The sequence below is a fragment of the Alosa sapidissima genome, chromosome 24 (assembly GCF_018492685.1).
Source record: "Alosa sapidissima isolate fAloSap1 chromosome 24, fAloSap1.pri, whole genome shotgun sequence".
NCBI classification, from domain to species: domain Eukaryota; kingdom Metazoa; phylum Chordata; class Actinopteri; order Clupeiformes; family Clupeidae; genus Alosa; species Alosa sapidissima.
In genome coordinates this window covers 15,793,573-15,865,661 of record NC_055980.1, presented here as the reverse complement: position 1 = coordinate 15,865,661, position 72,089 = coordinate 15,793,573, and the positions used below count along the sequence as shown (strand labels likewise).

General features: G+C 43.0%; 2 protein-coding genes across 2 annotated transcripts; both read right to left on the bottom strand.

Annotated features, from left to right (window-relative positions):
- Positions 1–16,964: 16,964 nt before the first annotated feature.
- kcnj2a (potassium inwardly rectifying channel subfamily J member 2a) lies at positions 16,965–23,606 on the bottom strand. Its single transcript, XM_042082037.1, has 2 exons — positions 23,454–23,606; positions 16,965–20,147 (listed from the first exon to the last, which is right to left on the bottom strand). The coding sequence occupies exon 2, from the start codon at positions 19,872–19,874 to the stop codon at positions 18,564–18,566; it is 1,311 nt and encodes a 436-aa protein (XP_041937971.1). The 5' UTR covers positions 19,875–20,147; positions 23,454–23,606; the 3' UTR covers positions 16,965–18,563.
- A 7,995-nt stretch (positions 23,607–31,601) lies between these two features.
- kcnj16 (potassium inwardly rectifying channel subfamily J member 16) lies at positions 31,602–59,138 on the bottom strand. Its single transcript, XM_042082046.1, has 2 exons — positions 58,976–59,138; positions 31,602–33,459 (listed from the first exon to the last, which is right to left on the bottom strand). The coding sequence occupies exon 2, from the start codon at positions 33,447–33,449 to the stop codon at positions 32,292–32,294; it is 1,158 nt and encodes a 385-aa protein (XP_041937980.1). The 5' UTR covers positions 33,450–33,459; positions 58,976–59,138; the 3' UTR covers positions 31,602–32,291.
- Between the last annotated feature and the right edge of the window lie 12,951 nt (positions 59,139–72,089).

Here is a 72,089-nt window from a genome sequence, read left to right as displayed (position 1 = left end):
CTACGTTTATGTGTGGCTGTTTTCGTTTTCAATGTATGTTTGAAAAAGAAAGACATTAGTAAAGATGGGCACAAGAAAAAATACACATTTCCTCCTGTTCGTGGTGTCCCACCTGTCATGTCTCCATTCCCCACTACTGGTGCCCACCCCACACTTTGAGAACCACTGCACTAGAGGATGAAGCCAGATTCAGGTAGAGCATATATTGACATCTGGCATCTTGTATACATAGCAAATATAAGCACTATGTCAACGATGTAAAAAAAAAAACTCAGGTAAGACATAGCCATACATTGCTGCCAATCTACCTCCGCTCTATACATTGTCCCGCTAGAGCCATCACCATTATAGCACCTAAATCCACAGCCGCTGAATTTTCAAATTACACACTGTGTGAGGCTAATCACTTACCAAAGACTGAGAAAGTGTGGATGTTTGCTGAGAGAGAGAGAGAGAGAGAGAGAGAGAGAGAGAGAGGGAGGATCTTTCCATATCCCTGCTCACCATACCTCTCCATCTCATGTTTACTTGAATAAATCTGCAGTCATTTGGGGCATTTAGTCTGCAGGCAGCAAGGCATGTAACAGAAAAGGCAAACATGGCCAAGGCCTGCAGTGTCCTCACATAGCGCGAGTGAGCAGGCCTACCCACCCCATCACCCTGCCCCCAGAGCAGGCCTACCCACCCCATCACCCTGCCCCCGCCTGCCTGCCAGCCAGAGAAATCAGATATACTTTTAGCGCACTGGAAGAGAGAAGCATGATGTCAATTTTTCCACTATTATTTCCGAATGCGGAATAAAACTTTGGCGCGGATTTCAAACAAGTGTGTGTGTGTGTGTGTGTGTGTGTTGTGTGGTGTGTGTGTGTGTGTGTGTGTTGTGTTTTTGCTTTTTGATTTCCTATTATTTGAAAAGAAATATCAGAGCAGGCCTGATCGTATTGTCAGAAGCAGAAATCTGGCGCCAAGAAATCTGAAGCAGATTTAGGTGGATTAATATATTTGTGTACATGACATGGATAGTTTATTTGTTGCACATTTATGTGTTCCTCTTCCTGAAATAAGAATGCACAATAACAACAGGATACACTTTATTGACCCCTGATAGTGATCCATAACTGTTTTACTGTTGTTTCAGTGAAAGCCATGTATGTTTCTCTATTTTCAGTGAACCCATCCATATGGCGAAAAGTCTGCAACATGTAAGTAATTATATTAAGTTTTAATTAAATAGTGTATTAACATTAATGATGGCCATTTTCATATAGGCTATTACAAAATCAAATGTTTTATGGCCTTCATTGCATGTTGTCCATTTTTCAATTTTATATGGCATACTTACAGTATATTATATTATTCATATATTAATATTATATTAATTAATCATTCAATACTGTAAGATTAATAATTACCATTTGTTGATGAAATGAGTTACCTAATGATCTAAGTTGTTGTGTTGTGATAGTTTTGGGACTTTTAAGAAATACCGAAAGACTCATCTGGTCACCTTACACTTAATTAATTCTCTTAAAGAGTTATGGTTTGTATGCTTATTCTTTTTGTTAATATGAAAACTCATTATCTTCTTTTACATTGATGATATATGATATTTGAGATTGATATTATCATTCATATTGTTGTCATTGTTTCTATTATTGTTATGCTTAATGTAGGCTTTTCAACTGAACAAAACTATTCATTTTTATGTAATACTGCATACTGTAAACATAAACATAAACATTTTATGAAATGCAAATGTAAGCTGTCCACCACAGATTTACCATATAATGCCAAGTATGGATCTTTTCCGCATGGGCAACTATTCAAAACTACCCATTATGCCAAACCTGGTGCACCCCTTTTTTGGTTTCTCTCCACATAACTGTAAAAGGAATGATAAGCACCCCAACTACCCTTGTGTGGCAAAAGCCCAGTCTATTGTCTCCGACATTCCTGACCCACTCGCGAGCTTTGGCTGCGATCACAGGACTCCCATCTGTCCGAGCCCATCCGCAGCTAACCAATGGTGTCACTGGGAATGCTGCTGTACAGTAGCAGGATATGGTGGCTCTTTATGTAATAACCTGGAGTGCAGTATGACTCACATAATGTCACATGGGGACATTCACTACTAGGGATATCACCCCAACCAAAACCCATGTTTGCTCTGTTTTATGAGAAACCTGTGGGTGTTAGTTAAAGGAGAATTCCGGTGTGATATTGACCTAAAGTGTATTGAAACATGATACCGAGTGTGAACGTATGTCTCATAGCCCATCTCGACTTGTCCCCTGCACTCCAAAATCTGGCGCTAGTTAGCCGATGCTACCAACAACTTTTTCAGTAGTGGTGCTTCGGCATCGGGCTAGCCATGCAAATAAATCACTGTTTTACACCCATTTACGAGGCTCAATGTATCTCCACACTTCATTGGTAGACTTCCTAGGGCCCTGACATTTAAAACGAGACATTGAGAACTTTGAAAAAGCACTGGTAGTTTACTTACAAGACGATTTATACAGACAGTATCTTCACGAAGTTTAACGTTTGCAGCCATCTTGAATTTAGTCACGATAAGTCGAGCAACGAGTAAGAATGAACAGGTATGATAAGGGATCAGATTCCAAAAATAATTCAGTGGAAATGCATGGATTCCAGTTTCTTCCAGTAGCAGCAACTGGAATCCATGCATTTCCACTGAATTATTTTTGAGTTTGGAGTGCAGGGGACAAGCCGAGATGGGCTATGAGACATACGTTCACACTCGGTATCATGTTTCGATACACTTTAGGTCAATATCACACCGGAATTCTCCTTTAAGGTGCAAGATGATGTGGGAATTTCATTTTGTTATAACAGCAGTGGGAGGTGCTGACACGGTACTCTGTGACACTAATAACATGAAAGAAAAGCTTTATGCCATTGAATGTTTACTGCATACTTATGGCTAAATATGTTGCATATTGTTCAACTATCAGTTCAAGATAATAGGGGCAGAGATAAGGCATTCATTGGCCTATGCAAAATAAACAATAATTGTTTAAATCATAAATAGTTGTTTAAATCAACAGCTCCTGGTATTTTTCATGTTGGCCTGTCATCAGATATTACAATCACTGGATAGGCTCTCCATATGTTCTACTAGGCTGACAAAGGGCAACAGGTTTGAGGCTGGTTTCTGTCAACGTTTCAAAACTATGTGCCAACGTCACTGGCTTTCCCGCATACTGATCCTAGCGTCCCAGCTCACAGAGCCAGGTATTACAAACTGAGCGTGCTGCGGTATTTTCCAAAGTTGTGTAACAGGCAGGCAGCACCGTTTTATGGTTGTAATAAGAGAGGAACATCAAACGTGCGTAATCTAAGACTTGTTCTTTCAAATAACAGCTGAGTCTATGACGTGCTAGGCTGAGAGAAATATGCACAGACAATTATGTTATGGATTACAGGTTACCACAGGTTTTCCCCATCTGCATAGCAACTGCATTTGGCACCATGGTGCATGCCATAAGGAGAACACATTTAGAGGAAAATATCATAACAGAAGCATCCTGTTCTTTACCAGAAATGTTGGCTGTTCCTCTCCTACATTACCTAAATAAACAACCTAATTAATGTGTTATTTGATACTTTGATGAGAAAGATTATTACAGCGTGTTTTGGTTTTCATTTGGTAGGCCTGGCATTTGTCAAGGGGCATAGCCTACAGTGCCTTTTCAAAACAATAACAAGTTGAATTTCTATACAACAAATACGAATACCGACAAAATGCTTGCTGAATGCAATGAGAATATGCTACACTGACTGATTTGCGAAGAAAAACGGAAGTTGTGCTGCCTTGATCCATTCTGGGGCAGTCCATTACCCTGAGAAGTACACGTTCCTGGAAAGCGTCGAAGCTGGTAGCCTAGCTGGTGCTAATCTCCGTGCTGTCCATCCTGGCAACACAAACACACCCATCCAGGGACAAATCTTAGCCACATGCCGTTGCCGTGGAATCGCTGTTGCCTCTTGTTTTTTTGCCATTTATTTCTTTATAATGACATCAGGACAAGTGATTTAATTTGCGAAAAACGTTACCAGAACGCTTTGTGTGGCGAAGAGGCCTATGTCATTCTCTAAAAATAGCCTGGGTGGCCAGATCAAATTAGCCAAAGGATCTATCTCCTTAATTAGCATGATGATGATGATGATATGATAGCGTCTCCTAATTGGCCAGTATTTTGCACTGCCCTTGTATATAGAGGTAACCAAAGCAGACGTTTTGACCACGAGGCCTAAACCCAAACCACAATTCTGTCAACACTCTTGATGTATGGCCATTCCTCTGAAGTCTTACGAGTTGGCCTGCTGAACATGATACAATCAGATAATTAAAGCCTCTCCCCCCCATCGCGTATATATTTGGAATAGAACAGAGAAACTCATGAATATAAATGATATTTAAAACCAGTGATTGATGACCAGGCGACGTGTGACAGTTGCCTGCCTCTTTCAGTTAGAAACCCCCAAATAATCTGTGACTTTCCAGAAAACTGTCAGATCACCGTGAATTACGTAAGTGTTTCCCAATCTAAGCTAGATTTGCAAAGGTCAGAGACACAGTTGCAACACTGTTGTTTTACCGAGACATGGAACAAGATGGTGAGGTTTGGAGACTTACCAATTGAACAGATTGTTATATACAAAAAAAGCCAGATGTCACAAATGTTATGGCTGTGCTATTTTAATGTCGACCAGTAAGAAGCTCAAAACTTGTGCATGGTCCATGGATGGAACATTGACAAAAAAAACTTCATTGTGCACTCATTGTGCACTTATTGTGCATATGTGGATCTACCATGTTATTGTTTTAACCCAATAGTGGGTCATTTACTGATGTGTGGTGAGCGTTTTGGCGCATAATGGCTGCCATACATCATCCAGGTGAGTGCTACATATTGGTGAAGGTTAGTAAGTTTCCCCCTTGACTGTAAAGCACTTTGGGACTCAGAGCTGTAATTGGGCCTTAAAAGTAAGGCCCGACAAGGCCTGAGCCCGACAGAAATCAGCCCGAGCCCGAGCCCGAGACTGACAGCTTTTTAAAAGCACGAGCCCGCATGAAATGATAGAAATTAATCCCGAACCCGTCGGGTCCCGTCGGGTTCGGGCAAACATCTTCAGCTCTACTTTGGGTGACATGCAATGTGTTGTTGTTATGGTTGAAGCAGGTGTAACAGGTTAGACTTGTGTCATAATAATATAATTGCACAATAGATCAAGTTTATTGCATAGTTATGTTCTTTGTTTTATTTGGACTGATGATACACTGCTAATGAGGGTCTCTGGTAGCCCCTCTTCTCCCCCTTTCCCTTCCTGATTTTATATCTGTATGGAGAGAGTTAGCTTGTATGCTAGCAGCACATTAGCAATGTGATACATGTTCATGTTAAATATAGTCATCCATCTGATAGCTTCACCTTATATTATTTGAATTCAGTTCATGTACACTATTTTGGTTATTTTTCCATTTTCCATCTAGCTACATGCCTGAACTAGCCTTACAGTGGTGCCCAGTAGCACAGTGATATTTAAATAGCTGAATTAGCATAATAAGCATTAACAGTATCAGAAGTTGACAGGAGCTACTGGAGGAGTTGCCATGTTTGTACTAGGGTGCAGGTGTATTAAGTTGTTATTAGATGTTGTTAAATGCATATTTGCATTTTTCCTGTTTTAATATCTATATGGGGAGAGAAGTTGACAGATGCTACTGGATGGTATATATATGTATAGAATTGCGACAACTCATGGGCGCCATCTTTCCCCCCAACATCGGATAATTCTACAGTGTAACTCTGGAGCAACAAGAAACTTGTTTTAAATCGTGTTTCTTACCTTGTAACATCCACATTGTTTTGCCGAACTTATGCTAACCGTTTCGCTAGCTTGTATACAAATCCATGTGCTTTATCGTTACCTTTTTCCAGTTTGAAATAGCATAATGCACAACTTCTCCAGCAGCTAATATATATCTAATCCTGCCAAGTTTCCCTTTAAGTCGAATAGAGAAATTGGCATTTACCTCACACAATATTAGCCCTCCAGTTGTGTCTCTTGACCTTCTGCTCCCATAATTTCTGCCTTTTTGAGTCACTGGGAAAATTGTACAACGGTTTTCCACTTCCTGGTTCTGCACTGCAATCACACGCGCAACAGCTTTCCAAAGAGGTCAGGCATTTGATTATAGGCCAAAGTATGTAAGAGCAATGATCTCCTAAGTAGATGATGTGCAATGTCGGGCATACAACTCAAAATGGAGCATACGCATAACAATTTAAATAAATAATTATATATTTTTAACAATTTAGATATGTTTTCCTCTGTTCACTGTACTATGTCAATGGGGATCTGCTGAATGTTGAATAGCTCAGAATATTTGATTCCCTAGTTGTCGTAACTCTCTCTATATATACGGCTCTGACGTACACTAGTGTGCTTGTGTACAGAATAAAGCTTTGTTGCTGTATACTGTGTTAGTTTGGGTCATCTTTATTAAAACAACACCATGCAGAAGTCTACCCGGCTACACAGGTCAGAGAAGATGGAAGTTGCGCTGCAGCTGTGCGGAGAAGGCCTTTTTCAACAAGTAACAGGAAGTGAGTGGCGTGCCATTCCCACGTTATACTCATCTACAGCCGATACCTCCCAATACCTTAGTCCCAGACAGCAGAGAGGTGGATGATTGTAATATTAATTCCAATACAATACAATTGTTGTGAAAGAGCCTCTCAAAAACACAATCTGCCAACTGCACTGGAGGAAGCTTCCTAGTAGAAAGAGAAAGAGATCAGTATTTTGGTTTTCAGTTTTTAGTTTCAGTCTTTTATGTGACTTGTGTTAAGTGTTTGTTTGTTTTCTAGGTTTTGTGTGTGAGACAGACAAAGCACAATGCTCCATTGAAGTACAAGCGCAGACTTCGACAACAAACAACAAGCAGAGAACAAAAGTAATACAGATAGACAAAAACAACAACAAGGGTCTTACGCACATCATGCTAACTATAGGAAAGGGTGATGAAAAATTAGGCAAAATAAGCACATGGCACAACAAAGTGTTGAGACAGTAGAGAGATGAAATCTCTACCTTGGAATCAGGTGTGTATATGACTGTGTGTATGTGCGTGTTCGCCTGTGTGTGTGTGTGTTTGTGTGTTAGCTTGTATGCATCCAAAATGGTCGTGCATGCACAAACAACATGTAAATGACATATCTAACAGCACACTCTGCTGTGTGTGCGTGTGACGTTTGAGGCGTGACTAATCTATCTGTCATTGCTCTCCTGACGTGCTGTTTGATCTCCTTTTCCATATCACTCATCAGCACGACTGATCATGCACCTCATCAACAACAGCATCCCCCTGGGTATAAAGACACTGGGTGTCCTCATCTCCCTCTCTCTCTCTCACACACACACACACACACACACACACACACACATGTACACTCACACATTACTGTATCTCTCTCACTCCCCATCTCTCTCTATCTCTCTAGCTGTCCTTTTACTCTCTCACTCTTCTTTTTTTCTGTCTATGGAATCCCACTACTCTGTCTTTCTCCTCATGTCTCCCTTCCTTCTCTTCCTCTCTCTCTCTCCCTCTCTCTCGCTCACTCTTCTGCCAGTCTTCAATGCCCAGATACCCAGACAGCAAATTATTCTGTGCCAGATCAGATTAAGATCTGTCCCAGGGCTGGCCTGTGTAATCTACATTAGGTATCCAATGCATTTATAGTCATTTGTCCCCTCTCCCTTCTTGTCCACTATCTCTATGAATTTGCATTTGGCTTATCTTAAGCAGTACTCATAAGCCTTTTATAGAAGTCTCATGACGCAGTGTTTGTTTGCAGAGGTCTCTGTAATATCACGTTACTTTCGACAGGGATTTATGGCACTGTTACTATGATGGGATGCAATACAAAACACAGGCGATGAAGCCACTTGGATTGTGAGTCTCCTGTTTCGATTAGAATATCCTTCCCTATTTTGTCTCCATTGTACTTCTTAAGCAGTCTTAATAGTGAAAGTCCTGCAAATGTTTTCATGGAGAGATGGACTTCCCCTTCTATAATGTGTTGGAATATCCTTAGATCTTCATATTGAAGAAATCTTGTACAGTGTCATCACTATCTTCCCTGTTCCCATGTCAAAGCAATCCTCAGGCAACCCTGGAGCATACTATCCCCAGTGATGATGTTATGCAAAAATGGACCCCACTAGAAATAGTATAGGTGCATGCCGCTGATTTTTATGTCTGATCCCGAGATCATTCATAGCCAACCCAGCCCTTCATTATTTTAAATGCAATGCTGGCAATGACTTTGTCAGCATTTGCAGTCTTTTGGTGTTTTTAAAAGCCCCCAACGTTGTATTCCAAGCAGCGCTGCATGGAAGTCACTAGGGTTAGGCAAGGGTTAGGGTTAAGGTTAAGGTTAGGGTTAGGTGCCTTGAAGTCGACGGTGGGGGCTTAAAACACCATTGAGAGCATTTGCTCTTCCCAAATAAAACGGGCTCTGCTGGCTAGCATGAGTGTGTGTGTGTGTGTGTGTGTCTGTGGAGGGGAACTTAAATACACGGCATCAGATTTTCCTCCTTTGGGCATTGACTTTAATGGAGCATGTCCCCTTGCTTCCCTAAGAGCTCCCCGAGAGCACTGCAGGCAGCATTATTCCACACTGTGTGCATGTAGCCCGAAACTCCGCACAAAGATGCTAAGTGCTACCGCTAGTGCACTGCATTCAGTTGTTTGTTTTTCTCTGTCAATTTGCAGGTGTGAGAGCCCACAAGCCCACAAACAGCTCTTGTTCCCTTGTTATTCATTCCTTGTCTTGAGTTGTACGCTTCACATAATGTTTTACTCTCTTATTGTATAATATGCTCAATGAATATTCTCTCTGCTTTATTTCTTCACTGCAACTGTATTTGTGGTCTCAGAAAGTCAATGGAGATCTCCTCTATGTTGTTAGTACAGCATGCCACCAGCCGATACATTTGATTTAGACTGCAACTCGCCTCCCTTGACTGTCATCCGTTAAATAGAGGCCTGAGTCATGGAATCGCAGCAGCGTGGTGGAAGTGTTCAGGAAATGACACGTTTAGTCACATTTCCTCTTCTTGTTGGTAAGGTGGGGTCTTATGAACTGGATTAGCACCAGAGCCATCCAATTGCAATCCTCTGGCTTTGACAAACATCTGTTAAGTCCCCCCCACCACCACCACCCTACATCCACACACCCACGCCACTCCATTCTGCCAACAGATTACTGTCAGAATGGAAAATCACAGTCATTTCTTTCTTTAACTTTGCCTTACCATCAGAGAGTATGTGTATTTGAGTGTAACTAATTACTTCAGATTGTCACATGGTGAAGGGGGCTTTGTAGAGCTCCCCACCTCCCCCTCCCCACCCCTACCCCCACCCCTATAGGTCAGGATAAGGGGGCTAAGTCCCCATCACCCCAAGGCCACCGTGCTATAAATGTAGCCAGCGAGGACCATTTGCTGGGGCGTTAAACCCCATAGGACAGGACTCGGGTTGCTGAATGCCGACCAGCTGCGTGACACTCGTCCTGCTCCTTGTCACCGTCCCAGTTTCCCCCGTCTCGCCGGCCACCTCTGTCCGATCAAGGTCACCCATTGCACGTTTCGGGGGTTTTGGCCTCCAACAACAACCCCACCCCTCGCCCCGCCACCTCTGCTGTCAATCAACCACCGGGGCTAAATTGGGATTGGCCTCTGGAGGGGAGAAGGAAGGATGCCTCCCACCGAGGAGTAAATAAATAAACACAGAGGCCTAAAAGTACCACAGGGCTGTAGACTGGAGGCTTACAGGAGCACCTGCTTCTGTGGGTCAGCAGAAAGCCATCAGTCTGGCCTGGGAGGTCCCAGCCGGTCGGGCATTTTTCTCTGTCCTGAGGGCCATCCATTTTACTTGTCAATCACTGGGAGGCTTGGGTCAACGACCCGCCTGTCATTCAGTGTCAATCCAGTGCCATTGCGAATGGTGAAATTCACACTGAAATGTATCAAGTGCTATTTTTTTTTAACTCCAAACCCTTCTGTCATGGTTGCAATTGTAAGGAGATATACAGTCATTATTGGGTCATTTTTTTTTTAGTTACAGAAAAAAACAGCATAGTCTAGAATTCCAGTTCAGTGACTGCCAAGTAGTGCCACCATTTTGAGAGACAGATACAAGCAAGATGTCCCACGAAGGGATCTGAAATAAATTAGTCTGACTGCACTCTCATGTGTGATTGTGTTAGACTCTTTCAGATATAACATTTTTCCAGGTCTCATCCGGCGGAAGAGTGATCTATGAGCCTGTCACTCTCCTTTAAGCCAAATATTTATGCCCTGTCTGTTTTACAAAGTTTAATGAAACTCTGCAGATATGACCATGAGCTTTGTAATGTTTCCTAGGAAGAGAACCATGAATGTTTTTGTTTTATTTCTCTATGACTGTGAAAAAACGTCCTCTGGGAAGTGTCTGGGAAAACATTGATGTCATTGCAAATCTATTCTTTCTTTTAAGAACAATGAAGATTTCATAATGCCAAGATCACCCTGTGCTCTCCTCCTCCTTGTTGCCATGATGCTTTTGAGAAAAAGACACCTGATCACAAACCATTAATCAAATAATTCAGCACAATCTGTACAGTTCCCACACAGAGGTTGTTGTTTGAATTGTAAATGTGGTGTTTGCATACAGATTAGTTATGCGAATAGCAGAAGAAAACATGTTGCACAGTGTATTTTTCTGTCTTAATTACATTTCTGTCCAAACTTTGTTGTCACTTCCCAATAGAATCACTGATATGAAAGAAAGGTTGTTTTTATAGTTTATGTTATTTAAGTAATTGCTGATTCCGTATCCTACCATGTAATTGCTATCTTATCTATGAAACTAAACAAGGATCATGCAGTGCATACCATTTCACGGCCGTCTGAGAGTATACCTGTGACCCATTTAGTCGGCGTACTTTGTGAAGTTGGGGCAGATTTTGTAAATGTTGTGGTATGTGCTTGTTCAATCGCCTGAGGCGGTGAGCCTCGATAAGCAGATGCTTCGAAAGCATCGCATGTCTGTGGGGATCTGGAAGGTTCGGTCCATCCACTGGCCACCCAATCCACTCGCCGAGGAGAAATGAGGTTAGACTGCATTATGCATGAGGTGACATAACATTTCCACATTGTTTATTAATCTGCTATTTAGTCCGCTATGATAGTACAAAGCTTTGTTGTTTTCCTTCTTCATTTTCGGGCACCACTGCAGTGTATCATTCCCTGAATAATTTACTGGCCCGGCTGTTTAGCTCAGCTTTTTAATCAGTCTGGCCAATTCCTGTCTTTTTTTGTTGCAGCGTGAAGTTTGCTTTGCCACAGCACACGCCACATGTGTCTCTTTGAAGCAAAGTCTGCCGAAGGTGCATCGTTTGGTCTTTATCGTTCCCCAAGGGCAGGTGGTGGAGGTGGTGGTGGTGGTGGTGGTGGAGGTGGTGGTGGTGGTGTTGGGAGAGAGCGTAGCGTTGGATTCCACCGGGTCAGGGATGAAATAGCAGTGAAAATAAATGGAAGCGTGTGCGGTGACAGAGCGGCTTTGAGGCAAAGCCGGGGCCATGGTATCCAGAGGGGCCCTTGCTCTCTTTATCTGGCCTGGATCCCCCCCGGGACTCTTTGGAGTGCCCTTTTACCAGAGATAGAGGTGCCCTGACAAATACGTTACACCACCCACCCACCGACCCCAACACCACCACCACCGCAACCTGTGCCAAAAAACACCACCGCCAAGTAATGTTACCTCTCTCCTTTCAGTCTGTGGAGCGGGCCCAGGCTCTGGGGGAACCAGAGGAAAAGCTTTTGCAAACATTTAATCTGCTGTGAAGGAATTAAAATAGACCAGCTCTTGGACGAGGGGGCGAATAAGGGGGGGGGGGGGGCGTGAGAGGGGATAGGGGGTTCAGGATAGGAGGCTTCAGCCGTTAGTTGCATGTCTGCCGGTGACAGACTGGTGCAATTCTCGGACAGTAACCGTGTTTTGGCATGGCATCAAAGAGGAGTGGACAGCGCTTGGCCGGCCTTCAAAGAAGAAAGAGTGAGACAGCAGCGAGGCTTTTGAAGTCCATTCAGCGGCCCATGGAAAAATCCACCATCACTCCGCTCAACTCATCTGCACTGCCATTGCACATACAGCACAATCTCCTCAGAGTGCTATGCAGGCCTACCTACATATCTACATCTATCTATCTATCTATCTATCTATCTATCTACTGTATCTATCTGCCCACAAGTGTCTATGTCTGTCTGTATCTATCTATTTAGATAGATAGATTGCATGATGGATAGATTATGTATTTGTCTATGTACATACATCTATCTATCATCTATCTTTTTATCTATCTATCTATAGATACATGTACTGTAAACATAAATACAGTTTATGTGTACGGACAGAAGTAAACAGCACACCCCGCTACTGTTTGTCATGTTTTCTTACTGGCGATGAACACTTGGTCACGCTATTACAGCCTGGCGTTTAATATAGAAGTGTTTTTCCAAACTATGTTTAAAAGTCTACCTGCAATCATCAGGGAGAGACATTGATGTATATTTTCATTTTTTCGGTGTTCTCTTTGATTAATCTAGGTCTGTTTTTTAAAATCTCAAGGATTAGTTCTATCTGTTGTTAACTATGAAAACTATGTCAAAACAAAGAAAAAAGTCATTCTAATTGTAAAAGTCAAAACAAAGAAAAAAGTCATTCTAATTGTAAGCAAACAAGAAACATAGTGATGTCTCTCCCTGTTCGGATTCTCAAAGCTGTGTTGGTGTCTGTGTGAAGCAGGAAGGAGTTTGCCTGCATGACAGACACAGCATGACAGGGATCACAGGTCGGAAGCCTGCGAGGCCAAGAGAGAGGTTCCCAGGAGGGAAAAGCTTCAACAAGGATGTTCTGGCCTTAGTTTTGGGGAAGAGGGAGTATGGGGTGCAGGTGGTTTGGGGTTTGGGGGGGGGGGGGGGGGGTTAGGGTTGTGTTGTCTGGATCAGGAGTCTGCTTGTCCTCAATGCACTTGTCTCAGATCCCAGTTGGACGAGGAAGCGTATGCAGACGCCTACTTCAAGAGTTGATACAGCCAAGAGACAACGCAGAGTTAATCAGTCCACTCAATCAGATTAAAAAGCATTATCTGGAGTATGTTTTGCCAAGATCAAGCCCCGGCTAATAAAATCTGTCACATGGTCAGCAGAATTACTGTAATCCAGCCTCCAAGAAAACGCTAATAAATTGATGGCTCAGTAATAAAGGTAATACAGTTACTATCACTGTGACATTGATATAAAGGAACAAAATGATTATGATCATAAGCTTAGCATAAGCAGTTATGTTTTATATATTATTCAACTATTAATAATTCAGTAAATATACCAACATTTCCATTTACAATAAAGGATGCACAACATGCAGGCGACAAGAACATTTAGGATGTTTATACTTTCCCAACTGTACCCAAACCTTGGATGTGGATGTTTGCTCCTGTTGTATACATTTTGGTCTTTAAAAGTTAGTGGGTGGAAGGGAGGAGTCTTAATGAATGAGTGTGGCTCAATACTGGCGAAAGGTTCCCTTACCATTCAGCGACATAGTGCAGCTACAGTCACAACACACAAGACTCCTGCGCGGCACACAACAATGTGAAAGCACTCTTCCTTTCGGACAGGAAGTCCAGCTTCAATGTGCCTTTCCTGGCCACCGCGTTAAAATTAATAATTCAATAAATAAATGGAATATTAAATGGTGTGAGCGGAAACAAGCCCCTCCCAGCGCCATACTTTCCCACCAAAGTCACCGGCAGACTCACACACATATCCCCTGGTCCCCCCCCCCCCCCCCCCCGGCCCCAAATCACACACACACACACACACACAGACACAGACACATGCTCCCACCCCACCCGACTTTCTCTAGTTATTCATTGGTAAGGAGGCACTGGCAGTACCTTGCCATGAAAGGAAAGCAGCTCTTTTAATTCATCTCAAAACCAGCGCCGTGACTGTCAGTGTGAACTCTGGAGCTCTGGCACAATTTTTATTTTTTTATTTTTTTATTATGCCACGTGTAAGTGGACTATTTCTAAAGCCTGTAATGACGTGTGCTTCAGGGAGAGAGGAAGCTTTCCAGGGTCCTGTTACAATAAGTTATTAACTAATGATTCTGGGGTTTTTTCCCTCATAATCATTTACTTTTCTTAATAGTTGTGAAATGCCATCTTTTGTTACTGCTGACATAGGACAGAAAGGTCTTTGAACATCTACTGTAAGAATGTGAATTATGCAACGGTTGTGGGAAGTCTTTTTCTGCTAATGTAACCAGAGAGGCTTCATCTTTAAATGAGAATAATTTTACATTAAAGATCCGCCTAGAAGCCACCAAGTCCAATAATGCTCCCTCTCTCTCTCACTCCCCCCTCTCTCTCTCACTCCCCCTTCTCTCTCTTTCTCTTTCTGCTGTCTGTGCCAGGATCATGCGAGTGAATCAGATGATGACCATTAACTGACCACAGAGACCACTTACACACACTCTCTCACACACACACACACACTCTCACACTCTCTCTCTCTCTCTCTCTCTCTCTCACACACACACACACACACACACACACACACACACACACACACACACACACACATACACACACATGCTCATCACCTCCGCCATGTAGACCTCAGCTCCCTCCCCCTAATCCACCTTTCAAAGTCCAGACTCCAGAAGTTGACATTAGTGTCAATCTAGCCCCCTTTTGTAAATGCTGAAATTTTCCATGGACTTGGACTGTTTTCCAGCAACTGTGTGGACTCTCTCTCTCCCTCTCTCTCTGTCTTAAACAGAAACATGGGCCAGGAATCTTTAAGGGGAAGACCTTGCCGTCACTCCCCATAAAAGCCATTGCCATTTCCTCTTCCAAAGACACTGCCTTTACTCACAGGGACACTATGGTGTCACTCTAAATCACACCATGTCCGCTGTTTTTTTCCCCCCTGATAAGTAGCCCACAGCATTAACAGTGTAACTAAAAATGAAATACAGCTAAACTATACTGTTCTTGCGGGTGTGGTCGTCTAGACCTACGCACACTCCCATATACATCGTAATGTATAGGGTGTTGGCAATGTATGCGGTGTGAGAGCATGCATTGGAGGAGAAGGTGTTAATCCCCTGCTGGGTCAAATGCGGTTCCTGCGTTCCTTCAAAGAGTGGCGACTGCCCCGTCATCACTCGGATATCAGATAGGCTTCATAAAGCACAGCTCTGTTCCTGCAACACTCCGTGTGACGCACTGGCGGTGGAAACGAGGCCGCTGTGTTCCTCTGGTCATCTGCTTCTGTGGCGGTGGCCCCTGCGAAACCAGCAGCGAGAATCTGCTGCTGTGAATATGTTGTTGGGAAGACATGTTGCAAAAACTAGAACTGGTGTACTAGTGTTATGTTAAATGAGCCACCGATCACAAGCTGTCCTAATTAAAAGTTTTTTCCTGTACAGATGTGAATTCGGGTAAGATGTGTTGTCTCATAGGCGCTTACACTAAAAACAGCCGTTTTTTTTTTTGCGTTTATGTAACCACACAAGTGAGCAACAACCACGACAACCATTTTCCAATCATTCACTGATTTTTTATTGAAAAAAAGAATAAAATAGCATGTACAATAACAATTACATTAATAATAATATCAATAATATTAATCATTATATAAAAATCTGTACATTCCATTGTTTCGCAGTACAATAGGAAGGCTGATAAAAAAAATGACTGCAAAGAAGACAAAGATATTTACAACAAAGGGGATAAGGGTCGTGTTAAAACGGGGCACTTCTACAAATGAAAAATCAGTCATCAGTCTAGGCTATAATGCTTCTGGCTACCATCTTGTATGCATATAAAATTCTTTGCGGTTGTCCGCATATCAAACAGAACCTGGTTTTTGAAGGCCTTGAAATTCAGATTTCAAATGTCGTCCACCAACTGATTAATTAATTTAATTAATTTATTTGTCATCTCCACAATTTAAAGAGCTATGGAGAGGGTATGCTCTGATGTAGCATAAAGCTATAGGGGATGCCTTTGACATGATATGACACAATATATACATGATATCTTGGGGGGAGATGCTTTTCACGTTTCAGGTTTAGCCCTGAGGTAAGCTGTCTGATTGTCCAGGCAGGTAATGAATAAAATCCAAACTATTTCTTCTTCTACACACAGTCAATTAGTTTGTTTGTTATATTGCTTGAAACTAAGGCCATTCAGATTGTAATATTCGAACTCCATGAACTCTCATGAACTTCAGCAGGCTGTGGAAATGTGAGTGAAAGAATATTAGTTATTTGGAAAAAAAATTCTCATAAAAAAAAGTCTACAAGTATTTTTTGGTGTTTATGCTCAAAACCCCTCCCAATCATTCCCAATTTGCTAACCAGATATAATTTCGCTGTGTAACACTTGCCAACTATGCAGTCTTTATAAGTTAAAGAGACACAAAACAGTGTTTCTGGAGTGCTTAACCATGAACACTTCTGTCAGCATAAAGTACGATGTAACACTGCAACAGGGAGCAACATGTGATTATCAGTTGTTGTCATTTTTTCACTGAAAGGGAAGGAGAGCTAACCTGTAGCCTTCTACACTTTCACTGATTATTTTAATCCTATATACATTTGGCTTGATATGAAAATATTAGAATGCATACATGTATTAGACATTCTTTTAAAATCTTTCCATTTGGAAATAAGTTGTATTTTTCTGGACTTAAGATGTCTACTTCTACCTGTATAACAGTTGGATGCATTATTACGAGAAAGAAAAGTAATACTCTTTGGCTTCAGTCTTCTATATTAAAACCCACAATATGCAACATAGCAGCACTTTTTATAAAACATTCTTTCACACATTTTTTTTTTTTTGTCTCTTTTTTACCCTATTGGGTTTGTTGTTATCTGTGCTTCGTTCACTCTTAACTTATGACCCTGTCTGATGCATCATCTTCAACAGGTATGTCTCTGTCTATTTGACCAGCAATAACCAATATCACCATATTGAATCTAAATATCTACGGATGTCGAACAAAATAACCGAGATCATCATACCTCCATGAATGATTATATTTTCAGACATATTGTTCATAATTTGACCATTGGTCATGTGTGAAGACTCTTAGGCAGGGATACAGTGGCTATCTCAAGCTCAGAAACTGGCATCCCATCTTTCTGTTTAGAGTTGATACTAACATATGTGTTTAAGGTATTTTGTGTGCACATGCTTGGAAGCGTGTGCAGTGTCTTGCTACATTAAATAATGTACAGGTTTACGGGATAAACCAGAAAACCTTGTCCCACCTTTTTCATATATTTCAGTCCTTAATGAGACCAGCCCATTATAAGAACAACACATTTATGCAACCTTTTTCAGTTAAGTTTAAAAAAAAAACTGATGATCTTCGATAGTACTTGCAGACACATGATTGTTTTCCTTGTATTTCCTGTTTTTCAGGTGTAATGTTTATCTTTGAAAAAAAAAAAGGTTTGTTCCACTTGGCAATATAGGCTCTGCTAGGAAACTGGTTCTAATAAAAAGAAAAGGATAAAATTGCCTGTGTGTTTTCCAAACAATTGTGTCTTTTCCAGAATCCCTATTGCCCCCAACACGACAAACAAAACAATTGCATATCTGAAGCCCAGGGCCTTAGTCATTTGCACTTTCCCTGGAAAATATGGAGAAGAATCTTCCACCTTCTGTGAAATAGAACGCTGATTCATAGAACTGAATTGCAGCATTTATGTAATAATTAATTATATGTCAGAGCTCTGTCTAGGGGTCAATAAATGTGCAAACATGCTACGTAAAAAAAAATAATAATAATGATAAAACTGTCTGTGGTTTCAGCAAACAGTATGAAACATTCAAAATATGCCCCAGTGCCTGCTGACCACAGTGGATGCTTCAGCTCAGTGTGATTCAGTAAATTGTTCCCTCTGTAAAATTACCTTTTTTTCTCCACAGTGACACTGAAAGACAACAAATTGAATGAAGTGATCATAAAATGCTTATCTTAATTGACATTGTTCTGGTTGTTGCTGGTCAGATTAACAAGATGACATGCTTGTGTGAGTGTTGTTGTTTTTTTTTTTTCAAGTTTTGCTAGCCATCTCTCACCTCTACCACTATCTGTGACACAGAATCAACTGTCTAAACAAAAGTAGTTTTACAGATTTTTTTATAACTGCTTTTGCTCGTTTGCATGCTCTTCTGTCATGGTGCCATGTCTCTGTGCTGTATTTTGTTTTGCCATGCGTTTTCCTGTGAACCCTCTTATGACAGATAGCTCCTTCTCAAAAAAACCTTTATCACAGCAGTACCGTCAGCTTGGATCTCTCCACCCCCCTGAAGGGCCCTATATTCAGCTCTCATTGTGCCTTTTTGAACAAAGGGTGACTGCTTAAAAAAAACCTTCATCAGGAGGTCTGGGAAAAGTCATATTTCAGATTCTCGCCGCAGTGGCCGCGGTTCGAGAGGCAGAGTGGCCTGGTTGTGCTCCGACTCTGTAATGTTCAGCGAAATCGTATCCGTGTGGGTGCCCTCCAATCCCACCCCACCCATGTTCGCCTCCTCCTTCTCTTCTTTGTTCAGCAGGGCCACCTCGTTCTCGTAGCAGAAGGAGTTGGAGTTGGACAGGATGTATTTTTTCTCTGCCAAGTCCCGCGCGCTACACAGAGGGGTGCTGGGCACCTCGTAGGTCTTGTGAAAGCGCGAGTAGTCCACCTTGTAGTAGTTCTTCTCCTCGAAGAGGACGGGCTCGAAGCGGTGGCCCCACAGGATCTCGCTGGCCAGGTAGGAGCTGCGGCACTGGGTGGTCATGGCCGTGGCCTCCACCATGCCCTCCAGGATGACCACGATCTCGAACTCGGACGTCTCCAGCTCCTGCTTGCTCATGTCGTAGAACGGGCTGTCCTCGTCGATCTCATGGACGATGGTGATGGGGGAGACGAGGAAGATGCGGTCAACGCCGCTGTCGAAGCCCACATCAATGTCCATCTGGTCGAGGGGAATGAACTCGCCCTCGGCCGTGGTGCGGGACTTGAGGAGCTGGGCACGGACATGAGCCTCCACCAGGTGGCTCTTGCGCAGGTTGCCCACACGCCACATCAGACACAGCTTGTTGTCCCTCATGGCCACCGTAGCGTTGTGGCTGAACACCAGCGTCTCGTTGCGCTTCTTGGGCTTGGCCATCTTGGCCATGACCGCGCCGATGATGAAGGCGTCGATGATGCAGCCCACGATGCTCTGGAAGACCACCATGAAGACAGCGACTGGGCACTCGTCCGTGACGTAGCGGTACCCGTACCCGATGGTGGTCTGCGTCTCGATGGAGAAGAGGAACGCCGCTGTGAAGGTGCTGACGTTGGACACGCACCGCTGGCCGCTTAGTTGACCGCTGCCGTTGTCCAGGTCGCCATGCAGGATGGCCACCAGCCAGAAGATGCAGCCGAAGAAGAGCCAGGACAGGAGGAAAGCCATGCAGAAGATGACGAACATCCAGCGCCAGCGGATGTCCACACAGGTGGTGAAGATGTCGGCCAGGTAGCGCTGACCCTTCTCGCTAACGTTGACGAACTGCACATTGCAGTGGCCGTCCTTCTTGACGAAGCGGCTGTGCGCCGGGTGGCGCGTGTGCACTTTGCTCTTGCCGTTGCCGTAGCCATTGGGCACGGCCATGGTGGCCAATTTCATGCCGTCTTCCTCGGATGACACAATACTGTAGCGGTTGGGCCGCGAGCTTCCCATCACCTCTGTCGGGGAGGGCTGAGCTGCTGCTTCTGCTCTGGAAAACAGTCTGAGTTTCTGGAAAAAGCGTTGGAGAAACAGTTTTGAAACGCTCCCGGGGACCAACACAAGCAGGAAACAGTGGCGCAAAAAGAGCCGGACGCTAATGGCGTCGCTCTGCTCTCGCTCTATTTTTTTATCGGCCTGCGGTGAGACAGGAAGGTCTGCGGGGGGGGCGGAGGTGGCCAGCTAGTCCTCTCTCGTCCGTTCCTTGGGCCTCATCAATTGGGTATCCTGAAGGGGAAGGGGGGGGGGGGGTGGAAGGAGGCAAGAGAAGACAAGAAGAGACTGTCAGATATTTGATGGAGAACACAAGGAGAAAAGAGCCCTACTATGTGTGTGTAGAGTGTTGGAGTCTGACGGAAACCTAAAAATAGCACTGATGAAACCGACAACAAACATTGCGGGTGGCTATCCGGTGTGCCACATGATGCCCTCGTTTGGTTCATCTTTAATTAAGGTGTTACTTACTTTCACTTACTGACATCATGTTGGGGTTACCGAAAGACATGGAACTACTAAATACTTTTCTGGATGCAGACCTATGAAATTCTTGTTTTACACATGTATAAAGGATCCATACCTATCCTTCCTATCATTAGAGGGAATATACACAGAGAAATATACAGAGCATCAAACACTTAGGCAATATTTCACTTAGTTTTGATGAAACAGACTGCATTTGTCCCTGTTCTGCCTTTTCAACCCCCCTGGTGGGAGAGGTCAACACAAAATTGGCTCCAATTTCTCTCTGATAGTAAAACGTTTTTGTTGGCAGAGTACTGCTGACAAGATAATTTCCCATCAGACTAAGGGTCACAGATTCTCAATCTGACCCCAGAGAACTTAACTTCAGCATTAGACAATGTCACATTAGACTCCAGGCCTCCTATCAGGACCACACATCCCATTGCCAGCAACAGCCCAATAACTTTGGTTGTTGTTGTGGGGGCAGCCGTGGCCTACTGGTTAGTGCTTCGGACTTGTAACCAGAGGGTTGCCGGTTTGAACCCCGACCAGTAGGCATGGCTAAAGTTCCCTTAAACAAGGCACCTAACCCCGCACTGCTCCCCGAGCGCCGCTGTTGTTGCAGGCAGCTCACTGCGCCGGGATTAGTGTGTGCTTCACCTCACTGTGTGTTCACTGTGTGCTGAGTGTGTTTCACTAATTCACGGATTGGGATAAATGCAGAGACCGGGATCAAAAGAGTATATACACTATACTTATACTATACTAATATGTGAACCTCTGCTTGCAGTGGCCTTTGAGCTGCCCAGAGGGCTGGGGTGACTTTCCAATAAGGTGATAAAGCGCAACATTGATAAGACATGCACTTGCATCCGTGCAAAGACTAAACTAACGCCACGGCCAGTGTGTTTGTCACAAGCTTGGCCAGGCACTGCCAAGCTTATTGCCCACTGGTGCATTGTTAATGCCCATTTTCACATACCTTACTAATAACAACCAGCAAATCGCAGAGGGAAATGTTTTGCATGACTGTCTCCTTTAACCAGTGCACTGGTGCAAAAACCTTTTCCCCTCACTCCCGGCAGAAACAGAAGGGGATCCGGAAACTTTCCTTGTTTCCAGCCCTCTTTAGCTCTAGCCTATAGGGCTATGAGGCTGTTTAACAGAGTGTCGGTGCGACAGACACATCACATATATTTCATGCACAGAGAAATAAATGAATTGTTCCGTTGGGGGGGGGGGGGGGGGGGGGGATGCCTTTCAGTCACAACATTACAACTTTATGGAATATAACCTTTTTTCCTGTTCTGCTAATGACCTTTCAGAGTCTGATGTATGTAATTCACCCCTCTTACGCATTAGTGCATAGAAAGCAGATATTAAAGATATTGTAACACACACAGACACACACACACACAGGCTATGTTCCACTGCGAGAGTAAGCGTATGAGAGCCAGAACTTGTTGACTTTCTGTTCACCCCCTGGGACCTAATGGTCTCTGCAGCATAATACTAGTCCTAGGAGGATACCCTGGCAGGCCTAAAACACAACTCATTAGAGCACGGAGTCTGTTCCACATGTCCTAAATTCAAACTCTCCTAGCAACCAGCTCTGTGAACACTCAGTATTGTTATGTATTTTTACTTCATTTTAAATAACTGAAAAGAAGACACAGACAGACAAAGACTGACTGTGTGAAATCCCTTTAGAAGGCTTAAAGGTATCCAATGACTTGGTTGTTCTATGGCTGCGTTCTTCGCCTATTTAATGGTGAAAATGAAATTATAGCACTGGCAGCTCACATATCTTAGTTGCTGAGTCGCCCCATTCAAAAGGGTAATGTTAATGTTCTGCAGAGTGAGAACTTAAAATTTGAAAATCACAGCACACACCGCTGCAAGCCAAACAGATTCCAAAGACATTTGCTGCAGAGCTGCAAAGCATCCTTGTTCTAGGCAACTGTTATTGTGGTCATGGCTAGTGTACTAAGGGAGACTAAACAAAAGGCCATACCTTTGTGTTCCTATTAAGCATAACTATCAGATTTCCAGTTAATTAACAGATAGGCCTAAGCACAGAACTGCATCAGTGCAATTCCTTGATGTGAAATGCATTTGGTCCTGTTCTTTTGAAAGTCCGGAACACAACAGAACATTGACTGATGATTGAAGTTTATTTTGGTTATTCGGCTCTAGGAAGAATGCTGGGAAAACAGTTACATAAAACGGTTCTATTTTTGTAAATATCTGTTCGTTTTTGAGACAAGGACCTGCATGCTTTTTACATGTGAGGCTCCGTTGTAATTCATATTTTGACTCTGGATTTGCATAAATATGTCAAAAATAGAAAAACTGCCAACACAGACTTAGATTCTGATTTCATTAATAAAGCCATCCCTTCAACATGTCTTACATATTGTTAAAATATTAGCATAAAACAGCGTGTGCTTATAGGTTTCTGACAATCAAATACTCTTTGCGGCTTCAGTGTTGGAAGTGAACTGGCAAAAATGAATGTGTAAAGTGAATGGAATATTTGATTGACAACACAAGGCGCAGCTCTGCATGCGCGAAGCCAGCAGCGTCATTTGTGCACGACAACTGGGAACAGGTGCGGTGAACAGAAACTGCAGCGCTATCAAAGTTTTGACGACTTTTTTCCATTAACATTCACGCCGGTGGTATGCCTCAACTATGCCTGAACTAACGTGATAGCTGAGCCAAGTCCGTACATCAGTGTGCGGACTTTGCGCGAGGATTTACCAAGATCACTGTTACCCCATCCAACATTCGCAGAGCGCATCCATCCGGCAAGGTTTTCAGATACGCTTCAGTGGTTACACACAGAGATTACACATCTATCCAAATACTTCTGTTTTAACTGTCGAAAGAAAAATCTGTACCTTGATAAATATCATTGCATATAAATCCCAATAGGGTGATATGCTTCTAAACAAATATTCCCCTTGACATATTAATGTTGCAAGTAATGTGAACAGATTGCTTCTGTGTAGTATATTCACTCATTGAATGTAAAAAATAACTCAAAATGCATTATAGAGAATGCCCTACCTGTTTGTCATTTGTGGATCAGTAAGGATCGATATCGAGTATATCCCACCAGTAGGGTTGTTCCGCTATCCACACTATGTTTACAGACGTCTCATATCTGCCGTATTTTGAACTGGATGTAAGAGAAAACTAACTTTCACGGTTCTGATATGACTGCGCTTGACAATGTGCTTAGCCGGCGGGGTCCCCAATGCCATTTAAAGAAGGGCTTGCCCCGCCCGATGGCCTGTAGCCAACCAATCAAGTGTGAGAGAGGAAGATATGAGCGTTTGTTGCTGATACATCAGCTGCAGGAGCACTGGAATTGATGTCAAATAGTTATCTATGGTAAATAAATGACTGAGGAAATTCACCCTTTGAACTACAAAGACACAAGGCAGTTACCGTTTTTTTTTTTTTTTTTTTTAATCTTAGATCAATTTAGTATTTACTTCCTGTAAGAATTGTAGTCAGTGAGCTTCATAATGGTTAAAGTGTAGCCTATTTAAACTCACGATTTCCATTCGCAGGTTCAGATTAACAGCGATTGGATCATTGCCAAACCCTTATTGGCGTTTTAGTTCCATAATTGCAATTTAATGCGCATATGATTCACCATCATAATATCCTATAAATTAGGCTAGATATGCACAAATAGCTCTCCATTTACATCTGGTAATATTTTATTTCCTGGTAATCTACAGCATACTCATATGCTTCATTGGCTTCATACATTCTGGATTTTCGGCTGTGTTGGAACCGAATGGTGAACTCTCCTCATTCACGTAGCCGTTATTGGTCTCTTGGGCGCAAGTAGCTTTTCTTGGCAGTCTATAACCTTACAGTTAATCAGGGGCTTCAGGTTATTCTGAACTTTAAAACGGCAAACTGAATACCAGCTACTACTTTATTTCTGATGGAGTAATCTCTTGCTGAGTTTGCATCAGCCAAACACTTGTTGAATGTCGCAATGCATTGTCGTAGGATTGGCTATGCTGTGTCTGAAGTAGCGTCTTTTTTAAGTGAACGAGGAAGATCGTTTTAAACACAACATTTTGTTGTCCACAGTAGCCCTTAACTTGCCTGACATTGTCATACAGTTTTGAATTCAACAGGGGACTACTTATATTATTGTCGTGGATGATGTCTCATGTAGGTTATTAAACAGACAGAGAGACAGACCTTGAAGCATTTGATCCAGCGCCCCTCCACTGTTAAACCATTTCTGTGCCAAATTTCTGTTTGGACACACAGCCAGTCACTCTCTGCAGCTGCGTGTCTGAGGATGCAATGACAGACCGCTACCTAATGGACCGAAGCCGCCTTTCTCTATGAACCTGTTCCGAAATGCTTATTTTTGTTACTTTTTAAAGCCTTTCTATAAATAATTGCGGCTATGTTGGTAGGGCCATGGTGTGTGACTTCGGCGCTCACACCGTGTGTTTACTTTTTATGCCCAATTTGAGGGAGTGGGCGGGTAGCGCTGCTTATGACCACAAGGTGGAGAGCTAGAGACTTCACTCTCTCACGAACGGTTCAGCTGTGAAATTAGTGGAGTAAAAGTCCTACTACCAATGACCTCTGCTAACTACAATTAGACATAATTTCTGCAGTGTTGACATTTTACATTCTCCATTCTCTCTATGTGTATGTTCAGATCTGACCTCCTGAAAGATTCAGAAATGAGTTCATTCACATTAGCCTTTGTATCAGTGATTGTCTCTTACCACCTCGGTACCACTGCATTGTCTGATCATTGTCTGGCCTACTTGATATTTCATATCTAGTTTGAGCTTAAGCTTGAGTCTGCTCTTTTGCTCAGGTACTTAAGCAAACATTCAGGTCCATTCAGAAGTCCCTATCTATACTTTGAGAATGGTGGTTTAATCAGGGGTTTATAAAAACAATAATAATAATAATAACTTATTTGTTATCAGTTGTTTTAAAAGAACAGTTTGAAGTTACGTGTTCTGTCATCTAGGCCCATTTTATTACTTCTAGTAAGATACTTAGGCGTGGTATCGTGCAACATAATATATTGACCATCGGATTTAAGAGTGCCTGTATTTATTCTCCCTGTGTGTGTGTGTGTGTGTGTGTGTGTGTGTGTGTGTGTGTGTGCGTGCGTGCGTGTGTGCGTGCGTGTGTGTTGTCATTCAGGATGACAGCATGTTATGGTCACTCACTTGTGCCAATCTCACTCAACTGTTAACATATTTACTGTTATAGTCTCACTCTGAACTCGCCACATAGTTATGTTTGGCTAGAATCCATTGTTGACATTTTTTGCAGCACACTGGGTGCCCCCTTTAATATTACAATCTCCTCACACATAAGCAATTAAAACATAGTATGCACCTTTAAGGAGATTGTAAAATTAGTTTTACTTATCCCGGATGTCTACATGTATGTGAAACCACAGATGAAAGTTTACACATGGGACAATAAAAGTGCAATAGAATAAAACTACATAAAGTGTGGCATCTAATCAGTTCCATTACTGTGGATAAATTATTTCTGGTAGGCCTACTAACTTATTCCTGAAATAGTCAAACAAATCATTTGATGCTTGACACACTTGCCGTGGTTGTTAAGAGCACCCTTGAATGACCTCATTGTCCCCCGGACTCATGAAATGGAAAATTCATTAAAATAACCACTAAAATAAATCAGTACATGGGACATTTTAGAAATATTTTTGTACAGGACCACTTATAATTCGTGCAAGATGTAGCCTGTTAAATCACATTTTTGTTGTGAGCCACTGAAGTTTGTGGTTGTAGTGCACAGCCACGACACTGTCGCTTGATGCAATTATCATGCACAGAGCAAGAAGTAAATATAGCACTTTAAACTTATGGGGATATATTAAAAAATAAAACTAAACATGTTATAAAATATGTATAAAAAGGTGGCATGGCTTCCTTTTCCTGTTAGTGTAAAATTATCTACGATATGTCGATTTTAATTCATTATGTGTCAAATAATACTGTAGAAAGTTCATGTTTGTCACCTTGCTTGGCTTGTGGCCTGTTTCCATTAAATCCATCTTAGCTTTGGCTTGTGGCTTGTTTCCATTCAATCTTAGCATTCACATTGTAGGAGGTCTTGAAGGGTATTTTCTTAAAGGTGGTATGACTCCTTTTCCTGTTTGTATAAAAACATCGGTAACACTTTACTTGATGGGTGAGTTCATAACACATTCATAGCAGCTGTCATAAACTGCACATAAAGCATTCATGACTGTTTCATGAGACATGACTCAATATTCATACCAAACCTTTTATGAATGTGGAAGACAGAACGATGACAACTTGTCAAAATAAAAGTCCAACAATCGCAAAGCAGCATTGCCGTTTTTCTCTCCAGCCTTTGTAAATATTTATGATATCTTAGATATAGATATTCATGAATATCTTATGAAGTCTACATCGAATGTCACTTTACTATACAAGTTGTGAAGTATTCATAATCACTGAATTTAACACTGGGAGGTAAACTAGCCTACTGTACATTCAGCTGACCCGTATTTGTGTAACCTGGAACGGTTGGACATTCCCAGTAGCAAAAGATGAGAAATCATCTGCAAAGGTATCATAAAACAAATACATTTTTATGAAACAAAAAATATTTGCTTGACCATGTTCTGTCTTTTTGGCACTGGAGTAGCCCATTGACTCAGATGTGACGTGATCAGGTAAGCGGTTTGGAACAAAAACGGCAATGCTGCTTTGCAATTGTTGGACTTTTATTTTGACACATTTTTGTTGTTCTGTCTTCCACATTCATGAAAGGTTTGGTATGAATGTTGAGTCATGTCTCATGAAACAGTCATGAATGCTTTATGTGCAGTTTATGACAGCTGCTATGAATGTGTTATGAACTCACCCGTCAAGTAAAGTGTTACCAAAACATCTATATAGATTTTGTCACATTATGTGTCAAATAATATCTCAAGATCTCAAGAGGCGTTTGCTATGTTCCCCAAGAGGAATGTCATCAGTCTATGTTTCACAGTGAAGGCAATGTGTGTAATTTTGTGAAGACAAAGTGTGCAATTGTCTCCCTTGTATCACACGTAATCCCAAATCTTAAGATCTTAGAATGTATGTGAAGCCCCAGTTAGGTTTAATTGTATGGCCTGTGCTCTGTCACTTGTGGTTGGTTGTGTGGCAAGCTGCACTGATTAACCACACACTGTAAAGCACGTCCAGGTAGTTCACAATAACATTATAATATAATGCTTGTGTTATGTTCAGTGAAAGGTCTGAAGTGTATAGCTGACAGCAGGGCTCCACTGTGCATCCAACTGAAGGGTTCTGTTAGCGTATGCTGCAACAATTAGCTTCCACTATAATCAGTAGAACTGGTTACACCAGGCGTGAGTACACGTGAGATGTGAGCACATTCAAAACATGAACAAAAAATTGACGAGTCTTCTAAAACTATTTTTACGCTCCGCGAACGGAATGCTTCAGTTGACCTCCTGGTGTAGCCAGGCAGTAAAAGAGATACTATGGTGAATATTAGTTCCTTGTCGACTATCTCCTCCACTTACATGTTCTTACCTATTGAGGCAGTATTGGGCCATGAGATAAGATTGTCTGAGGTGTAAACAGGTGACTGAATGTCTTTTCATCTGTAAAACATGACACTTTCATTATCAGCTCTCTGGAAAAATGGTCTCTCAGGATCAGGAACCAGGCCTGAATGCAAGCCAGTGTTTTTATTATGGGTTCAGATCACAAGCCCACAAGCCCTCTGGTATCAAGGAAAACAACTACGGGAACATCTTTATATTGTGTCCTTTAAATACACATAGAAAAAGGAGACTCTATTTTCCATTTGAACTGTAATCCTCCTCTGTGAATTTTGGCGTATTGTCAGTTGGCACTGCAGTCACATGTCTGAAGTGTTGTGTTGAGCTGGTGGTAAGTCCCAGCTAGGCCAATGCTATTGGAGCACTGACTCCTGCTTGTCACAGTGGTTGAATATGATCTGAAGTTCTTAAGTAATCTTAATTATATTAAAGGAGAATTCCGGTGTGAAATTGACCTTAGCTGCACTGAAAGATGTTGCCGAGTACTTACATGTGTCCAATAGGCACCTTCGGTCACCCCCTAGTATTCCGAATTGCGCCGATTTTCGCCGAACTTGCATAAGGTTTTCAGCTAGCTGTGGGGGCATAGCGTAGCCTATGCAGCTAAATCGCTATTTTTACACCATTAAAAATGTTCCAAGTAACTCCACACTGCATTGGTAGACTTCTGAGGGTCCTGACATTTAAAACGAGATACTGAGAACTTTGGAAGTGCACAGGAAGTTTATTAAAAAAGACTGTTTATGCAAGCAGTACCTTCAGAGAATCTCTCCGCTGGCCGCCATCTTGTAATGAAGTCGCGATCAGTCGACTGCCGAGCACGAACGAACAGGAAGGACAGGGGAACAGATTGCAAAAGTAATTACAAAATGACTAATTACTAATTACAAAAGTAAATAGGAAATGTATAGTTACTGTCTACATGAGCATGATGACTACACAGTATCAACGAAGCTCAAAAGGTTTTACATCAGTGATGGGAATCTCGCGTAATGTTGTTGACGGAAGACGTGCTGCACACGTGAAGGAAACAGCTGATCAGTTGCGTGATTATTTACATTACTTGTGGACTGGACTTGGAAGTTTGCAAATCTTGAGAAGATGGCAGAATACGAAGAAGACACATAGTTATACGAGGAATTTGAAATCATCGGATCTGCAAAATATAAATGACTACGCTATTCAAAATGTCCGGATACTAGTGACTGGCTTGGACACCATTCCCAGTGCAATGGGTGCAACCATCCCCCACTCACCTCGGCGGATCCCGAGTCACGTTCGGCCAGGTTAGGTTACCTGGAAAGCGTCCGGTCCCCCACGCATGCATCTATTCCATTTATCGAAATACACACTGAAACAACGCCCACCCCTTCCTCCCTCCCAAACTTTCTTTCTATTTCTGATGACGGGCTAGGAAAAGTAACGCCAGCATAAACTGCTCTCTGGAATACAAAGCTAAGTGGCTTGTTAGCAAGCAAAGTTTGGTCATGTAACGTTACACGATTCCAAAACGGTGTTACATGCAAATAGTCAAACAATTTCATACATACCTCCGGAGCAATTACCGTCGCTTTCGGGATGGCATTTTTCTTCAGATGTAGCCTACCCGTCTTGGGGGGTTTGATCCTCTTGTAGGGATAGCAAACTCATCTGCATCAAAATGTCGACTACATACACGGTAATCCTTCTGTTTTAGAATATTGACAGGTGTCTCGACATCGAGTTGCAAAACAACAAGCCACTGTTTCAAAGTGGGCTCCTGGAAAGCCTGTGAAACGTTTCTGGATTGTAGCTCCTCATCCACAACCTAGTATTGCACATACGCGAACCATCCTTCCTGCTCTTCACCTCGTCTTCCTCCGTAATGTCAGGTTTACCTGTAGCCTCCATAGACAGTAGGTAGCCTCACACATGCCGGCCGGTCACTCCTCCTCATGTGTGCAGCAACTGATCAGCTGTTTCCTTCACGTGTGCAGCACGTCTTCCGTCAACAACATTACGTGAGATTCCCATCACTGATGTAAAACCTTTTGAGCTTCGTTGATACCGTGTAGTCATCATGCTCATGTAGACAGTAACTATATAGTTCCTATTTACTTTTGTAATTAGTAATTAGTAATTTTGTAATTTTGTAATTACTTTTGCAATCTGTTCCCCTGTCCTTCCTGTTCGTTCATGCTCGGCAGTCGACTGATCGCGACTTCATTACAAGATGACGGCCAGCGGAGAGATTCTCTGAAGGTACTGCTTGTATAAACAGTCTTTTTTAATAAACTTCCTGTGCACTTATAAAGTTCTCAGTATCTCGTTTTAAATGTCAGGACCCTCAGAAGTCTACCAATGCAGTGTGGAGTTACTTGGAACATTTTTAATGGTGTAAAAATAGCGATTTAGCTGCATAGGCTACGCTATGCCCCCACAGCTAGCTGAAAATCTTATGCAAGTTCGGCGAAAATCGGCGCAATTCGGAATACTAGGGGGTGACCGAAGGTGCCTATTGGACACTCGTCTTCCTCCGTAATGTTAGGTTTACCTGTAGCCTCCATAGACAGTAGGTAGCCTCACACATGCCGGCCGGTCACTCCTCCTCATGTGTGCAGCAACTGATCAGCTGTTTCCTTCACGTGTGCAGCACGTCTTCCGTCAACAACATTACGTGAGATTCCCATCACTGATGTAAAACCTTTTGAGCTTCGTTGATACCGTGTAGTCATCATGCTCATGTAGACAGTAACTATATATTTCCTATTTACTTTTGTAATTAGTAATTTTGTAATTTTGTAATTACTTTTGCAATCTGTTCCCCTGTCTTTCCTGTTCGTTCGTGCTCGGCAGTCGACTGATCGCGACTTCATTACAAGATGGCGGCCAGCGGAGAGATTCTCTGAAGGTACTGCTTGTATAAACAGTCTTTTTTAATAAACTTCCTGTGCACTTATAAAGTTCTCAGTATCTCGTTTTAAATGTCAGGACCCTCAGAAGTCTACCAATGCAGTGTGGAGTTACTTGGAACATTTTTAATGGTGTAAAAATAGCGATTTAGCTGCATAGGCTACGCTATGCCCCCACAGCTAGCTGAAAACCTTATGTAAGTTCGGCGAAAATCGGCGCAATTCGGAATACTAGGGGGTGACCGAAGGTGCCTATTGGACACATGTAAGTACTCGGCAACATCTTTCAGTGCAGCTAAGGTCAATTTCACACCGGAATTCTCCTTTAAGTTAGACCTCATATTCAGCATATAGCTTGCATAGTTATCCTTCATCATTAACTTCCCCTTCGAACATTCAATATAGATAGATAGATAGATAGATATATACTTTATTGATCCCCAGGGGAAATTCAAGTCATTTATATGGCCAAGTCACCAGCCTTTTGACAAAAGAAACCACTCAAGAGGACTTGTGGCTTATCACTCCAGATTATAGAAAGTCTGCGTTTGTACTTTATAACCTGTTTATATCCTACATCTGGTTACTTCCAGCAGGCACATCAGCTTGTGCATGGTTTACATCAGAGATGTCTATTTGATTTTGGGAACAAAACAGAGTGGTTGGGAATAAACCATATATCACATGTTCAGTTTAATACAGGTATTTTGTAACAGAAAACATCGCAGCTGCTGAAACTGAATCCATGCCACGTCATACCAGAGCCTCTCTAAGACGAGGTGATGTGGTATGATGTGGTGACATTACATACAAGTCTAAGGGGTAAAAGCATCAAATTCATATACAGCACAGATAGTAGCCAAAGAAACTCAAATAAAAATGTAGTGCCAGAGCTATTGTAATTGTAATGGTCTGATTTGGATATTGTTGAATTGCAATTGACTCATCAGTAAAGTTATTTATATACAAAAGGCTACAAATATCTATGAATAACCTGGACAGATCTGAACCTGGGTTGTGTTAAAATGGATACAATTTGGTTCACTTGTCCATCAATTTGGGGGGCGTGGGCTATGGCTTAAATTTCCCACTTACTTACATAATACACAAAATACACATACTGTATGACATCACTCACTCTATGACAGGTGCCATGAATTGTAGTCATGGATGAAAGAAACTCCTGTCTGAAATTTCTTCATCACAGTAATATCTCACTCCCCACTAAAACAAGTTACTGTCTCATAATAACACCTTATTAGCCATGGTATATTATTGATAAATGTTTTCAATGTTTTCCTTCCATTTGTGTCCAAGCATCATGTTCTCTTAGCAAATAGAAGACAGTTGAGGACAACTGTTCACTAGTTACTCTTCAACCTTGAGGGTGTTAGAATCGTTTTTCATGTCTTTCTCGATCTCATTCTCGTTTCCGCTCGCATGCTCCACAGTAATTGTGGGCGCTTTGGGCAGTCGGGGAGAGTGCTTGAGCCTCGGGGAGCACTTGGCGCGGTGGTAGTCCTCAGCACTGATCTCCGGCACGTGCACCCTGCCGGTCTGGTTAAAGAGGCCGTAGTCCACCCGGTAGTGTCTACGCGTGGTCCTGAACATCTCCTGGAAGACGTGTCCCCACAGGATCTCGTTGGGCGTGTAGGAGGTGCGCGTCTGGTGCAGGATGCCCGTCGAGTCGTCCGTGTAGGTGAAGGTCACCACCAGCTCAAAGGCCTCGCGACGCAGGTCTAGCAGGCTCATGCGAAACAGAGGGCTGTCGGGGCCGATCTTGTGGATTATGATGGTGGGCACCGCCAGGAGGATGTCCCGCTCCTGGATGCGCAGGTCCTTGTAGGTGATGTCCACTTTCCCCGTGGTGTGCACCGTGTGGCGGACGATCTGCGCCTGAGCTGTGCCCTCCACCATGTGGTTGTGGCGGAAGTCGCCGATGCGCCACGAAAGGCACAGGTGCCCGTCGCGCAGGTTGATCACGGCGCAGCTGGTGAAGCCCACCGTCTGCGCCCGCTTGCGCGCCGATGCCATCTTGGCCACGGCGATGCCAATGACGAACGTGTCGATGAAGGCGCTGAGGACATCCTGGATGGTCACCAGCACGATGGCCTCCATGCAGCTCTCGGACATGCCCCGCGAGCCGTAGCCGATGGTGGTCTGCGTCTCCAGGGAGAAGAGGAACGCCGCCGTGAAGCTGCGCACCCCGTACATGCACGGCTCGTTGGTGGGGTCCCTGAGGTCGTTGTGCGCCAGCGCGATGATCCAGAAGAGGATGCCGAAGCCAAGCCACGACAGGATGTACGAGAGGGCAAAGATGAGTAGCATGACGCGCCAGCGGATCTCGATGAGCGTGGTGAAGATGTCCGTCACATAGTGGACCCACTCCTCCGGAATGTGCCGCAACAACATGTTGCAGCTGCCGTCGCGGCGCACGTAGCGACGCTTGGCCGAAGGCCACCCGTCCTCTGTCCGTACGCTGAGAGTGTCATCGAATCGCTGGACAGTCGAGTACTGTGTGGCCATTGTGTAAGACCTGCCAATGGAGTAGACAAGAGAGATATAAGATATAAGTGTTAACATATTACTGTGTGACCTTCGTGTAAAGCCTGTTAATGTACAAGACAAGAACAGCAACCATGTGTCTATATGTTCTGTGTCAACAAAGTGTTTTGTGTGCTACAAGCTAATTTCACAATACATGTGAGGAATATCACGTTCTGTTGATGCACAGCAAAACATAAACATTTCCCATGATATTGCCAATTGTAACAAATCACCATTTCCTTGCAATTCATTGCTACTCTTGTTTTCTTCTGTATTGGTTGTAATGCGTGCAGAAAGAGAAATGACTGTGTCCCAAAGGAAAGTGACATAAATGATTCAGAAAGAAAGCAAAACAAAACAAGCCGGGAGGAGAGAGTAATTTTACAGTGGACATTATTCATGAATGAATGGATGATGAGTCACATGGCGACTCCCTGCCATGAGTTACTGAGTCCACAACACAGAAATGTTTGACATGGGGAGTTAATTAATACTCAAGAAGATACCCTCACGACGCAGGTTCAGCAGGCTAGTGCCAAACAGAAGGCTGCCGGGGGCCGCCAATCTTGTGGATTATGACGGTGGGCACCGCCAGGAGGATGTCCCGCTCCTGGATGTGCAAGTCACAACACAGAAATGTTTGACATGGGGAGTTAATTATTGCTCAAGAAGACACCCTTCAGTAACAGGTTGCAGGTTTTTTCCAGATCCCACTTAACTGCTTATACCCTGAACAATATCTCTTTTCTAGTAAGTTTCTAGGCTGTATCCTCTTGGATCTTCAAACACATATAGACTTTAGGTTTAAGATTACTGACTTTGCAGTGTTTGAGTTATTTGTTTTGTTCCACTTGATTGACTCATCTGAGTCATACCTCCACCCCATGATTCTCCTATCTGTTCTCTCTCTGCTTCCTGTCCTGTGCTATGAGCTGGTTATACCCAGATCAGTATGTCTGTAAGGATCTATGTTTCCACGCTGTAACCTCTTGGATCTTCAAACACAGACAGACTTTAGGTTTAAGGCAGCTGACTTGTGATTGAGTGATTGAGTTCGTTGTTTTGTTCCACTTGATTGACTCATCCCATACCTCCACCCCATGACTCTCTTATCTCTACCCCCTCTGCATTCTCCACACAAGGGTAAACACTTCAGAGTCTCGGGCCTGGTTATATCCTGGACATCCTCAGCGAACATAATATGAGAGTAAAGGGGATGTAATACAAACATTTTTATTTAAACTGTATGTCTGGAAAACCTACTTTCAGGTGCTCAGATATGGTAAAAACACATTATATGTGTGTATGTATAGATGGGGAGATGCTGGTGAGCCTAGACTATGTTTGGAGTCTCAATGGGAGTGGTACTGTGGTCTCAGTCCTACAAAGTCCTGTTCATAGAGGACACCATCCGACAAGTGAATCCACATGGTGACATGATTCCTATCAATACAAACACACCAGATCCCTTCGGGATCAATAACAAATTATTTCAGCGATACACATGTAGAAACCTTAATTTACTCCCAGTGGAACATTTTACAAGTCATGCATCACTGGTTTTGTGTTACTCTAGATACTATTGCATCAGAAAGTAGGAGTGTTGGAGTGTTATGTAGTAGCTAAATCAACTGTCATGTAGTAGTGACATTCCATCAGCACTGACACATACGGAAACAATGAGAATTCAAACTGCCTGTGGTTGTTATTGCCTGATCTAGCAGCTGTCAAACATCTCCATCTGACTCTGTTGGTGTACAAGTACTTTAAAAAGCCCTGTAATTGCTTAGTTTTTTAGTAAACACATAACCGTATCTAAGTATAGCATGCATCAGCCCGACTTTAATGACCAAAGACTCCGAACACCCACACTGTTTGACCGTTAGGCAGCTTAAACTTGTTGCTGTTGGGGCAGGGTTTTGTTTTTCGGGGTCAGGCCGGGATTCTGGCCAGAGGGTTTTTACAGTTCCACAATGATGATCGAACGCCTACAGCATTCAGGGACCAACCCTCTCAGGGTCACTCACAACTCACTTGCCGTGGCCTCCAAAGAACAGAACACAGTGCAGCCAGGGAGCTTCCAAAACTACACCCAGCTCCACTTCCAGTTTAACACTGTCCCAGAGCTATTGGGATGTGTGGGGCCTGTCTGCGTATGTCAACCTGTCAGAACTATGACATCCGTCAATGTCGACGCCTCTTGTCAAAATGGGAGCTCGTGGCGTTCAATGATGGTTCAGTCTGTCAGACACACGTGTGAAAGGTTAAGGGTCAGGGAAGTGTGCGTGACAGCAGGGTTGGTAGGAGAATGCGGGGCAGGATTATCTGAGTGGCTGCAGATAAGTATATGCAAACACACACACACACACACACACACACACACACACACAAACACACACTCATGCACAAATGCACACCCATACTCACAAACATACAGTATATGCAGACCATGCAAGTATAATCCTCCCCCCCCCCCCTCCCCCCACACACACACACGCATGCATACAAACCATACTAACACACACTCAAAAAAACTAGAAACGCAAACAAATGTTCACACACACACAGATACACACACACACACACGTACGCGCACACACACACGCGCACACACACACACACACGCACACACACACAAGCACACACACACAAGCACACACACACAAAATCCATACTAACATACACTCAAAAACACAGTTGTTCTCTCAAACTCACATACAACAGAGGTTTGCAATCTCCCACTGTTGGGTATAGTCCTTCAGGGTGATTTACGCGGGCTGAAGAATAGGCTATATCCTGCTTCCATCTCAGTGATTTGTGGGCTTCGGAGGCCGCTGCCTTTTCAGTGGAAGAGGCACATTGGCAGGTTCACACGTTTTAAGGCATAAAACACACACACACACACACACACACACACTTTGAATAGAATACAATGTTCCCCATGTTTGACAAGCACAAAGGCGCACACACACACACACACACTTGGCTCCTTTTCTGTGGACACACATACCGCCAAATTTTCCACCCTCACCGTAATGATAAGGAATTCCTTGTTTAGCATAGCTGGATTAGAAATGGATGCTTATGATTACACTTGACGCGCTACTTCTGTTTTGTGTTTTAATTGTATTCCTCGGCCACCCCTGACCTCGTCTTGCATGTGTCTCTCGCCTGGAAGAGAAGAGAAGACAAGACAAGAGGAAGGAGGGAGGGAGGGAGGGGATCGTATGCTGGTCTGGAGGAATTGAAAATGGAAAATACAGTCCGATGAACATGGGAGGGAGGGAGGGGTATTTTGCTTTTTTGTTTGTGTTTAGTTCTCTCATCATTCGGATTGAGCCACACACAAAAAATCTCACACAAGCACTCACACACAGATCACACACACATACAAACATGCATACACACACAACATACAAAAAACACACACAAATAAACATCATAGCACATAACACAGCTTTTTTGGTTTTGTTTTTTTTATCAGCACACACCCATCAGATTGACTTTCACAGCTTGTTTGGTTTGTGAGTAGAACTGGATGTCTCATTGTAGCTGGCAGTTTCCTCTCGCTCCTCTTTCTGATAGCAGATCCTACTGACTAACTCTGAATCAGATCGGTCCCTCGTCCAGTTCTGTGATGGGCCCCCTCAGGGACCCGTGTTTTCCCCGAACCGGTTCTTACGAAAGTCAGTCTGTGTGGCTGTGCAGTGTCCGCCCGGAGACTCGCTCCCGACACTCGCCCATTTTCCGCCTGCTTTTTTCCCGCCACTTAGCGGCAGGCGGAACCGCCCTATGCCAAACCGTCTGCTGTGCATCACACAAATAGCGCCCCTCCGTCCACCCTACCGGGATCACTGGAAATCTCCAACCTCTCCAGTCCTCTCCTCTCCTCTCCTCCACTCCGCTCCCTCCGAGTCCCCCCGTCGGCAACATCTTTAGGAACGCTGCCGGACGGAAGTCTCTTTTCTGTCGGCTGAAGGGGAAAAGTGGCAGAGGGACCAAAAGGAAAAAGAACCGGAGAGATAGACAGAGATAGAGAGAGAAACAGAGATAGAGAGAGAAACAGATAGAGAGAGAGACAGAGAGAGAGAATGAAAAGATGAAGCGAGCTGGCCCTTGTTCCCTGTTCTTTTTCCACAGTGGGTTTTTGTTGTCATATTCGTTCACATAGTTCTGTCATATTTTCATGGGGCTACGTCTGGGCTGACGGTGCCGCTCCTTTGCCTGTTGTGTTTTCCCCCGTCTATTTTAAGAGGTCAATCTGGGAATGTTTATCGTTTGTGATTCGGTTTCTTTCCAGCTTCCCTTCATCCACTGTGTCAATACAGTTTATCATAATGGGGCAGTTGCTTAGAGATGCAAACCCTGTTTCAACAGGCTGCTGTAGATTGTGTGTGTATGTGTGTGTGTGTCTGTGTATCTGTGTGCATATGAATGTGTGTTTAAATGTGAAGAACAGATTCTTTTTTCATTATTTAAGAAATTCCCACAACCTTGTCATTTGATATGCCACTCAGAAATACTCCTAACACATTGCGTACTTGTTTGCTTGTTTACATCTTCCGTTCTTCATTTTGAAAATAAACAACCACAATGCTTACAATTTACTCCCCATTTCTTCATCTCAGACAACAAATATGGAACAAATGTAAAACAAGCTTGAGAAGAATACTTAAATGCATTTAATCACTTTAAGTGACTTAACTTTCTTTCAATGTCTTCACACTTGGAACTGACCCCATTGCATTGCCTGTACATTGCTGGCACCACACTCTACATGTTGAATGGCATCCCAGACGTCAGGTGAGTCTGGAAGAGAGACGGCCCTAAGTTGGCCCAGATCTGACCCAGAGTCACACACGGTGTCTGCTGCTGACTGTGTCGTCTCCTTCTCTGTCTCTACCTGTAACTGAACTCCTCCAGCTTTGCCTCTGTGAGCTGCCTGACTGGTTGTCTGTCTCCACTTTCCACTTAAGTTAACTGCTTCCTGTCTCTCATTCACTCTCTCTCTCTCTCTCTCTCTCTCTCTCTCAGTCCATCTTTCTTCCTCTTTCTCTTTCTTTAATTTGCATTCTCTGCCTCCCTCTCCCTCTCTATCTCTCTTTCCCTCTCCCGCTGTCTGTCTCTGCCTTCATTTCTTTCTGTCTCTCTCTCCCCTTCACCTTTCATCTCTCTCTCTCTCTTTCTCTCAGTTCATCTTTCTTCCCATCTCTCGCTCTTTGATTTGCATTCTCTGCCTCTCTCTCTCTGTCTCTCTGCCTTCATTTCTTTCTGTCTCTCTCTCCCCTTCACCTTTTATCGCTCTCTCTCTCTCTCTCTCTCTCTCTCTCTCTCTCTGTGGTTAGATAGGCAGTGCGCTCTAATGGCTTGGGCCTGAGGTTAGTTGGACGGAGCGGAGCATTTGGCGGGGCCCACTGGTGACGGCTCCCTGGGCGAAGGCCAACCAGAGTGCTGTCAAAGCTCCAACCCGAGGAAGTGCCACTGTGCTTTCCCCTGCCTGCCCTAAGGTTAGCAGAGGGGAAGAAGAAGAAGAAGAAGAAGAAGAAGAAGAAGAAGAAGAAGAAGAGAAGGAGTAAAGAGAGTTGAGAGAGGTTGGAGTAGGTTGGAGGAGGACGTGAAAAAGGAGGAGATGGTGATGGCGGTGATTGTGATGGGGGTTGGGTTGGGTGGAAACTTGAAGGGCGTCTTCATCGTGTGATCAGTAGCAAGGATCGCCTCGGTGGCGGCCAAACCACTGAGTGCATCCTCCCTGTGTACGGTCAACCCCCCCTCCCCCCCCCCCCACCTCGCTCAGGCCAAAAGGGCTGTCGAGTCAAGCAAGCGGCGCTATCTTACACCGAGAGACCGGTGTCGGTTCGACAGAGCCCACATCCTGTCGGCAAAAACCCTGGCCTCTGTTGCCTAGCACATGGAACACAATCCATGATTTCATTGAAAGAAGAGGAGGAAAAAAAAGAGGGCTGAATAATTGTCCCTCCACCCCTCCCTCGCCCTACGCTCCATGATACCCAATATGTAAGCAGGAAAGAGTGTTGCGATTAAGTCCTGATAACATTGTTGTCCAGATGACACCATTCCAAAACCTACATGTACAAAGTCTTTTTATGTGCCACCAAGGCTACTATAGTCATGCAAAAACATGCCTATCTTGCATGTCTACCTTGCATACCTATTGCCTACCCATTATTAGAAAGCTTTACATTCAACTTAGAAATACTCTATTATATTCTATATATCCTGATTTGAACTTCAGAGACACCTGTAATTACCCAAGTGGAAAATTCCATTGTTTATCTCTAAGGTCGCAGTGACTGCTTATCTAACACATCTGCCATATACTGCTGTGTAAACTACTGTAAAACCTTGGCATTTCCCACTACATGAACTTCATCCTAATCGTTTATTGCAGGCAACAGAATGCATTAATTGTCAGTGTTAAATAAAACATTTCCTAATTTCCTTTAAGTGCTCAATGATTTAGTGTTTTGGTAATGCTATACTAGTGGAATTATTTAGAGAAATCATTCACTGAGATGAATGCTTACATACATCTCACATGCCCTATTTTGGCAATGAATACACACATGAGATTTGGGGGAAATAATATGATCTTAGACAACAGTCAAACCACAGGATCTAAATTGATTTTAATTGCCCAGTTGACTTTGATTTAAGGCATTGGTGGACCAGGGAATATGGATGCAGCCTAAATATTTTTCTGTGTTTGTATCACCCATACGCTTGGTTGGGAGAGAGAGAAAGAGAGAGAGAGAGAGAGAGAGAGAGAGAGAGAGAGATGGGGAGGTCAGTAGAGCAAGCATTCCTAATTACACACCCCTGAGAGCCTGAAGGAGTCAAATCCAATACCAGCTAATGAAGATGCATGCCTTCCTGGACACAGAGCCCACTTTATGTCCCACAAGGAAAAGTTTGTCAAGAAATTCACAACAGCGTCCTCTGATGCTGTAATGAGAACCCATTCCCTGCTAATTCTGCGCCTCATCCACCCCCACCGCCAACCCCCTTTTTGGGCTTGAAAAGTGCATTAGTGGCATAAAGCAGTTAACCATGTCCTGTCTCATGTGGTATATCAGAGGGCCTCAAAAGAGTGGCCCAAAAATCCCCTGAGAGAGAGAGAGAGATAAAAAGAGAGAGAGAGAGAAAGAGAGAGAGAGACGTTCCATCCGGCGATTCTGAGACTTGGATCTTGAGTGGCACTGGTATGGGGCTAAATCGATTTATTCATTTAAAAAAATAGAAATGGCCTTAACATGTTTTTGAAAAAAAAGAAAGAAAAGAAGAAATGAGAGAGAAATGTTGCGAGAATGAATTGGTAATGAACGGTAATTCTGTTGCTGGCGGCAGACGAGGGTTGGCAGACGCTGGGTTGGAAGACTGGGAGGAACTCCGATGTCCATCCTAATGAAACACAGAGACGCACTGTACTGAGGATGACCCGCCGTGAGGACATTATGTGTGGACCAAACAGTGTGTGCAATACATATTTGGCCAATTCTGTCATAAAAGTGCTCAACTGTTACATCATGTAGCCCTAACTTTCCTCAGTCATGGTCAAATCTCTACACACCATCTCATTCAATAGATATCAGACCTCTGTCAATATCTGACGTCAATATCAAAATCAATCAACTTCTCCTGTTAATTATATCATTTGAATTATTACATTATTTTCTACTGTGGGGTGCTGTTAAAGTTATGAGTAGCCTGTGATTTAATAGTAGAAAGTGTCTACAATATTCTTGTCCTGTGTCTTCAATCTACCTCATTTACATAAGCCTCACCAGCAACTGATGTGATTTTGCTGGTTCAAAGGAACATGGCCACTTTTTGGGGAAATAAGCGTATAAACTACCTTTAGGCTAACTGGTCTAACCCACTTACAGTGAGTTATGCTAAGCTAGGCTAACGGCGTCAGACTGGGTCGTTGCACATACATAGAAGAGAAGGGTATGTATCATCTTATTTAACTCTGGGGTTGACGGCAAATCAGGTCATTGTCCAAAAAGTTGCCGTGTTCCTTTAAGCAGTGGCTGTAGTTCGTGCTCTGTTCCACAGGTCTGGGAACACAAGATGGCAACAGGCGTTTGTACTAAACACCTCAGTGTCTCACACCAACATACCCTTCAGATTAAAGCTTTTGTATATCACAGAGCCCTTGACACTGTAAACTTTTATGGGAAACTATCTCAGAGAAGCTCAAAGAGGATCTCCAATAATCTCAAAGCCATGACCGCACGTTGCTATTAAAAGGAGATAATACGTAAGACGTCTCTGTCGGGAATACATTAGCCTACTGCTTGGTGGCAAACAAACTACGTACGAAACCAGAAGAAAAAAACAAACAAACAACAAAAGGTCGACCTCAACCCACCAATCAAGTAGCTTCACAGAAAAACAGAGAGAGGCCGTTTCACCTGTTTTAGAACTCTATAGCCAAACTGGACAGACACAGCCACCGGGGCCTGGTCTTATGACCCCCATCAACACACACACACACACACACACATACACACACACAGGCACACAGCCCACTTTAACTGCCTTGTGTACTAATGGAATGACCTAAGAGTGCTCATAGCAACGTTTTCCACATTACACGGGCTCTGTTGCGGGTGCATCTGCCCGAGAGCAGACTGCGCTGTATACAAAACAACGCATTCTGTCGAGCATCAACAGAGGCACACTCTCGCACACCACCACCAACAGAGGCGGCCGGGGGGGCCGCAGTCTAGCCCTCACTGTCTATGCCAACCGCAAGTAGGCATGCAAACACACACTCACTCACTTTCAAAAGAGTTCCACTTTGTCACAAGTAAAGCAGTGAAATAATGCTTGTCAGTTTAGTTAGATGTTAGTCAGTTTTGTCCTCTCAGACAAAATACAACATTTGCTATGACCCAGGCTACTGCTTGTAATCCCTTCACAAAAAATGCAATGCACCTGTCAAACGAACCAGTCTACACAGGATGAGGAAGCAATGGGTAGCATCCAGCCAGTGCCCAGTCATGCACCTTTTCTCATGTTTTCAGTTTTACTTCTGTTTATTCTCACTCGATTAACTCCATCAAAACGCACAACGGCACAGACAGACAACCACACACACACACACACACACAAGCAGGCATGCACGCGCGCACACACACACACACACACACACACACACACACACACACACACACACACACACACACACGGGAAGCCCTGCTTGTACAAATTTGTAAGTAACCTCTGCACAGAATGAGAGGTGACACCCAGTCATCCGTAACCCACTGTGACTCTGGCCCCAGCCCCCCACCGAGACCTCAAAGCAAGCAGGCATGTTTCCTGCATAGCCCCTGGGCCCTTACAAAACCATTACATGGCCACTTACTGCAAATAAGCATTCTTGTTAGCCATGCGAGGATCAGTGACATGAAACCATGTGCTCGGGTGAGGCCAGGCTCGCCCTCTCGGTTCACCTGCCATAAGCCACTAGTCTCCTCTGCTGACCTTGCCTGCAATCACCCCGCTCTTCTATTTTTAACACTTTTCCTGGTTCCAGTAGCAGCTCCCTCATTCAAAGGGGTCATCCCTATGTTCCCCGGGTCCTACAGTAGTTTCCCCGTTCGGGGTTAGGGTTATGGTTAGGGTTTTAAAAAGGGTCCTATGTTCTCCAGTCCCATACAAAGCGGGGAACATAGGACCCGGGGGAACATACTGTAGGTACGCTCCCCAGTCAAGTCAGCAGAGTGCTGGTTTAGCAATATTATGATATAATGGGTTAATGGGGGTAATTTGGTGAAAACATAAAAATTCTGAGTTAGTTTTTTGTTTTATTTTCTGCTCGTGACTCGTAGACACATGGTCGCCCATTCCATGAGAAGGCTTGTCGGCTTAACGGCTCGGCCTGAAATTAGTTGGCCAGAGAAATGAAAGTGACCAGTTTCTTTCATGGTGTAGAGAAACACCAATCCACTAGAAGAGACTATTTTGGCAAACTCTTTTGCATTCCACCAAACATCAACATAGGGAGCCTAGTGACAATCGCTGACAATCAACTGACATGTGGATGAGGAGATGATGACAGAAATGGTATTTGGGGGAAATCTATCTTAAGGACACCACTGAACTACTCTTTACACTTCATTATCCCTGGCCAGACTGACTAGCAATCTACAATATTTTTGTAGAGATCACTTTCAGCATTGTGTTAAAAAACATATTATATTATATATGAGACATTTACATTATATATATATATATATATATATATATATATATATATATATATATATATAACACTATTGAGCTCTTTTCATAACCAGAAGACCATTCTGCCCTACAAAGGCAAAATACAGTCTATGCAAACACTGAAACAGAGAACAATGCCATTAAAGTTTCCACAGTGGCCAGTCAAACATGTTGTGGGTAGATTAGTAATAATAAATGCATATGATGCCTTTTTAGGATGATTTGTTTTGTATAGATAAAAAACATGAGCACTGATGTGACCTCTGACCCCAAAACGTGCAGATAGTCTACTATGTTGCTGTTCAGCAGTAACATTATTATCAGCAGATCACGATCCTATGACAGACAGTGCTGATTGCAACAGACCATTCCATAGTGTGCTACCAACCTAAGAAGCTAAACCAACCTGGACCAAAAGCTATACTATGGATTAACACTTGTCAAACTACACATAAAAAGAAACGCAATGGAAATGTAGGCTATGTGATGCACAGCCCATCGTACAACTACAGTATCAACACCCTATTCAGAAACGTCTGTTCAAGGACATGTCTGAAAACAAGGTAGCCTATTTTAACATATAATATTGAAACATTTTGACCAATTGTGTTGAAAATGTGAGGTGCCATTTAGCATGGCGTAGTCTTATCTGTAAACGAATTAGAACTAGCTAGGCTACTTGTCATTTGGCACACTCATTTGAATGCAGTTTTTAAATGAGATGCCCGAGTTCGTTTTCTTCTCTTTCATGCTAAAGCTCGAGATTCCCTGAAAGGGCGATACCCTGAACTTAAAAATGTAAACATAAAATGCAACTGTTCACAACTGGACTCAGTAACTTCTTCTCAATTTATTCTGTGGCCTAATATTCAGTTAGCCTCCGTTATCGTATTCACAGTGAAATCCTGCCCTTGAGAGAAGTAGCCTACATGAAATAATGACGCCATGAAATGGCTTGACAGCTTGCCACATTGGCAGCTTTGAAGATCAAAATGTCCTATCTTGATGCCAGATGTAGGCCTAACAGTTTAAATAGCTTATTAAAGAGCACGAGATTTGAAGCCCATATCAGCCGTCTCACCACTTTCTTCCAGCTTCAGACTAAAGCATCATTGAACGTTTTACCGCAGCAGCCCATAATCAGTGGCATCTCTGCTAAGGTAGGTCTGGGCCCAGTTCCCCGAAAGCATCTTAAGCCTAAGAGCGTCGTAAAGTCCCTCTTACGAACGTCTTAAGATTTTCCGACTGTTTCCCGAAACCATCGTAGCTTAAGAGCGTCGTGAAAACACTCGTAGATCTACGAGTGCTCCAGAGTACTCGTTACCGGCTCGTTATCGCTACTGTTAAGAGCGTCTTAACAGTACTTTCTACATTCTAAGTTGTAATTCCTCTGTATGTCCTGTTGGTCACCAATGGGAACGTAAAATGGATTATGTATTCTAAGTTGTAATTCCTCTGTATGTCCTGTACAGGACATACAGAGGAATTACAACTTAGAATACATAATCCATTTTACGTTCCCATTCTTTATTGTGTTTACCTGTGATGAATCAGATTTTAGCGTGCAAAATAGCCTACGTTAAATGGTCATAATAATGTGATGAAAAGCGGACAAAAATGCAATCAAGTTATGAAACGAGACGTTGCCAGAATAGTTTGACATTATCTTTGCTAAGTGAATATTTTATTAGGCCTCTGAGGTAAAAAGCAGAGAAAGCAACATGTGGTGTAGTCTGTAGCCTACTGCATCAAAATCTAAGCCTACACATTTCCTCTCTTTCTTACTCGACTTCTTTCTTATCTTCAAACGTGTTCTTAAGTGACACCGCGAAAAAATATTGCATGGGGCAACAATCTAATCTTAAAATAATTACAATTATTTATATCTCTGTGTGGTATATAACCTACTTGGGATGCTTACATGCAGATGTCAAAGTGTTTCTATTTTCGTATTAATGTGAATTAATGTGTAGATCCGAAGTATAAATGGTAGACCTATAGCTGTGATGTGCAGTCACTTGACATCACCGTCAAATCAGAGGATATTTCAGAACTATTAACGTGGACAGCTCCCCTTAAGAGCATCTTAAGAGCAGTGCACGCGCGTTCACGCTACGAGCATGTTCGGGAAACAGTCGGAAAAACCAAACGAACTATCGTAAGATGAATCGTAGAAAACCCTCGTAAGAGCGTGTCTGCGATTGTTCGAGAAAGCACTCTAAAACCATGCTATATAGGCTAATGTCTTTGCTATATTCATTAAATATTTCAAGATAACATCTGTCATGTAGAATTTAAAGAGGCCCTATGCAACAATTTTTAGCAAAAATGACCTTAATTATGCAGGTTAAGAGTCGTTCTGATGGTTCTACAACACTTTTTGGGTCGTTTGGTGGGTGCTTCGTCTCCCCCTAGTGCTTCTCCGCGGAAAAACCGAATATGCAACTTTCTGGTCGCGGTCCGAACACGGTTAGCACTCTGGACTTGTAACCGGAGGGTTGCCGGTTCGAGCCCCGACCAGTGGGCCGCGGCTGAAGTGCTCTTGAGCAAGGCACCTAACCCCTCACTGCTCCCCGAGCGCCGCCGTCGTAGCAGGCAGCTCACTGCGCCAGTATTAGTGTGTGCTTCACCTCACTGTGTGTACACTGTGTGCTGTTTGTGTTTCACTAATTCACCGATTGGGTTAAATGCAGAGACCAAATTTCCCTCACAGGATCAAAAAAGTATATATACTTATACTTATACATCCGGATGTAACTCGGAGGAAATACTCGAAAATGTAGTCAGATTGTAGTTTCTAGACTGCAAAACGGACTCCGACTTGGCTTTGTTGCTGTTGAAATTGTAAGTAGCCTACCCTTGGGTGAACTTCGTTTTTGTAATGTGATTTGATAGTCTCTTGAACAATGTGTTTGCTCAACCGTTTTATTGTGAGCCCTATGTGTTTAGCTTGGTTTATTGATGGCTAACTCGCTAGCTAGTGGGGATTTAGCGTAGCAGTCACTTGCTACCCAGAAACAGCGAAGGACATCACCATGCGAAGGATATCACCATGCTACCCAGAAACAGCGAAGGACATCACCATCAAATCAGAGGATATTTCAGAACTATTAACGTGGACAGCTCCCCTTAAGAGCATCTTAAGAGCAGTGCACGCGCATTCACTCTACGAGCATGTTCGGGAAACAGTCGGAAAAACCAAATGAACGATCGTAAGATGAATCGTAGAAAACCCTCTTAAGAGCGTGTCTCCGTCGTTATCGGGAAACTGGGCCCAGCTTCGTCAAGAAATGTTCATTAGTGAACGTGCTTGCAGATTCAAACATGCGCTCTTCCTCCAAGAAGAGGCGACTCGGAGCTCAAACACGCGACAGCACTTTACCTCGGGAAAGCCTTGCCTCACTGTGAAACAGTAGCCTACAGCCTTGGTCAGCTCCCATCTCCTCTCAAAGTGCGGAGAATAGACACGCTTTTAAGGGCTGGGTCTTGATGAAATTCACCACTCTCACAACCTCGTTCAAAATCTCATTCAGGTCGGGACTAACTAAGCTGCCTTGACACGAGCGCTTCCCTATGAATAACACAGTGCGTCCATTGCGCATCGGGTGCTACCTGGGCCTAGGCTACAGATAAAAAAAATAATAAAAAAAAATCCTGTTTTTCACGTCAGTTCGCGCCCCACCTGGCATGTCTCCGCGGCCCACAGTTTGAGAAACGCTGTTTTACCTCTCTGTCTCCACTCTCGAATATTTTGTTAATGCGGAGAAAATACGTTTTTAATGTGCAGTGCAAATGCGGAAGTTAAGTTACCAACGTGGGATAGAGAAAACTTTTGAAAAGGCTTTTAACATTAGTTGTATGTTTACGGCAACTCATGTAACGTTAACCTAACGTTATTGTAAGGTAGGCATCAGTAGGCTATTTATTATTGTGATTCTCACAGCTTGTGATTCTTATAACTAGTTTGGCCTACATTAATAGTAACATCCAGCTTGACTCAACTTCACTGACCCCAACTAGATCGGCACGTAACTTGGGCGTTGTAATTGATGACCGACTTAACTTCTCTGAGCATGTAGCTTTTATTGCAAAATCCGCTGCTCTGTTTACCGGCAATGCTACAGCAGACTTAAACTGCCACCTTGTGGCGATAAGTTGTAATACATTTCACACAGCAAGCGCGAATGAAGTGGCCATTTCTAAATAGGACCCACAGTAGGCTATGTGGCAACACAGCCAATATATTTTTTTCAAATGTGCTTTATAAACATACAATACTGCACTACAAAAACGCAAACCCAAATAATGATGCTTTTCCCCTCATTTTCATTGCTTATTTTGTTAGGCTATTGATTGAATTGATATTGTTGTTTATTATTACTATTCTCCTTATTATAGTTTGACCAACATTTTAATCTGTTCCCTGTTCAATTTTAAATATTATGTTGTTTTGTATTTGTGTGTCGCTTTGGACAAAGGCGTCTGCCAAATCCATAACCATACATTTGTCAATTTACCGTAAAACTTCAAACAATAGCTGAGTCCCAAATAGAAGCCTGTCTCTTTTAAACGCCTGGTTTCTTTTTGTCTCTTTTAAACACCTGGTGTAGCCTACATTTGATAATAATCCTGGGTTTTTTTTTTCTTCTCAGAGGAAGATGTGAAGAAGAAGTTCAAGAATCTTAGGACTGTATTCATACGGGAGCACAGCTTGGTGCTTAAGAGCAACAAGTCTGGGGCTGGAGCTGACGATGTCTATGTCCCGAAGTGGAAATATTATCAGGTCTTGTCCTTTTTCCGTGATGCCTGCAACCCTGATGAAAGTTCAGACAATTTAAATTCATTTAGGTCGTCAGAGTTGATTGTTCCAACAACCTCCCAGACCCCAGAGAACACGGCACCTCTTACTCCAATGTCATCTCGCCCTGATGATCACAAGGCTGTGTCTGATTCTAAAAGCAAAAAAACAGATAAAAAACAAAAAACTAGACAAGGCTTCTGAGGCCATGGACTATGCCATTGGTGTGCTCAAAAGAAAGGCCTCCTCATCACATGCAGGGTTTTTGTATTACTTAGAGAATGTGCTGGATGACATGCCAGAGAGCAAAGCAAAAAAGCTGAAAAGGCAAGTAATTGAATTGGCTCACACTTTGTATTCAATTATATTTAAGTGTGTCAATGTACATTTGCCAGACTGGCTGAGAATAAAATAAACAACATGTATTTGATTTGTATCGTTCAATTTATTATCAAGTAGTAACCATTCCTGAGTAGTGGCAGCATGGAAAAAGAATGCTAAACTAGGAAATTGCATTCTCTTGCCAGCTTACTGCTCCATTTGTGTTGAAGTAGCTGCAGAACTCCTCTCTCACTTGTTTTGCTTGTAAAGATGGGTTTCTGTCTGAGGAGGCTGCAATAGGACTCAAACACTCTGGTTCCTGCCTCCACGCCCCACAAATTATCTGACCTGTTTCTGTGTCTTCTTGATCCACCAGACTGGGCGGGGTATAGGTGTAACGGGTAAGGGATCCAGTTCGCAGGTAATTGTGAAGAACACATGCCGCTTTAGTTATGGTTACAACTTTGGAAGGTTCCAGTGGAATTGATTGACGAAAAACTCTAAATCTATTGGCTAAAACTCCAAAAACATTCTCAACACACCGACGTGCACGAGAGAGCCTATAGTTGAAAATCTGCTTGCTGTTATCAAGTTGTGTTCTTGGGTATGGTCTCATTATCCATGGCTTCAAACCAAAGGCTTCATCTGCCACAACCGCATAAGGCACAGGGAGTTGACACCCAGGCAGTCCTTTTGGTGGTGGTATGCTTAGTGTGTTGTCTTCCAGTGCCTGACTCAGCCCACACTTGGCCCAAACCCCCCCATCACTAATCCGGCCATTTGTTCCCACATCTATGTAAATAAATTTCAGGTCTGCATCTGCTAGGGCCATCAATACTATGGAATTAAAGCCTTTGTAATTATAGTAGTGGGATCCTGAATTTGGAGGAGGCTGTATGCTGATATGCTTCCCATCCAAGGCACCGATGCAATGGGGGAAGTTCCATCTTTCCTCAAATCTTTTGGCGATACGTTTCCATTCTTCCTCTGTGGATGGTATTCTGAGGTAATTGGGTTGCAATGCATTATAAAGAGCTTCACAGGTCTCAATGACAATTTTGGAGATGCTGTGTCTACTAGCCCGGAATACATACTCCAGTGAGGAGAAGTTATGCCCTGTGGCCAGGTATCGCAGTGCTATAGCCAGTCTCTCCCCTGCTGGTATCGCCTCCCTCTTTACTGTGTCTTGTCTACTTAATGATGGTTCCACTAGGCTGAGCAGGATGTTAAAGGTGTGCTGATCCATTTTTTTGTAACTCCAGTTTTTGTAACTAGGAGGATCTTCATCTGCCAGCTCCCTTAGTAACTGGCTGTAACACCCTAGTTTCCTTCTCAGCATCCATCTCCTGGTCCATGTTCTTTTTTTTTTTGTTGCTGAAATGGATAGAAATAATGTTGATGTTTTTGCCAGTCATCATTATTGGCCTGTATAGCTGTCAACCTTCCCGTTTCACACATACATTTGCTTTTTTAAACGGTCTTCCCATTGTAATATATTCCCGTCAATATCCTATACTTTTAATACTCTCATAAAATTAGCCCTACTATTGAACCTATTACTACCGGTGGTGTAGTCTGTGATACGCAGGACTATGCAGTGTACCCACTTAAAATTTCCTGAATTTCCCCTTGGGGATCAATAAAGTATCTATCTATTTATCTATCTATCTATCTATCTATCTATCTATCTATCTATCTATCTGTCTAAAAAGCATCACCATCTCAGTATACCCACTTAAAATAGGCAAGGATACATATTAACATTTGGGGTTGATCACAATATACTCACTATAGCTAACTAATACATCACAGTATACCCACTACAGCTCACTAGAATACACCACTGATTACTACTGCTATTATTATTACTAAAAAACGGTCTCTGGCTAAAATATGTTTTTTTTTAGCTAAAAACATCTGCTAATACATTTTAACTTATACTTACTTGAGAGAAATAAATGCTGAAGCCAAGACAAGAGTGACAGCTGCAAATGTCTCAGTGTCCATGTCTGCTGTGTCTGTCTCCTTGGCGACAGATTTCTCTCATCTGATTGGTTGTTGCTAGTTGTGTGTTGCCCTAATTAGTTGCTGTGTGTCTCACCTGGTTGCCTGTGGCTGGCAACATTTCCCGGCAATATTGCCCTAAAAGTTCCCCAGTGTATCATCACCTTAAGACGCTCTTAGCCGGTAACGAGAACTCTGGAGCACTCGTATATCTACGAGTGTTTTCACGACGCTCTTAAGCTACGATGGTTTCCATAAACAGTCGGCAAATCTTAAGACGTTCGTAAGAGGGACTTTACGACGCCCTTAGGCTTAAAGGAGAATTCCGGTGTGATATTGACCTAAAGTGTGTTGAAACATGATACCGAGTGTGAACGTATGTCTCATAGCTCACCTCAGCTTGTCCCCTGCACTCAGAAATCTGGCGCTAGTTAGCCAATGCTACCAACACAGTGTTTCGTTGTGGTACCTCGGGCATCGGCCTAGCCATGCAAATACACAAAAACACTGTGTTTAACCAACATAAGCAAAGCAGGGCTCTCAACTCATACCGTGAAACACATCACATGACGTAAACCACGCATGCCTTTTTATCACGTTAACTTTTAGTCCTTGTTTGCTTCCTCCGATATAGCCTATAATAAGAGTTGAGCTTACGACGGGATCCATGAATTATGTAAGGGATAGGCCTAATGTATTGTCCACTGGTAATTATCAGAAAATAAGTCCCGACAGAGAGAACAGAACCCCGACGCGCAGCGGAGGGGTTTTGCTTCGACCTGAAGGGACTTATTTTCTGATAATTTCCGGCGGACAATACATTATCCCGCTTATTACACGGCTACTTGCCAAAACGAGAAAAGAAACCTAACACAATGGGTCTTTAAAATTATTTTGCTACCGTTTCGTGTCTTCTGCTGACAAAATAAATAGTTCGCCACACAGATAGAACTTTTACATTACATTACATTACATTACATTACATTTGGCTGACGCATTTTTAGCCAAAGCGACTTACAACATGGTAAACAGTTTAAGTTTTAGAGCAATTCTCAACAATTTTAGGACAATTTAAAAAGCATTAGAGTACAGTAAGAATAAGTGCATCAGTGAGTGCTGTTTTTAACAGTTACTTGTCAGTTTAAGACGGCTGGTGAGTGCTAGGATCAGCAAGACTTGTTGTAAGTGTTGCTATGAGAGGAGATGTTCTCTAAAGAGCTGGGTCTTCAGGAGTTTTTTGAAAATGGAGAGGGATGTCCCTGCCCTTGTAGGAACTGACAGTGTGTTCCACCAACGAGGAACAACAGATGAGAAAAGTTTGGATTGGCTAGAGCGTACCGGTGGTAGAGCTAGACGTCGTTTGTCTGAGGAGCGCAGAGGTCTGGAGGTAGCGTATCTCTGTATGAGGGCATTCATTTGATTTTGAATTTGATCTTGAATTTGATGCGGGCCGCCATAGGTAGCCAGTGTAGCTGGATGAGCAGCGGGGTAACATGTGCCCTTTCGGGTTGGTTGTAGACCAGGCGCGCCGCCGCGTTCTGGATCATCTGAAGTGGTTTCACTGCGCAGGCTGGGAGACCTGTCAGGAGGGCGTTGCAGTAGTCGAGTCGTGGGGTGGCTATTGCCTGAACCAGAAGTTGGGTAGCATCTTGAGTCAAGTAAGTCCTGATTTTCCGTATGTTGTAGAGTGCAAAACGGCATGACCGGGCGACTGAGGCAACATGATCTGAGAAGTTTAGCTGGTTGTCGAGAACAACTCCTAGATTTCTTGCAGTCCTGGTAGGTGAAACAGACAGGGAGTCAAATTTGATGTTGATGTTGTGGTGTATGGTAGGTTTAGCTGGGAGGACCAGCAGTTCAGTCTTTGAGAGGTTCAGCTGGAGGTGGTGTGCCTTCATCCATGTAGCTACAGTATGTCTGAGAGGCAATCCGAGATCCGTGCTGAAACCAAGGGGTCATCGGGTGGAAAGGACAGATAGAGCTGTGTGTCGTCTGCATAGCAGTGGTATGAGAAGCCATGCGAACGGATAATCTGTCACAAGGAGGTGGTGTAGATAGCAAAGAGAAGGGGGCCCAGCACTGAACCCCTTTGGTGAGATGGTGAGGTGCAGATAGCTGACCAAGTCATGATACGTTAAACGAGCGTCCTGTGAGGTAGGATTCAAACCAGGAGAGAGCAGAACCGGAGATTCCCATGTTAGCGAGTATAGAGAGAAGGATGCGGTGATTAACCGTGTCAAAGGCAGCCGATAAGTCAAGCAGAATGAGTACTGATGACCGAGCGGTCGCCCTGGCTTCTTTTAAGGCTTCTGTTACAGACAGCAGAGCCGTTTCGGTAGAGTGGCCGCTTTTGAACCCAGACTGATTTGGATCCAGAAGGTTGTTCTGTGAAAGGAAGTCAGAGACCTGTTTGGAGACTGCTCGTTCAATGCCTTTGGATAGGAAAGGCAGGAGTGAGACAGGGCGTTAGTTCTCGACTTGAGCAGGGTTGAGAGAAGCTTTCTTAAGTAACGGTCTTACCCGGGCCATTTTGAACGCTGTTGGAAATGTGCCGGAGGTTAGTGAGGCATTGATCACATGTGTGATAGCTGGTGCGATGGTCGGGCTGATGGACTGAAGTAGGCTCATAGGTATAGGGTCCAGCGAGCATGTGGTAGGACGGCTGCATGTCAGGAGTCTAGATACTTCACTCTCGGAGAGAGGTGTGAATGCTGAAAAAGATGTTCCAGCAGTCCCTAGAGGTTGTAGGAGTGCGGTATCTGAGTCAGATGCGTTGAGTGGGCATGTAGAGAATTGACTGCTGATTGCCGCCACTTTGTAAAAAATGAGGCGAGGGTATCTGCAGTAAGGCTGGATGGAGGAGGAGGCAGCTGAGGGTTGAGTAGCGATTTGAAGGTTGAGAAAAGTTTTCGAGTGTCTGTAGCGCTGTTGATTTTGTCATTGTAGAAAGCCGTCTTAGCAGCAGTGATGCTGACTGAGAAGGAGGTCAGGAGTGTCCGGTAGTTTTTGAGGTCATCAGTTAGTTTGGATTTGTGCCATTTCCTCCAGAGAGGAGAAGGTGTTGAGTGGAGGTAGACCGGAGGCAACCACAGAGGAAAAGTGCGTTGGAGACAGGTTCCGGATGTTGCGGCGGAACGTGACCATCGGCTGAGGAGCCGGAGGCTGTTCTGTCAGGCTGACGTTGAACTGGATGAAGAAGTGGTCAGAAAGATGGAGAGGCGTCACCATGAGGGTGTCTGTGCTGCAGTTCCGAGTGAAGATCAAGTCAAGCTCTTTGCCAGCTTTGTGAGTCGGTGGGCTTTGAACCAGTTTGAGGTCAAAGGAGTGGATCAGGGCCAAAAAGTCCGCTGAGCCTGGGGCATCTAAGTGGATGTTCATATAGCCTAGAACAAGAAGCGGACAGTCATGCTCAGGGATGGAGGATAGCAGAGTGTCAAGTTCGTCCATAAAGTCGCCTAGTTGGCCTGGAGGGCGGTAGATGACCAGCACATAGAGTTTTGCTGGGGCGATCACTGATGGAAATTCACCCCGCTACTGCCATTTGTTGGAGATCAGCAGGCCCGTCCCACCTCCTCGTCCAGATGGGCGAGGGGTGTGGGATAGTGTAAGGTGAGTGGAGAGTGCAGCCGGGGTGACAGTGTTCTCTGGTTTGATCCAAGTCTCAGTGAGAGCAAGGAGTTCCAACGAAAGGTGGTTGGCATAGGCAGCTATGAAGTCCGTTTTGTTGACTGCGGATTGACAGTTCCACAAGCCCATGGAGAAGGAGGTTTCTGTCGGTGAGGACCGTTTAAGTTGCTGGAGGTTAAGGCGATTTCTGCCCCTTTTGGCATGATGCCGTTTTCTGCGATGGCCGGTGATAACAGATATGGTGGAATGGCACATTTTTGCCTTTGTCGGCGCCTGTGCTCGGTGAACCTTGCACAGGTAAACTTGCTCGTCATGACCGCGTCCGTCTTAAACGAGTACGGCTGCAACGAGGGCTGACGCTTATGCTGACGCTTCAGCAACAGCCTCTATTGTTATGCTGACAGGAATTGCAGGAACTTTGCGTGGCAACGTCTTACTAGCTTACTTTCCCTTTCAGTGAAATTCCATTGCAATAAGTGAACAGACGTCTTGCGGAGGGATATGAAAGACGTTAATCAACCCGTTGCCATTCTCACTGCAGTGTGTGACGAAAGCTCCCTGGAATCCTGCTTTATTTCACCCGACAGTTGACTAGTAGGCTACCCATGTTCATCAAGGTAGGCGATGCATGCTAATGAGCCTAGCAAGTAGCATAGTTGAGTGTTTGTGTTCGTAGCGCAGCAATGACGTCTACAGCTGTTGTTCTGTCTTGCCGTAACCAGGCCCTGCCTTTACGTTAGCTATGCCCTGTACATTGGCTCAATATTCCTTTTTTTTTCCATTTATAGCTGACGCGCCCTCCCTCCTCCACTCTGACTCCTCGGGCCTCTTGCCCATAGCACAAACAAGGCCAAGGTAGGCAGCAATGGCTTACTTGTACTGCCAGTTAACCATGCAGTAATGATTGGGGTTGCTACATGGGTCTAAAAATATATGTATTTGTATGTTATTTATATTTTAAGATTCAAGTGCATACATTTTGTACTGATTAAAAGTTCTTTCTATTGATAACTGTAAAATGATGACTTATGTAGCATATGTGATAATTGAAGATGATGTATTTTATTAGTAAAATCTTGTTCTCTTGTTTGCTATAGATCACAGCTGGCTGTCAGCGTGACAGCCTGACCACTGTTTTCCCCTGATTAAATTTAGTTTGTCTTTTTTTTGTTTGCATGCCCCTAGTGTCCTTAGCCCATTATTGTGCCTTCCGATGCCAAGTAGCGGCGCTAGGTTGGTTTATGGTCAGGGTGAGTTAGTTGGTTGTTCATCCCCAGTTTGTCTGTTTTTCTGCTTTTCCCCTCTCCTACCCTGTCGGCACTGGCCTAGCCGGCCAGTGTTTTTGAGCAGCCCTCTTAACCACCCGCTCGCGGGCTGCCTCAGTTAATGTTCCCCTCCTGATTTTTCTCCCTTTTACTGGTTTGAGTTTTATTATTTTTATTTGTTTCCTCTTGTCTCTTTGCCCCTCCTAGCTGTGACCTATTGTAACATTCTGCTAGATAGCCAATGCCTGTATAGCAGTAGGCTCCTTCTTAGTATATGCCCTAGTGGCCAGTGTGGGTTTCAAACCATTTCATGAGAGTTCTTTAGTGTGATTGATTACTTACTCCTGATGATTGCAGTGTAGTGGCACTTGTGGGTGCGTGTGAGCACAGTTTTGTTCCCTCCTAGTCGAGCGACTGTGTATGGTATTTTTCTAACTAGTGCTTAAAAGACAGTCACAGCTGTACCCAGGTATTTTCCCTGTGTCCTTGTCTTTGTGTTATCCCCAAGTTTATTGAGTTATTTTTGTTTGTTTTTGTCTGACATTCCCCCTGACCAAGTCTCCTTTCCCCCTCCTGGAGCAGTTCAAGAGAAATAAAAAGCAACAATTATTGACCAAAGCTCTCTGTTCCTATCCATTTATTTGGGTCACCTGCAACGCATTTAAGGTCCACCTTGTTACACTTGTTACTGTCATCTCAAAGTAATTTGTTACATTACAATATTACTGTCTTTGGATTGTAAGGCATTACACTATGTTTACATTACTTTCACCAAAATAACAGGAAATATGGATTTGGTGTTCTCAATAGATCTTCATGTGTTCAATGCAGCTCATTACACGGCAGGAGGTGATGTGGTATGACATAATGATTGAGCTAGGCTTAAAGCTAACAAAAGAACAATATAATGGTTGCAGTTATGGCTCATGGGACAATGTAGGCCCCAAAGGTCACTCACAACTTAATATAGTAAAATATAGCCATAGTGAAATTGTATGTTGACTTTAAATGGTTCTCATCATTGCTGGTTGCCTATCATTCCATTTACAGTGGTATAAACTTAATGCAAATAGTTTGAGAATAATGGTTACGATAGATGACTTTTTTTTTTTTTTTTTAATTCTTGGATAATCTTCTCTGGTGCCAATTGAGCATTTCTCAATTTTGGATTAAAAAGCAAAGTAACTTCAGTTACTGAGAATTGTACCGAGTAAAATATTACTGAAATTGTAATTGGTAATGCCTTACATTACTGCATTACAGCAAAAAGCAATGCATTACTGTAATTACATTACTTTTTTAATGCATTACTCCCAACACTGCTGAAGAGCCGTGTAATAAATTTATGTATTTTATAAGCTACATGTGCAACCTAAAATGCATATGTGTTTTAAGACACAGCCTACTCAAAACGAGTGAACAATAATGAAAATGTAGCCTACACGTCAGTGTTTTACATATCAACGAATGACTAAACCAGGGGCATCCAAACTGCGGCCCACCACGCACTTTAATCCGGCCCGCCGAGCATTTATTAGTTTATCATAGATCCGGCCCGCCACACTTTAATCCGGCCTGCCAAGCATTTAATTAGGTTATCATAGCTTGCTATTTTTTTTTCCAGCGACAGACGACGTTGTGGTTAAATTTAGGCTACTGCAAACTGCTTTACACTCTTTCTAAAAAACGTTTACAATGTCAATGTCAAAACAGCTTGTTACATCGAGATACATAGCATCTCCATTGCAGCAGATCTAACTACCTTATGCTACTCCATTTAATTGGGAATGCATTTGAGCGTGCACAAGAGGGAGAGAGCGCAATTGCAACAGTTCCCACTACTGACCATTTACAAACTGTGAGCGGGCACAGCACTAGCCATAGGCTATTTGAGTGGAGCTGGCAAAGGGTCTTAAATTGCAGTGCACCATTTATAAATGAATTAAAAAACATCAAATTAACAGTATTTCTTAAGAAATTAATTTTCTACAACAAAATTACTTTGTTGTAATTACTGTGCCATTAACGTTTCCCCAAATATTAACAAAGTAGCACACTCAAATTTGTTTGGAAGTTGTTTGGAAGTCGCAGTCAATCTATATTTGCTGTAATTTTGGGGAGTAAATGTGAGGGGAAGAATTTGGGTGAGCCAGATAGCAAGTCCAATATGTTTAAGGGAAAAAATATTTTTGTCACTAAAATTAAATAATAATCGTGATAAATAATCGTGATCTCAATATTGATCAAAATAATCGTGATTATCATTTTGGCCATAGTCGTGCAGCCCTACCACACACACACACACACAGAGAGAGAGAGAGAGAGAGAGAGAGAGAGAGAACTTTTCCATCTCTGATAACTGTTATGAGAAATCTGTATATCAAGTCACTCATGTGATGTGCTCCATCCCCCTGTTATCACACGCCTTAGATAGATCACACTGTGTTCTGTCTCCAAAAAAAAAAGTTCTCCACCCTCAGACCCACACACCCCTCTCCTTCTCCGCACCTCGCATACCCCTCGCTCCTGGGACCCGCACGTTGCGTAAGACACACATATCCTTCTGTTCCTAAGCCCCAGAGCCTGGGCTACTGCCCTTCCTATTCAGCCTCCTTCTCCAACCCCCAGGACTTATCTCTGTCCACATGCCTCACATCTGATCCCGCAGTGACAACTTCAGGAAGCCAGGAAAAATCATGCACACTAATGTACACACACACACACACACACACACACACACACGTATGTACACATTCACTCACAGACACATATAGACACACTGAATGGGGTCGGACTGGAAGCTGAGACAACTTTAAATTTTAGGGTCAGCAACCCAAAATACTCATACTTGTACTTACTGTACTCGTGTCACTCAAACCCCCTGACTCACACTTTAAAACACACACACACACCCTCTGTCCACTCTCCCATCTCTTTTTTTCTGATTCACACCCATACGCCCAAAAACACACTTATACCCATGAACACCCAGTTCTTTGTCCTTAAATTTCCTGTATCCTGCAGATTTGCTGAACGCCGGCTAAGAGTCCAGTCATTACTGGACCGGGGCCAAGTATTTGGTGACAAAATCAATGTCAAGTATATACAATAAGAGAAGACTTAACAAGAAGATATGGAAACAAACAGTATTGGAAAAAAGAGAATGAGGATAAAAAAACACTCAATGATAGATAGCGATAATGCATGACAGAGAGCGAGAGAGATTTCAGATTTCATACCTTTGCAGGTGAAGGTGGAGCACACAATCTGCAGGAGCAGTGGAGGCAATGCAACTGTGTGTTTGTGTGAGAGAGACAGAGAGAGAGAGAGAAAGAGAGAGAGAGAGAGAGAGAGATCCAGCCCACCACCTGCAGTCCTACATGCGCACAAACAAAGAAGAAACACCTTCTTGGAACACAGGTAGTTAAGGCAAGGCCATCTGTGTACAGTTCACATTGTGTGTGTGTGTGAGTGTGGTGGTAGTTAGGTAGGGTGGGTGTATGTGTTCCATCTTTTGAAAGAAACATGATGTGCTTCACTAAACAGACCTGAAACAAAGTGCGCACGGACGCACTCACACACACACACACACACACACACACACACATGAATATATTACATTTTCCCTCTGGAGTGGAGCTCTGTAGTTTTCTAAATACACATTAACCAAGTAGCCAGATTTATACAGTCGGTAACACCAACACCAATGTACTGCAATTGCCTTATGAACAGAATGAACAGCTTAAAGATGAACCATATCATAGTCTCCCTATAGATACTATAACCTACTGTATGCATTTTGTATAAATGTATACTTTACAATGTGTTACAGACAATATTCATTACAGCCAGCCCTAGATATGTCAGCGTCCTTTCTCTAAGAACACTATGTAGGTACAGTATTTTCTTTAGATTGTTCTGCTTACACTCTAGACAAACACCTCAGGGATCAGGTTCAAATTCATTGTAGCTGCAGCCTGTCTCTTGTTATGGGTTTCTTGTCCCCAGAGGGACAATGACAACAGCAACCCTGAAGAACTGTCCCTGAACTTTTTATGAGATTGTCTCCTTTACTTGGGCACACAATAAGGTGGGAGTACTAGGTCATTATCCGTCACACTTTTCACCACAACCCACTGCCATCCTCAGTGGCCCAGCATAACACACTATCTCCAGTCCTTGATATAATACTGTGTCTACTCTCTGATCACAGAGGCTGGGGTCACATTACTAGGCCAAATGTGATTTATTCACTTGATGTGACATAACTGATGTTGTCACAACAGTGAGAAACAGTGCTAGTCACATGGAATCTTTTTTTTTTTGGGCCTCTTCCATATGTGGCCCCATAAATCAGATACAGGTGGGATTTTTTTTTGCCATGTGACCGCTGTCTGAATAGTTATATCAGAATGAATGTGACTTCATTGACATTCATCAATGTTAGGTTATAGCATCACAAGGTTATAGCATCACTCTGGAAATGGAAGAGAGCAACGAAGGTAGTCAGGCAGTCAGGCTAGCTGCCTGCTGTGCGCGTGTTTGCTGTTGTTTCACACATTTAGTCTAGGATTGTCACCAGTCCACAGTGGGGTAGGAGTCTAATATTGGCCACATTTTTAAAAAAAATCAGATTTCAGCAACAACAACAAAAAATCAGAATTAAGCATTAAGACTTGCTGTGTGATCCTAGCCTAAGTCTCAATGAGGTTTCAAATAGGATCTTTTCAGCCTCAACCAGCAGGTGCAGAGTTGCTGGGCAACTTTAAAACAGTGATGTGAAGAATTTAAAGCACTGATAAACAATAGTGGCCAAAGAGTTGGAGGTTAACATGTCTACTACCGAGACATGTTAACCTCCCATTGTGTTCCTGTCTCATGTTGATTCATTATCACATTATGTCTGTAAAAAATGTGGAGAGAAACTGTATCAGTGACAAGCCAGTGATAATGGTGTATTGTTTGCAATTTGCTCCACCAGTTAAACCACACTAACATTAGCTAAATACATATATACATATACAATACAGTACATATTCTTGTTCTCTCAATAGCTAATTGCTAATACATCCTTAATATCTCAGTAGTCAATAGCTAATACTTAATTCTTAATCTTTTAATACCAAATAGCTATCCTCAATCTTTCAATAGATGCTAATGTCTTGGTTTTCAGTTTGCCCTGCCTTAAAAGCACTGAAAATCAGAAGAGTTACAAAGATCTGCTGACAAAGTCTTTCAAGGTTCCCAGTAGGGATGGTCCAGATATTATGTACTGTACACAGAGTTCTTTCCACAATAAACACTATCTGACAGTCACCTGTGTTTATAAGAGTAATGAAAAGGTGGCATTAATGGTTGGATCAATAGTACTTTTTCCATACAGAAAAGTATGCATTATGGAAATTCCACAAGGAAAGTTAGGAAATGCTGTGTCTATACATCACAGGCACAAAAAAAATACTTTTTTTACTTGTCCATGCTTGATGCAATACACATTGACAGAAGCATAACCAATTATTTTACCTGAAATATAATGACTGAATGTGCAGGCTATGGATATGAAGAATGAAGTTTAGATTAGTACTCTTAAAGCTCTTTGGGTTAACCCTGTTGTGTTAAATGTGCTATAAAAAATAAATTGACTTGACTTGACCTGAGTAGAACCAAAAACGAATCTCTTTGGTCCAGACATGGTTAAAGTATATGGTAGTTGGTGAGTTGGTTTAGCAGTATGGTAGTCCTGATGATGCAATCCCCATAAGAACACTTTAAGGTCAAGGTCACACTGGCGTCAGCCTATGTTTGCCAAACATGGGCAGCCTGTGAGTGTTAAAAGATGAATAGTTCAAGTGAGTGCCATCCAAGGCCACTGATGGTTGTATGTTCAGATCTCTGAGCCACAATGAGGACTGGTGTCTGTCATAGTTAGAGGAATAACAACAACTTAATGACCAGTAAAACCCATCTTATAACAAGATGTCACTCTATTTTTCATTCTTTGCACAAATAACACCAGCATTGTATCGGTATTAAAACTACTTCAGTCTATTTCTTTCATGCCATACTCTGCAAAAAGCTCTTTTCATTCATAGACAGAATGGACAAAATAGAACAACTAAAACTACATGTCCTCCGAGAGTTCCAGGACTGGACAGACCAACAGAATTGGTTTTGGTAATAAAAATGTAGTCAAAGAAGCTACTATTTTTGTTTTGTGCTATATAAGAATTGCACACTGTTAAAAGTTGGAGAAGGAGACCACCTCGTGTGTTGGCGTGTGGTCTTAGTTCACTGTACTCTGGGATGCCTATGGTAGAATGCAACAGTCTAGATATGCCAAAAGTGCAGCACTTAAACTTACATAAGCATGTCATGAATATGTCAATGTAGATGCTGTAATCTCTAGTAATTGTCCAGTGATGTAACAAATGTCATGTTGACCGTATTAGCTCTCAAGATGATGCTATGACATCTAAGTTAGCATATGGCGTAAGGGGTTATGCAGTGTTTAACATTTTGGGAGCTATGATGTTGTAGTTCAAAAAAAGTAACTTGACACTGTCAAATGTACTGTATGGACAGTAAGTGTCATGATGAGCAACGAAAACAGACAGCAGCATATGCTGCTGCAGTTATTTCAGTGTTATTACGTCTGAAGAAAAAGGCTACCTTCTTTGTTATGTAAAGAACCTGCGCAAGCCTGAGCGACGGTATTTTGGGGCACAGTGGGAATTAATGGCCGACTGGAGAAGCCTTTAACTGTGTCATTATCTCATATTATACACATTGGAGAACATTTTCAAAATTAACTTTCATAGCCTTATTGCCTTTCCTTGAGCTTTTTATAACTTCTGCTCAAAATATGCTGATGTGTTTTCAGCTATAGAGCATTTTCCGTTATGCAGTCACAACTTTCATGTGATGTGAGTTCCACATGTGGGTCTTGTCCCAGTTCATGGTTTCTAATGGGAACAGGAACCTGATATCAGTAGAAACGGCCACGTTGAAATGACGCGCTCGGCCAAACTGGTTTGAGTGCCAGAACATATTGTGCGAGAGTCATTGTGCTTGAATTTAGCGAAAGAAAGGAGTCTGGAAAGGTGATACTGTGAGGAGGATGGATGAAGATAATGAAGTGAATGCCTTGAATGGGGACACAAAACAAAGCAATACAAGCTGCCCAACACCACGTCAAACATGCTTTGTAGTAAACCGAATCTTTAACCGGAGACAGTTTTCTGTGAATATCTCGAGAACCGTAGGGCCTAGGAGGTCCACCTTTTTTGTATGTTGGTCTTAAGGGGGCATGTCAACCTATCCCATTACCACTTATTTCATGTATAGCGCCACCTAGTTAAAAATTAAAAAGCAAAAAATTAGATGTTTTCATCACAATATCTCTGGCTGACATGGTCAAAACTGCACGAAATTGAAAGTGTAGGATAATTATGACACCCTCCGAATGCATGCCAAGTTTTGTGGACTTTCGTTCATGGGGGGCCTTACAATAAAATAATTTATGTGTACATTTAGTGACCGTACACCAACAAGGATTCCTAGGACACTGAAAGACCGGGGTACATGAAACTTGGTGGGCATGTAACCCCACATGGATAGCATGGAATCATCGTTTTTCGTTTTGATTTGTAACCCCCCCGTTGGACTGGACCCCTCGAAAGGAGGGTAGGGCAGACACAGTTTTCTGTGAATATCTTGAGAACCGTAGGGCCTAGGATGACCAATTTTTTGCGTATGTTTGCCTCCAGGGGTCATGTAAACCCATTCCATATGCACACATGTGCATAAACAGATACACACGCACACACATACATTCACAGTAATCCTACAGATGACACATACTCACACAGTAGACATATATATGCATGCATGCACATGCACACACACAGGCACATAAACAGGCAAACACACAAGCACATGCACATGCACGCACACACCCACCCACCCACACACACATAAACATAAACATGTACATGCACACATGCACATAATTCAAGAATTTCTCAGAATTATGAACAGGCAAGATGGGGGTGGGGTTGTATAAAATGTATTTTACATGTGAAATCTATGAACTAATCATGTTTTGGTACTTGTTGTCTAGCAAGTGTGCATAATGCAATTCAGTGAGACAGTTAGAATCATATATGCCTTTCAGCGTGACTTATTTTTGTGGAAAACATGTGCTGGACTGGGCGGCGGTCATATTTTGTACCGCTCTGCGGTACATCTAGTTATTATAAATAAAAAGCAAATTCTCATTTGTATATTCTAAAAATAAATGTATAGTGTGTCATACTGTGAGATTACACAAACATCTTCTGCATGGTATCTTTAATTTCACATAATAGATGGAGTCCATGATGTTATCTGATAATTTGTGATAGTCAGCTAATTGCTCCTTATTCAATAAAACTCTGGTAGGCATAGATAATCCTGTCTCAGCAAGTATTCTGGCTCGGACTTTGCCATAAATAGTTTCACCAAATAAATGTTGCATCATTATTAGGGATAGGCAATACTTTGGTTGAACTCAAATGTCAACAACCTTTCATCAAGAATAACAGATTATACCTTTAACTGGGTCATTCATGTTCTACTATAAATTCACCTGTGGTTAGGTGAAGGAGTGCAATGTATTTTAAGCAGGAAGATTGTGTGAGAGACTTTGGTTTATGAAACCCATGATGGACAAGATGAAGACCAGTATGGTTTTGGCCCTACCAAACGAGCCTGTTGGTTAACCGACATGCTTTCAATAGCGCAGTGGAAATATGTTGTCCTGTTCTTTATTGTCCTTGTTGCTAAAAATGTCACCCAAAGATTTGGGGGTGTACATGCTTTCAATGAGACAATATTAAATTCGTGGCTTGTTGTGACTTTTATATCCGCAACATACGCCCTCTTATGCCTCATTCATTTTGTCTCTCTTGCATCACAACAGGGTTTTTACATAAAGCTGTTTTTGTTGTGCATAATTGAATCTTGATCCAAAATGCTGCGTACTAATTAAAGAATGAGCTTTCTAACCATCGGAGCAACATCTTTCTTTCTGTGCTGCATTGTGGCGTCATAGTCGGTATGTTCTAAATAACTTACAGTAGCCTCTCCAACTTGGAGCTATCCTGACCATGTCCAAATGCCAACTAATACATCACATATTTTAATAAATTTGTCTAATTCCTTCCATTAGTGCTGCATGATTCCAAACTATGTGCTTTTTTTCTCCCTTTTTCCTTTCCCTTCTCTGGGCTTCCTTTAATCTTCCATCTTTTCCATCTCTATTCCCCCACTCTCTCTTTTCTCTCCCTGCCTCTCTTCTTTCTTTCTTTCTTTCTTTCTTTCTTTTTTTGTCTTTTCCGCTGGCCTACTGTAACAGCGGATGGCTGACACTGAGAATGCCTTGCTGTAACATTTGCCCTGCACATTTGACCCTGATGTGGTCGCTGTGGGTCCTATGGGTTCTCGGTGTTTTGGGCCTAATGGCTCAGAAAGCGTCCGTCCTTCTCCCTGATGCGTCCCAGTTGCTGACAAACAAGCAAACACGGAACTGCAAGGAGCTTGTCGGCCACCCTTGCTGCTGTATACAGACGCAGTACCAGGGTTGGGGGTTCACCGCGGGTTAGTGTAATGTCTCATGTGTAAATCATTAAGATGACCAAAGGAAGGGTTTCTTCACTAGGCCTCGGCCACTGATGAAAAGATCACTCAATCCTTTTCATAAAACGAACACTGACTTATTTAACCTTGTGGAATGCTATCATTTTCAACATGGTTAAATAACATGTTAGTGCAAATGAGATTTTGTCATAGTCTCTGGATACATGTTGGAAGTCTCTTAAAGTAGTTGTGGCATTCAAAGGTTCCGTTGGCAGTTTTTCAACACGCTCAGCGAAATTCTCATCAAATGCAGACACTCGAAGGTATGTTTTGTTTTTTCCTTTGTGAAGCTTACAAGGACCTACTACTTTCTGTTTGTGATTGATTACAGTGGAGGCCTCCCGTGTATCTTCTAGATGTAGCCTCTCCCAGCTATTTGCATGTCAGAGCTGGTGTGGCCCCTCTGTGATGCTAATGTGAGTTAGCAGCACGAGGGGAAACAGTCAGCAGTCCAGGCCTGGACCCTCCCCAGACAGACAGACCTGACGGCTTGGCGTGCCTCACAGCTTTCCATTTCCACCCCCCCCCCCTCCCCCCACACACCCCTCCTTTTTTCCATGTTGAATTTCATATTTCTGTCTCACTATCATCTACTGTCGAGTCTCCCCAAAGCAAAAAAATAATAAATCCTCATTTTATTTCCTGGCGTTAGCGGTCGCTAACTTCATCTCCTTCATCCTGCTGAAGTCTCCCTCCTGGTCTGAGATTTCATTTAGAAAGAGAGATTATTTGGTAGCTGAATGAACTGTGAAAACATCTAGGGCTGGTAGGTCAATATAACATAATGTAAATGTGGCTCAAGGCTAGAGGCAAGGTACTAAAGTAAAAGTAAAGTCAAGCTACAATGCAGTCAGACGTGTTGATGTATTTTGAATATTCTGTACTGTATAGATAATCATAATTTTTGCAGTGGGACAATGTGCAATGGCTTTGACTAGGCATGAGTCTCCATTAAATAATGAACAAAATGAAAAGCTGAAAAAAAGGAAAAAACGATGGAAAAGAACTGAACAACTGTTCACTGGGAGTAGATTGTGCAGTGGCCAATTTAGGCCTGGTTCCCAAGGCCACTGTTTTGAAGTATGATGTTGTCCCTCTGCATGGACATGACACTGTGACGATGACAACATACATGAGTTCAGATAAGCTGCACAGGCCAATGAGGAATCGGTGTCCGTTCCGTCCTCAGATGTTTTCCATTCTTAAATTCCATGGCGTGTTTGATGTGATTCCGCCATTCACTTGTTCTAATCGGCGCATCGTAATGACTTCTAATCCTAATGGGCGTTGTATTGATTGGCCCAATGTAGTCATCCCTTCCTTAAATAATGTGGAATAATCAGAACCATGAAGATTCTTTTTTTTTTTTTTTTTACATTTTTCTTTAAACAAATTCACACAACATGTTTTGCCATTGCGCCTAGTTTGAAGGTTAATCTGTTAGTTTTTCCCTCATTTGGATATGCCCTGCTGTTATTTGAACGCAGCTGCCCCTAAAAATACTATTCTCTTCTTGTCTCTCTGAGGCTTGGGTTTATTAGCTTTCCTTGGACGCATCACATCAACCTCTGGTTTCCTAGAGGACCAAAGTGATGCCAGAGTAATGGTCCTCACACAAATGAAATGCAGGATTCATTTGACAGAGTGCTATTTATATATCCAGGAATACTGTTTTTTTTTTCTTCTTCTGTCATTTAGGTCTCAGTTGGAAAATAATTTTCCTGAAAGACTATGGGCTGCGAAAGTGCTGTGTGTTCACTGACAGCACTGGTGAGGATTAACACTGGCTGATGCCCCATCACTCGGCGGGACCTTACTGTACGATAAGTCGTTCAATAGGGCTGTTACAAATGAGGTAACTAAGAGAGAGAGAGAGAGACATTTGTATAAGACAGGCAGCAGGTTAATGGTTATCCCCCAATGGCCAGCAAAAACAATAATGGTAGCACCACTCTCTCAAGTGCAAATGGAAATCTTTTTCCTGGTTACCATCAAGTCTTCTCTGCTTTCTCTATTAACTTCATCATTCTCATACGGTTCAAACTATTTGCCGTCACATTAGTGTTCCGGTGTCAAGAAGAAGGAACGTTTCCTAGAATTGTCATCACAATCCATGAAATTGGTCACACAACAGTGACATCATAGCACAGTGTACTCACGCTAAATCACGACAGCCAGCTCTCAGCACTCCATGGTCCTGCAAAGGAACCTGCAGCCAGCTCCTTTGTCTCTTGTTCTGGAGAAATGCAGTATACTGAATATGTGTATTGCACCTCACCGAGAACCTGTTGCAGTGTCTCGCATGAATGTTGTGTCACATCAGCTGGGTTGATTATGCGTTTGATGGTCAAAGTCCCACGTCCAGTGGTGGCAAGGCATTCTTGGTTGTCCAGAGCAATTTTTAGAATACTTATTGAGCTTGTAAAATTTAGTACAGGACACAGAAGTTTGGACACTGTCGAAAATTTTCTGAATTCGGATTTATATGTGTTTGTGTGTTGTTACTGTGTGTGTGTGTGTGTGTGTGTGTGTGTGTGTGTGTGTGAGAGAGAGAGAGTGTGTGGTGTAAGTGTAAAGAGAGAGAGAGTGGGAGAGTTAAAGGTTTGGAGGGAGCGAGTATGTGTGAAAGAGAGGACAACAAAGAGCAAGAATGTGTGCGTGTGTGTGTGTGCACGTGTGTGTGTGTGTGTGTGTGTGTGTGTGTGGGTGGGTGGGTGGGGGTGTGTGGGTGTGCACGTGTGTGTGTGTGTGCACATGTGTGTGTGTGTGTGTGTGTGTGTGTGTGTGTGTGTGTGTGTGTGTACAGCATGTGTGGTAGTGGAACTAAGTGCAAAGCACACAAGGAAGGGAACAATAAAGAAGTGGCTGACTGATCAAGGGGAAGGGAATCTTCCACAGGCAAACCCATTCGGCAGCACTTCAGAGACAGACAGAGCCTGACATTATGCAATGCCTTGCCCTATTTAGCTGGAGCTTCACTTAACGGCGTGTTTATGAGGAAACAGAAGTAAACGAGTAGAGGAAAAGGAAGGATAAAAACAAGTAGGACAAGCAGTTTGTTACTATTTATATCAATTACAACAAGTAGTAAACATTAAAGGATCCATTATGTTGTATCTTATTTTAAGGTGTACTGAAGGAATAGCAAGTGGGAAGCATCACATACAACCGATAAATTGTAGATGATGGTGACCAGCCTGTTTCAAACTAGAAACTAGTTATCAGCTCTTTAAGCCTTAAATGAAGCGGACATTTCGGTTTCTTTCCATTCCCTCCATTTCTCTTTCTCTCGCAGACACACACACACACACACACACACACACACACACACATAAACACGCACAGACATACCATCCTCCTTTGTCAGCTAGCATAGCTTTGGAAAATGTACTGGCGTTTATTTGTAGTTAGCGAGTGGAGAAGAGGGGCCTGTAAATGGTTCCAGCCATGTTTTTTCCATGCTTTCTTCTTCTTTGAGTGTCTCTTGTGGTTGACTCAGCAACTTTATGACGATTCTCTCTCCGAGCGCCACTTTGTTGATAAGCCACTGACAGGCCCCACGCCGCCCCTTAAACGGATCTGAAGACATGTGTTGTGATCTCGTAAGCTTTGTTTTACGACAAACATTTCGGGGTGATTAATTAAGCGTATTAAGTAAGGTTGTCACGTAATTGCAGTTTTGATAGAACCTTTGAAGCTTGTATAGTGTTCCATGTTTCTCGTTGACTTTTTCGCAAGTCACACCAGTGAACACATTAAAAACAAAAGCCACAGCCTGACTTCAGTCTTTGACTCTTATGGGCTTATTGTGACAGAGCGTGAAAGAACATAACGGAGGCAAAAGGAAACACTGACATCAAAGAGGCTCGTGTCTGGAAAACTTGTGAGATCCCATTGAGATAATTAAATAAAGGAAGAAAAGAGTGTGTGAGAGAGAGTGAAAGAGAGGGAGAGAGAGATAGAGAAAGCGACGGAGGCATGCTCTCTCACGCCCATGTTGCCTAAAAGCATGCTTGGAGAGATGTTGATACCGGTATCTGTAAAAGAGAGAGAGAGAAAGTAGCTAATAAAAGTTGTGCATGAGGCTGCAACATAGTGTCGTCTGGGCAGAAGTTATGGCATGAGGGTAATGTCCAGATGAAGTTAGTCTGACCTCTGACCTTTAATTATGAATGGACTTAACAAAAGATAAACACATAAAAAAAAAATGCAAATTGGGATCATGAATAGGACAGTGGTAGCGTAGTGGTTAAGGAGCTGGGCTAGCATGCAGTAGCCAGAAAAGTTGTGGGTTCAGTTGACCGGCTTCCACAGTCGTGCCCTTGAGCAAGGCACTTAACCCTTAGTTGCAATGTAACAATGGCCTGGTAATATAATTGACATGTAAGTGGCTTTAGAAAAAGCATCTGCTAAATGAATAAATGTAAATGGACAAATTGGACACGGAGGGGAAAAGCAAACAAAGCAGCTAACATTAGCAGCAAAATTCTTTTTTTCTCTCCATGACTCAGAAACAGCTTTTCATCAGTTTATGAGAGAGACACACACAGAGACAGACAGGCGTGGAAGTTTGAATGCTTTAGGACAGCAACCACACCACACTTCTCTCTCTCTCTCTCTCTCTCTCTCTCTCTCTCGCTGCCATGTAGCAGGCTTTATATGCAATGCAACGCTTGGCTGTTTGGGAAGGAGGCCGTATCCTGGGGTGAACCGGCGTGGGACAATAAAAGAGAAGACCCGAGCCATCAGCACAGTCCCACAGCCAGACCAGGCCCAACCACACCGTCTGGGAACCTTCTCCTGTTCCCCCCCCTTTCCTCCTCCTCCTCCTCCTTCTCCTGTTCTCCCCCCCTTCCTCCTCCTCCCTCCGCCACTCATTCAGGCCCTTCTCTGTGGGCGTTTCTCCCTCTTTCACGAGAGCATGAGTTTATACTTCAGCATTATTCAATGATGGAGAAAAATCCAGACCTCTGTACAGTAACAGTTCAGACTAGAGAGTTATAGTCATGGGCGGATTATGAACTTTTGGGCCCCTGGGCCCAGATGTATTAAGGGCCCCCCCACTAATTGTCGTATATGTGGGAGAGGGGGTTTGGGGGTCCTCCCCCAGAAATGTTTTAATTTGTTTGATGTGATTTCCTGTATTCTGGTGCATTTTGGGGATGGCCAATACTAAATTCAATCAGATTCATAGCCTACATCCTGATTTGTTGATATTGAGGCAATGATTCCATGCAAAGGCTTGGGCTTCAGGGCCCCCTGACCCCTTGGGCCTGGGCCCAGTAGGCCCATGCAGTAATCCATCCCTGGTTACAGTTGCTACATATGGTGTCAGAAGTGGGATCGCTTGCTGTGAGGCCGTTAGAGGCATGTCCAGTGGGTGTCGCTTGCTGTGAGGCCATTGGAGGCATGTCCAGTGGGATCGCTTGCTGTGAGGCCGTTGGAGGCATGTCCAGTGGGTGTCCTGTGTGAGATTAGGTTGACCCCCTGTGTGACGGACCCCAGAGATGGTGTTTGTTTGTGGCACCCTGGGATGGTACTGTGAGCCAGTGTATGTAAACGGCATGGACACACCTCCTGAAGGGGAGGCCAAAGTGACGGAGTGCTGTTGTGATAAAGCTGCGGGTTTCATAACCAAGAGACCTTAGTTTGAGACTGACTGCTCTCTTCCCCTTCGGTACAACACTTCACAGTTTATTAGCAGCAAAGGCACTTCAGAAAGAAGTGGGCCACTTCATTGTTGTTATATTGTTAACCAGTCAAAACCAAGAACGTCAAAGAGCATTGTCATGAACCAGGTTCAGTGTTTCCCCTAGAATTTTTTCCAGCAGCGGTGCTGTTGATCGTAGGAAGCCCCCCCCCCCCCCCAAAAAAAAAAGAAAAATTTGAAAAAAATACTCAAATGGTGACTCTTCTGGTGGATTTTGTGAAAGAAATGGACAGATTGAGTTACAAATTATGACATAACCATCAACACAAGCATTTACAAAGCATGATTATTGCAGTACTTGAACAGGATTATTCATGTTTTTCTTTCACCTTTTTCATTTACATTATTAGTAATTAGCCACTGTACAACTGTACACTGTAGGCCACTGTACAAACTATTACTACTTAGAATATACAGTGCTGTGCATCAGTTAAGGCATTTATTTATATAATAACATTTACTTATTTACGATACATGATACATAAAAAAATAATTGATGTCCTATTTTTTTTTAATTAAGGCATTAAGACAAAGGACAAAATATGTGTTTTATTCCTCCCTTTAGTCAATTTCAGCATGGGTGTCTTTTGCACAGCACTGTATAAACTAAAGACTTCTCTTTCATGTCATTACACTGTATTGGTGCTGTGCAAGTCGAATTGAGTGCCTGTCACTTTAATGCCGTGACGGCCCGTGAGGCTTGCTTGATTCTCACGGTTTTAAGCTAACTTAGTAGCTTTGTTGTGCATGGTGCATAAGAATATGTGGATGAAATGAATTATGTTTTCCATGTCATTTGGTAAAATAAATGCTCAAAAACTCGAAGAAAATCTATCTTGGATTATAGGAGATAAGTGTCTTGTATCATTTCTATAATTTTGGTAAGCTCTACAGGAATTACAAACTATCTCCAGATGTAAATGGTTGCGTATCCTATTACTCAAATTCAATTAAACCCACCAATAGGC

Bases quoted from the DNA above. Each gene is read 5' to 3' on its own strand.
- kcnj2a (XM_042082037.1), bottom strand. From the start codon at position 19,874: ATGGGAAGCTCGCGGCCCAACCGCTACAGTATTGTGTCATCCGAGGAA.
- kcnj16 (XM_042082046.1), bottom strand. From the start codon at position 33,449: ATGGCCACACAGTACTCGACTGTCCAGCGATTCGATGACACTCTCAGC.